Source organism: Ceratosolen solmsi, unplaced genomic scaffold (assembly GCF_000503995.2).
Source record: "Ceratosolen solmsi marchali unplaced genomic scaffold, CerSol_1.0 scaffold7, whole genome shotgun sequence".
Taxonomy (NCBI): domain Eukaryota; kingdom Metazoa; phylum Arthropoda; class Insecta; order Hymenoptera; family Agaonidae; genus Ceratosolen; species Ceratosolen solmsi.
Genome location: NW_011948413.1, coordinates 17,147,313 through 17,219,401, shown reverse-complemented (window position 1 = coordinate 17,219,401; position 72,089 = coordinate 17,147,313). Strand labels below are relative to the sequence as shown.

Sequence of the window (72,089 nt, the reverse complement as noted above, 5' to 3'; positions counted from 1 at the left end):
TCTTTTTTATTAATAAATAATAATAAAATTCGATATTTAAATTTAATTTACATAATTTAATAAATCTACGTGATTATTTGTATCAAATAGTATAACAATTCTTTTAAAAACAAAATTATTATTCAGTGTGGGAACGTTTAATTTTTTTTTATCTTTCGAAATTCGAAGTATCATTTTAACGTAAAAATTATAAATATCATTAATAGATTAGAGAAGGCTCAACTATATTATCTTATTTGTATTTTAAAGCTTAGATTTAAACAATCCTTAAACTAACTGCTGGAATAATATTTATTTATATTATATAGCTTAATGAAAATACTCATATAAAAATTAGTCATAAAAATAAATATTGAACACTGAAGTACTAAACATTCTGAATGGCATTTAAGTGAAATGCATTTATTGTGCAATTCTATGCTTATATACATAAAAAATATAAATGTTTTTATCTTGTTTGTTTTCATAAATTGGTTTTCATAAATTTTATAAATAATTCATTTAGAATTTTTTTTTAATTCCGTATTTTTCTTTAATTTTTGACACCACTAGTGAGTGCATACGTACAAGCAAACGAGTCACTTTGTACTTCAAAATAATTATTATTTTGAAATTTATATTTGAAAAATAAATACACAATTTTTAATAATTCAAATAAATATCTGAATATGTAACAAATTATACAATATTTAACATATATGCAAGATACTATATATAACAAAGACACTATATATAACAAATTATGCAATAAAATAAGTTTATTATTTTATAATAATTACTTAAATTATATTATTGGTGTATCATAATAGTAGAACTAATATATATAAAGTTTTATGACTTATTTCTCCGTTGAATCAATTTTCCAAAAATTCCATTTTGATAGAGAAAATTATTTTATATAATTCTTTTTGGTAATATTTAATTGTATTTAGATAGAAATTTTTTAAATATTTTATTTCCGGTTTCATTTATTAATAATATATAATGCTTTAATATATTTAAAGATGTATTTATTATGATTGAAATGTACAAATATGGCATACAATTAAATATAAATATTAATGAGTGTTTTAACAAAATAATGTTCAATATAAAAATTCAATACTCGTGAAAATTATTGATGCAGTGTTACAGAATTAATGTTGTATCTATTATGAAATCAACATCATATCTCTTATGAAATCAATGTAATAATATATTTTCGTATATACATCAGGAACACCTCTTGCACACCTATAGATAATTGATGCTAAACCAGCGAGTTTGCCCTCAATGATAAATGGATCCCCGCCATCATTCTAGAATATTTTATGAATAAATTAATATTTAAAATATCATTTAAAATAATTAATAGAAAATCTAAATAATTGTTAAATTTACGTTTTTATTTTTATATAATATCATTGCTTCATATTGTTTTAATTAGATCAATAACGAAAAGGTATACTTTAAATTATGACTAGTAAATAATTTAGAATAAATTGTAATGTAAAAGTTATAGAATTAATTTGATTATATGCGTTAATTATTAATTAGAATAATAATTTATAGTTGTGGAACAAAAATAGAAATTAGTCGAATGTAATGAATTAAATAAAATACCGTGCACAGTCCAATTCCATTTCTGTCCAACGCCGCAAACTGAGTATCGTGCATAATAAATGTATAAATTCTAGAATTCATGCTTTCTGGAATAACATGCGCATTGGCCTTTTGCATTTGTATAGGATATGAATCTTCTGGATAAGTCGTTGATCCCCATCCCAAAACCAAGCCCATCTCAGTGCTAATAACATCTCTGTTTAATAGTTCGATGGCGCTTTGGAATTCATTAAATTGAATTGCTTGTTTCAGCTGTAAAATAAAAATTATTAATAATAGCTAAAATAATTAGTTTAAAAATAATTCAGACGAATAGAAAAATTATACATTATATATTTTATAATTATCAATGCTCAAATTAAAATTGTAGTTATAATTAAATTCAATTGTACTGTGCTCTAATCTAATTATAAGCAATTTACCTTGACGACTGCGATATCATGTAAAAACATTTCATCAGAATTGCGTGTTGCTGAGAAACGAGGATGAATCAAAATCTTTTTCACTTCATGCGAAGTTCCTGTATTCGGATCTGAAGATATGCCTGTATAAACTCTAAGATGACGGAAATCGTTTAATTCTTTGCGTAGGCATATAGCACTTGTAACTACGTGCCTATTACTTATTATTGCACCACCACAAAAAAAATGTAATTGACCAACATGTTTAAATACTGCTACAAACGGATATGTTCGAACATCTGCGTCTTGGCCGCCAACAATTCGCACATTTTTTGCTGACGTACCTAGAAATTTATTTATAATTATAATCGAACTAGAAATTGTTAACAAACTGTCTCCTGACTTATGGAATTGGAATTAATTTCTAGTTTATGCATAATTTAGGATTTTATGAGTGTCTCAAATGTAGCTGAATTATTATTTTACTCAATCACATCACGTTCTGTCATTTTGCAATCAAATATAAAGACCAGAATTTTAATATTAACACAGTAACGATTAATTTTATTACAATTTTCAAATATATGCAGAGTCAATTCTGCGGCTTTGTTAGTTTATACGATTGTTTGAAATCATTTTTTATTCAACTATTTTAAATTTAAATATTAAAGATAAAATAAATTTCCATAAATTATTACGTTCATTTAATAGTTTAATAAAAATGAAAAATCGACATTAAACTTTTAAATTATATTAATTAATTTAGTTTAAATATAATCATTGAAAATGTATAAATCATAAACTTACCGACGGTTAATAATGCAAATATAAATATTGCAATTCGATATTTCATTTTAAAAATTCTAAACAATAATGTAAAATAATATTTGCTACTGCTTTTTATATATATCTTGCATTATATACAATGAAGTTGAAGTTTCTATAAGATTTTCTACCATTAAAAATCGTTGAAAATCATATTACAAAATAAATATTTTTTAACATACCAGAAAGTCAAATATTTTCATAGTGATAAGTTAATACATATATTTATGGTAATGATAACATATACAAAATCGTTTTTTGGAATATAAAAGCATATTTGAACATGTTTAAAGATTTCTAAAAACAATTTCTCATGTAATATAACATATCTGAAATTCATAATAAATAGTCATTTTTCATGTAAGAAATAATGTTTCAAATATTTAAATCTAAAGTTATACCATTTATAAGACTCACATTATAGTACGTTAAACATTTTATACCTCAAATTAGTTCATTCATGAACAAATATTAATCATTATTCATTTTTTTATTATAATTCTAATTAGTTCAGTTACGTGTAAAAATTAACATTTTTTAATTTGTAGAGTAGAATAAAATAGAGTAGAATAAGTTTATTATTAGATTTTATTAAAATTATAATTATCGAATATTTAAAAGTCGATTTACAATTAATTTTATTTAAAATTCAGTTTAAAGAACAGTCTATGCCAAAATCAAAATAACGTATTTGGTTTATTACATTTTTCTGTATATACATACAACAAATAATTTAACAATGATATATAAGGAAATAATTTTATTAAAAATAATATTGTTGAATAGGGATTGGATATTTATCAAAATAGAACGAAATAAGTTAAACTTGAAACTTAAAATAATTTAATGAATATTGAACAATATATTTTACTATTGCGAAATAACCAAATTTCAAAACATCCTCTGTAATTATTGTTGTTTTATCGATTTTATCATAAAATAAAATATATTATAATATTATATATAACCAAAATGAAAATTTTGGTCTATAATATTTGTCTCTTTTCATTCCCGCCTTTTAGTACATTTCAGCTCGTATTTACTCTTTTCTGAATTTGCGACTAACATGCACATGTTTACAGAAAATAATGCAAATTAGAAATTACACTCAGGAATAATAATATTCCTCTATTAAATAAATTAACTACTATATAGAATTTCCAATATTTGTTTGTCGATATATTTCATGAATACTTTATTCCTATTATTTCAGAAATGGGTAATCGACAAAATTACGTCAATTTCTTGCCATTTTTTATACATACGCACCAACAAATGAATCAGATCGTAACTTCAAAGTACTTGTCCCTTTAAAATTTATGTTTAATTTGAAAATAAATACACGAAATTCTTCAAATTTTTAATTAATGCGTAATTTTAAGAAAAAATACTATATTCCATATATTAGTATATACAGATATTAATGGAATTACAGTACAATACTAAATATATTAAATTATGCAATAAGATAATCTTATTATTTTATAAAAATTACTTAGAAGATACTGCTTGATGTATAGTAATAGTCAAATTAACATATATAAATTTGTATGACTTATTTTCTATTTAAATCTATTTGGTTTTGTTTAATTCTAAATTCTTTTATACTTCTTATTTACTTTTTATACTGGAAATGTTCTAGTATGGTATACTATAAAATATCAAAATTAGTTAAGATTTAAACAAGATAATACTCAATGTAAAAATTTGGTACAAATAAAAATCATTCACGGAGTAGTACAATATCAAAATGGCTTAAAAAATCATTGAATCGGTTATAAAATCGATGTAATAATAAACTTTTGTATATACATCTGGAATACCCTCAGCACATCGATAGATAAGTGATGTTAAACCAGCAAGTTTCCCATCAACGATAAATGGATCTCCTGCATCACCCTAAAAAATGTTCTGGATAAAGCAACATTCAAAATAATATTTAAAATGATTTTAAATGAAATCATTAATAATTGAAAATTTTTGCTGTGAAGATTATGTCAAAAAAACATGAGAAATTTGTTAAATTATGATAATTTAATAATTTATTAAGAAAATTGAGAAAATCTTAATATAAAATTTATTTGAACTTGCTGGAATATGCTACTAGAATTACGAATTAAGCTGATTCATAATGAGTTTAAGAACAATAATAAAAATTCATTAAAAACAATAATTGAAGTGTCTTAAATATAAAAATAATTACCGTTAAAGTAAAATAAAAATAATTACCGTGCATGCCCCAACCCCTTTTCTTTGAAAGCCGCAAAACTGTGTATCGTGAATGAGGAAGTTAAAAAATTGAACATAATCTTTTTCGGGAACAATACTCATGTTGGCCTTTTGCATTTGTAAAGGATATGAATTTTCTGGGTAAGTCGTTGATCCCCATCCCAAAACAAATCCGTTATCATTCTCAGTAACGTCTCTGTCTAATAGTTCGATGGCGCTTTGGAATTCATTAAATTCAATTGCTTTTTTCAACTATAAAGATTATGATATTCGCAATATTTAAAATTATCTGAATTACTCAAAAACTAATTTTTTAATTGGAAAATTATTATTGAGGTAGTTTACATTTATCTTTCTTCAAATGCAAATTTCAGTTATAATTAAATGAAAATACGTTTTGGACATTAATTACTTGTATTTTACCTTGATAACTGAAATATCATATAGAAACATTTCATCAAAATTGCGTGTAGCTGTGTATCCAGGATGAACGAAAATGTGTGAAATATCATGAACATTTCCTGGATTAGAGTCCGCTGGTGACATTCCTGTGTATATTTTAATGCGGCTGCTATCCATATATTCTGCTCGAACGCACTGAGCCGTTGTGAGTATGTGCTTATTACTTATTATTGTACCACCACAGAAAATATTTAGATTATCATTATATTTAAAATTGGCCATAAACGGATACGTTCGAACATCTGCGTCTTGGCCGCCGAGAATTCGCACATTTTTTGCTGACGTATCTAGAAATTTATTTACAATTATAATAGTTATATTATAATATAATTTATTAAATGGTATTAATTTCAAAATCATACATGAATTTCATAGATTAAATGTTTATCAAATTTAGCTGAATGTTCGTTTTATTCAGTCAGATCACGTTCTGTAATTTTACAATAAAATATAAAAAATTTTAATATTAACATAGTAACGATTAATTTTATTACAATTTTTAAATATTTATTCTGAGGCTTTGTTAAATGATACGATTGAATGAAATAATTTTTTATTTAACAATTTATAAATTTTGAATATTAAAGCTTTAATAAATGTCAATAAATTATTACGTTTACGTTGGTAATAATTATATAATATAAAATTATATTTTGTATTAAAATTCTAATAATCCAATCAATTCCAAAGGTCTAAATTACAAACTTACCCATAGTTAGTAGTACAAATACGAATACGTCAATTTGATGTTTCATTTTCATTATTCTAAATATATTAAGATGAAATTAGTTTTGGCGTTCTTTATATATATATATATATATATATATATATATATATATATATATATATATATAAAGAATATATATATATATATATATATATATATATCAGAAAAATAACAAGCTTTCATTGTAATATTTTTTTGTCATTGCAAACAATTGAAAATTAAATTATAAACTAAAAGTAATGAATGTCAAATATTTTTATAATGATAAGTCAATACATAAATTTATGGTAACGATAAGATTTCTGAACAATCATTGTCTAGAATATTGAAATATAACTCTTGAAATTCTAATTGATTTCTTATATAATGTTATCATGTATCGTTACATAACATAACTATTGTAATATAATATTTGAGAATTAATAGTAATTTTTCATAGAATGGTCAAAATGTTATTAAAAGTTACAAAATTGCACAACAAAATTAACGATAGAAAAATTGATCTCTAATATAATACAAAAGATGATAAATTTTATAGCATTAAGCAATTAAACATTTTATCTACATGAGCTACATATATAAAAACAGTAAATTTATTATTAGGTTTTATTAGGACAATAATTATACAAATTATAAGTCAATTGAATAGTTATGCCATAATCCAGAGATTGATTTTTCACTTTTTTTTAATGACTATAAATATTTTTATTCTGCAATCCTGAGTATCGGAAGACATTGTTGCTCGAAATTTATCAATATGTTTTATAGTGGATCATTGTTTGTTTTTTGTACTCTTTATGATTTGTCTTGTAGTAACGATTTGTCCTTTGCTAATGTACTCGAGACTCGTTACCACTACATACTGACATTACCCACGATACCATAAGATTTCCTCTATCATTTGCTACATAACTAATTGAGCTAAATAAAGTGATATGATGATTTCCGTTCTGTCCATTCTTGCGTATTGCCATTGTTTTGAAATATCTGGAGACGGATTTCGATGTGCTAAGATTGGAGCTTGAGGAAGCTTAAAATACTTGTGTGTGCGCATCGTTGGACCACTTCTTTCTCCCATAAAGGTTTTGACAATTTGTTGGCGCACCGACTGCGACCGAAACTCGGTTGAACCGTGTTTATTCTAGGACCCAATGGGCTTGTCCAGGGAGTAGTACTTAACATTAATCCTTGCATTTAAGTTTTCTGCTTTTTAATGCAAAGCACCGGAAATAGATTAGAGAGGACGCAAAAGAGAGACTGCCTCTCTCTCTCTCTCTCTCTCTCTCTCTCTCTCACTCTCTCTCTCTCTCTCTATGCCGTCATATACAACGAAATCAATGTTGTGGTGCCCTCAGACAAAAAATCATTTTTATTATATAAATCTATTAGTATTTTGTCAAAAATATTGTAATCTTATATTGGCTTTAATGCGTATTATTTACAGTTTCTAAGAACTTGAAATATCTTTAAGTTTTTTTTTGTTTTTCAGAACAAAGATTTAACTATTTGCTTACAAATTACTAAAAGGAATTTATAAGTTTTAAAAATCTTCTATTCGATTGGAAACAATCTCTATGCTAAATTTTGATGATACTGTTGACATAAAAATAGAAGAAAATTTTACTTAAGATCCAATAAATTATATATATATATATATGTGTGTGTGTGTGTGTGTGTGTGTGTGTGTGTGTAAATTTTATATATTTTTAATATTTGTATATTTTATAACACAAAATTGATTTATAATGTTTTTAAATATGGTATTGATTATTTTCTAGGCAATTTTAATATTCTCAAAAACCGTAAGATAAATATATGTTATTAGTATATACTTTTTATCGTGCAAAAATCAATTAACGACATTTTACTTAACAGCAAATTTTGATTGTAAATAATGTTATAAAATAACAACTATAAATTACTCATAAAATATTAAATTATATCTATTTTTATTACAAAGTATTTAAATTTATTTCTTTATAAATTTATTTTGCTTATTTCTCACATATTTATATTTATTTACATAATTTACATATACTATTTGATTGTAAAATTTTTGTATACTTATGTTTTATCTAGAATACATAATAATATAATAATACGTGACAATATAATATATAATATGAATTTCATAAATATTTTTTTCTGCAAATTTCATTTAAGACGTTATTGGAACATCTGATACCATTTACTATATGACAATTTATTACAATATAATTATTCAATATATTTTTCACTTATATATAACATAAATGTTATCGAAAGATAATATAAGCTGGTGACTTATGTGTCTTATCTAAATACTTAAATTTTACATAAACCATCGGCAAAAGCAAATTTTTTAAAATTCAAATATCAAATATAGCTTTTGTTAAAAATGTAAAGTATTCTAAAGAAAAAAACGAGTATACAAAATTTTCTAGTTTTAATTAAAATATTTTATCTTAAAATTACAGACATTGTAAACTATAAAATAAAATTTCTTTATCTTTTCAAACGTTATATAACTTACATATACAAAAATTTAATTATTTCTTAAGATATGTATTTATTTATATACTATTGTCTCTGTTCTTCGTTGTATTATTTCTATGAATTTTTTTTTGTTTAGCTCAGTTTACAGCTCAGTGTTTACAGTTCCTGTCTGTTATCGAATCTCACCACTGCCTCAGTTCAACCAAAGGTGGAAAAAAAAGCTTCCTCGAGAACAATATTTCGCGCACGAAATTTATTTAAATTTTTAATTGATAAATATCTGTCACAACTCTTTTTAGCAAAGCAAGAACCTGAAAAAATATTTATATGCATATGTTATATTTCTGACGCCGCACCGAATAAATTGAATTCTTATAATTCCACATTAACTTTATTATAAATTTTTAATTAATTATATCTTTAATCTTTATAAATAATAAATTTTATTGGTAATTTTTTAATTTAACCATTTATTGAATATTCCTTGAAAGCAATAAAACTATAAAACTAAATATTAGATATTTTTATATTTATTAATAATATGTTTTTAAGCTTATATTTTTTTCATTATTTTTTTTAGAAATAAATTTAGTTGGAATATAAATAAAATGTTTTCATTAAAAATGTATTATTATATAATTAATTATTATTATATATTAATATAATCTTAGAACTGCAATGGTATTGTAACCAAATCGATTTGCTAATTCTCTCTATCCAATCACATGTAAGTCATTTAAATATATATTTATATACATAAAATACATTTATATATACTATATTATTTAATTTTTCAATTGTCTATTGATTTACAAATTAAATAAAGAAACTCTTACAATTGTAATTTATATCTTAAAAGAAGTCTTCTCTTATTTAATTCATTTAGAAGAATGTGATATATTTATTATCATTATGTATGTAAGATTTCTGTAAAAAATCTTAAGTCCATCCAAATTTTTATTACAATTAAACTTGCTTGTATTTTTATATTAGAATTTGGAATTATTAACGTCATTATTATCTTTGTCTTTATACTGACGATTCTTTATTCTTTACTTCTTCTTTATTCAACTGTTTTTATAAAATAGACTATATTCTACGATATTAAATTATTAAATCTAATGTCCTAAAATTTAATTCATTATTGGGCTCATCTAGCATACTTGAACGAGATATTACTAATAAAACTTGAATGATATTATTCTATGATTTTATTAATTGTCGTTAGTTTGTAAAAGATTAGTCAAATTCCTTATTATATTGCCTGTTTAATAGTTTTTTTTTTATATCTCCTATAAATTAAAAATATACATCTAGAAAATCATTCACTCTAATCAAATAAGACCAATACAATTATTCTTCATAATTTATGTATTTTACATTTTATGTTTTGAAGATTCTGACATACAAAAAACAAAAGAAAACGAAAATAAACAACTTTTGAAAATTAAGATTATATGTATTTCTTTCATATAAGTTATTTATATATTTAAACTGAAAGTGTACCGTTCAAGATAAAGACTTATCTAAAACATATTTCAATGTTAATAGTTTAAAAAATATATAAATCTAAAGTTTTGTGTTAGAATATGAACATAAATTGCTATAAAAAATGCTAAAAGTAATATATTTCGAATGAGAAAAAATATTAAATTTGTTATTTCATAATAAGTAGAGTTATTGTGAAACAAGATCATATATAATAAAAAGAATATTATTGAACAACTTTTACAATAAAAATAGAATATAATTGAACAACTTGCACATTAAAATACAATATAATGACTTTTATAAAATTATAATCTTTATAATTGACTAGATAACAATTTGACGTGAACATTATTCAACATTGAAATTAATGTTCGCCCTTACAGTTTCTTTGAGTGAACATTTGAAATCACACCGTAATTGGGAGGAATTGAAATTTAAAAAAAGAAAAACTTTACATGGCAACTTTCTTGAGCGCCATCTATAATACTCTAGTCGAACTATTCACCTAACCTCTTACAAATATATGTGCGTCTGCATATATATAATATAAAAATTATTCGCGCGTGCTTCCGGCACATTTACGATCATTACGGACGGAATGTATTTTTGCATAGGCTGCGTTATAATACACCAACGTATGCCAAAATACAATAATAAAATGCACATAACATGTTAACGAGTGAGTAGTGAGAGATCTCCCTCTCCCTTCCATCGATGTGTACGTCTCCTACTGGGACAAACCGCTCCGCATGGAAATCGTATCATCCTGTCCATGTGTCCAGCTCGACCGACCCGACGGTCCCCCTCTACTGGGTGCGCGCACGCGTGTGAGTGCAAGCCTGCGAGTGTGAGTCTCGTTATGCATCGAGCAACTGAAAATGGCTAATTGTCAGAGTCGCTTGCGCAGCAGGTGAAACGGAGCCTTTGGACGAGGACGAGGACGAGGACGAGGTCGAGGTCGAGGTCGACGGGACGGTCGCTCGAGGAGACTCGCGTGCCGTAGGCTTTGACTCAGGTGGCCGGTTCAGCCTCGATCTCCGGCCACGAGTCGTCCGCGTCGATAATCGGTAGACGTGTGCGAGCGGCGTCTCGAGGAAAACTCGGAAGCGAGATTCCGTCGACAACGAGGGGTACAAAAAAAGAAGAGAGGTTCCGGGGGAGAAAGAGCGACCGAGTAAGAGAGAGAGAATTTTTGTTCCGCTCTCCACTCCGCAACGCGCGCTCTGCTACTGACGGAAGAGCAAGAGAGAAGGAGCGAGCTCGAGCAAGATAGACGAGGCTCGAGGATGGTGCTGAGTTTAAGGAGCGCACCGGCCGACGGACCTCGTCGAGTGTTTTAAGTACACTGGCGGAAGTGAGGAGGACGGGCCCCGCTCGGAAGTATACAAGACACTATAGACTGCGGAAACCCATCGTTTCACCCATGCCAGCAATCGAGAGTGACGAGTCTCTCACGACACCTCTCTGCCACCCCGCAGAGTCGATCTTACATTGCTGGTTTGTTTGATCTATAGTTGGATCGATGCACTTTACGATCCTTCGAATTTTCTTTTCTTTTTTTTTTACATGACAAGTATATTTTATTTACCTGTGTGCAAGCAGTTGTCTTTACGCCAGAACTTCTCTTTATTCATTTTTAGTTAATCCCAACCATTGATTCTATCTATTGAGATTGTGATTTTAAATTAAAAAAATTGTAAATACTCTATCGATGTACAGTTTTTGTGCTAAAACTAGAACTACATGGCAGTTTAAATACGTCACACAATCAAATACTATATAAATCATGCACGTTTATAGTGGCGCATACTTATTTATCATTTATACTTCTTGTGTTAATTTCATTTTTATATGTTTTTTCGCTAGCAAAAGTAATTCTTCCATTTATAAGTTTCTCAAATCTTTACTATTTACCATTTCCACCGCAATTTTAAGAAATATAATCCATTATGATACATTGTATATTCGACTTTCTATTTGTAATTGTACCCGGATAGAAAAGCTGTTACTACAATATGTAACTACAATATAACTACTTTTTAGCTTAAATAGTATGTATAATCAAGTTAAATAATCTTTATTTAATATAAGGATAAATTAGTATCAAATGCTTTTGCTTTGCCTATGCACGATTTACTATATTTTGAGATTATATTCGACTCATCATTTCTAAATAAGCAAAATATTAAAAACTTTTATTATTTATTTATTTTCTTATTATATTTTTCTTATTATAATATTTTATTATTTATTTTCTAAATATAATAAAACTTCAAATACAATAAATGATTGCATTGATAACGTTCAATAGTTACAGAAATTACAAACTCTGGAAATATTTTATCTCGTCAATAATAACGTTTTTTTATGGTTAAAATTATATTTTGGATAATATCATCGGTTATTTAAAATTAATATTAATACATATTTTGATCGTATACTTGATTAAAGCTTCAGTATTTTTAAAATATATAATCAGGGAGTGTATTATAATAATTCTATTAAGTAATTATCCTCTCTAAGATATAAATACTCTGTACATATGCTTTTCATATACGAATCATATTAAATGATTAATTGTCAAAATAATCATTTTTTATCTTTATTTTAATTTCTACTCATTAATGGCTTTAATAATTGATCTTTATATTTATTGATTGAATAATATTTGTAAAGCATGATAAATTAATGAGTCTAACCGGATACTTATTTTTATTTAATTATATTTAATTACAAAAACTTTATTTAAATTAAATACGTACAAAACAACTGCTTATAATATCAATACAGGTACAAATTATTTGTGAATTTGCTTAAATTACAATGTGAAATCATTTCCTTCTAACATAACAGATAACAACTATTTACTACTCCTGTTAATTCAAGTTTCATATTATTAATCAATAAATATTTTGAAAACTTTTTCATCTACATTTAATTAAGGATAGGTTAACTTAGCATACAGTAATTTAAACGCAAATAAAATTGTAAAGAAACTTGTTCTATACTACTGATTTTTTTTTCACATAAATATCATAATTAATGCACAGCAGTGGTAATAGCCAAGTATCTAGTTTTAAACGATGCAAGAGCAGTGTTATTCTTATTATCAACAAGCAAGAAAATCTAATAACCCGTAGATTAATTTCCATTTAATAGATACATCACGAACTCCCTGCAGTTTGACTAATAATGTATTCCTGATGTTTTTCAGGCAACCATTGTTATCGCTCGTTTCACTGGAATAACACAGGCCAGTCAGGAGCTATGGAGGGCATGGCTTCTGGAGCCTCTTCATTGGATAGTGCTGGAAGTAGTGGTCAGTCGTATTTGATGGATTATTTACAGCATGCATGGTGGACAGTGCGAAACGAGAGAATTGCACATTATATTCTGCACATATGCGAGGATTATTAATTACTTCTAATAGTTACAACTTCTTCTTGAAATTACAATACAATTTATTTAAAATGTAATAATAAGCGCAAAAAGTAAGATACAAATCACGTAAGGGATAAATTATAATAATAATTAGAAATTTAGTGATGAGGAAGTGAAATAGAAATTTTTAAATGTAGATGCCCGATGACCAATTTGCTATGTTGCATGATCGGATGAAATACTAAACTAATGTAGAGAATTGAAACTATAACTATACATAAATATTGGAAGATAATTATTTTAATTTCTAATACGATTGATGGTAAATTTATCATCTGGTTTTGGATAATTTTTCACAAAATTAATTGAATCAACTTTGTTTTTTTAATCCATTGGTATGGAACATTAAATTAAGTGATAAAATAAAATTATTTTATAACTATTTGTTGAAATGTATATTCATTCATCAAAGGACTCGATTAATTTATAATAATAACTAAACGATGTAAAAATATCCTAATTTCGTTCGTTGTATTTGTTATTGCTCCTTTTATAAAATGGATTAAAAAAGTAAAATATTTTTTGTACTACGTAAATCACATTCAATTCATGAAAGAAAATAAACCCATTGTAAATCACTTTTTATTTAATGAATATTATAAAGACGGGAATCGTGATGTTCATGTGCGTGACCAATGATTTCTTTCCTGGTGAAAGCTATCTCTTTGCTTTAAACCGCATTATTTTTACCATAATGGCGACCAATTTTACAAACCGCTTGCTACGCTAGTATTTTCATTATTTACTTCGAACTAAATCTGATTATTTTAGTTAAATTTGAAACGTTACGTATTTAGGTTCAAACTAGTTTTTAAAATCAATTTTTATCATTTGTGTTGCAGATGGAGCACTCAATGTTGGTAAGCAATCAAAATTTGTTTTAAATTTTTTTAATTAATGTTATATAAATTTGTATGAAGTATAAAGAAGTACTTTAAGTGTTCTAAATCATTATGTACGAAATTCTTTAGTTACCTCTAATTTCGTTACGTGAGATTCAATTTACGTTTTCTTCAAACTGAAATTCTAACTTAATGTAATATTTTGACGTTGGATTTTATTTTATCGCTTAACCTTTGGCCATCATTTAGTAATTATTTTCATTTTCTGTGGAACAACTCATATTTGTGGCATATAGAAAGGGATAGTGGAGGATGTGACAGCATTGGAAGTCCAGTTGGTGGTCCTGAATGTCGAAGTGACTATGATGATTTGCAAGCACAATATCAACTACTTAGACATAAGCACTCTGATACTATTAGACGGTTTGTTTTCCTTCATTTTATTTTTATTTTCAATTAAAGTGAAGATAATATAGTAAATAACCATTGAATACATCTGTTAAAATAAGTCTGAAATAGTATATAAATACAACTGGTTTTACATTACAATATCTGACACCTAATCTGAAATCTATTAATATCGTTTATTTTTTTACTTACATAAGATATATAATGAATATCAATAAGTTTAATAATTCATGAATGAAATTTTAAATATTTGTTCTATTTCCATATTTTACTGTTTAAGCCTCAAATATTAAAAAATAAAATTTCATTTTATAAATTTGAAAAATATACATTCACTACGTATTTCAATTATTGAAATCAAGTAATAAGTTATATTATGATTTAAAAAAAAAAAACAATACAATTTAAAAGGAAATTTAAACATAATTATGACATATAAATTTATTGACCTATGAGTAGATAATTTTGTCGCCTAAACACACATTTAATTAAATTTTAAATAAACAATGGTTATTTAACGATTCATTTACTTTAATATATTTTACCGTTCATACGTGAATTCGTTTTACAATATAGATTGCACAACTTCCCTCCTGCTTCACTCGTAACTATCACGTAAGCCTGATTATTTTTTAACCCTGCATTTTTCATGTATATATATGTATATATTTATATATATATATATATATATAATTCGTCAGTTGTACTACGCAAGTCTCTTAGAGCCATTTTTATAAATATGGATTTGAAAATAGTATTAAATATAAAAGAAATAGTATTTTTCATATTAACTAGTCGTGCACGCGTTAATTAGGTATAGAAGTATATTCAACATCGATGAATTCAAGAAAGTGAGAAAAAGTACGTATATTATTCGATAATACTAATGCGTGTTCTTATTTCTAACTCTGCAAAACGTGAAATTAATGCATTAAGAACATCAGATTGAATTTTTAAAAAGTATTCGTTCATTCAAAGTGAAGTAGATACATCTCGACATATAACTTTCTACATTTTTGCTGTCAGATATTTTCAACAGAATGCTTTTACTAATAGTATTTTGACCGAAATATGTTTCTAAAAATGATGACTTATTACAAACTGTTTTTATATCCAACTATCCAACATAATTTAAACGTCTAATTTTGTTAAGTTGCATATTTCAATTGTCATGCACATATCAACATATTTTTCAATTGACATACGAACATATCTATATGCATATCCATCATTTCATATTAAAAGACAGACTTCTGGAAATCTGAAATTTACGCTAAAAACGAAGGAAAAATGATTAAAATATTAAATTCCATAAATATTTTACTCTTTCTGATTTGTTAAAATGTATTGATGATTATTAATACATTTATTTTAGATATGTAGCATTGGATTAATTTTAATTTTAAAATAAATAGCAGAGCATATTAGGATACAAGTTTGAACATCTTTTATATCAAGAATATCAAGAATTTAAATTCTATTAAACGTATAATTTATTAAATTTAACGCCAATGTATAAGTTTGCACAAAACATCAATATGAAAAATAAAAACAGAATATAAAATAATTCATTAGAATTTGCTTTGAAAATTTACAATATTATTCACTTATAAACATGTTATCAAGAATAACATTTGATTGATCTATCATTGATAATGAAAATCGAAAATTAGCCCTAAATCATAAAATTTTCTTAAAATAATATTAAAAAATTTGAAACATGACAATGATAATTTAATTAATCCACTTCATAGAGCAAATACTTTGTGAATAAATCAACTAATATTATTTTGAATAAAAATTTAACAAAAGTAAACAAAATAGAGCTCGTGTCTGAATAAATTTAATACAACGTAATGCCTTAATGTAATTTCCGATTTTAAAGATGCGAGCATACCATGAAGGAGCTGGAGTACTATCGTAGCCAACACATAGCAGCTATGAATCAGCCGGATTCAACATCAGTCCAGGAGTCCTCAGCCCTGCGCGGCAAATACAGTGATCTTGTGAACGACAAGCAGCGCCTAGATCGCGAGGTGCAGGCACTGCAGAAGGAACTAACGGAACTCCGGTGTCAGAATAAAGAGGTTCTCGTAAGTGACCCAAGTGGTAATGCTACCGATGCCATGAATCAACATTACCTATCAGCACTGAGAAAATACGACGCGATGAAGGACGAGTATGACTCCTTAAGAAAGAGGTACGACGATCTCATATCGTCGCACTCATCAGCTGTTAACAAGGTAAGACTCCGTCTCTCTCTCTCTCTCTCTCTCTCTCTCTCTCTCTCCATCTTACTATTACCGTCCTCGTAACGTCTTACTTCTCATTATAAATCTTATGCGTGTATCAGCGATGCCTTATATCGGTCGAATTAAAGCGAAAAATGATGCCCACCTTTACACATATTCCGTAAAAAAATTATAAATTAATATAATTATTCTCTTTGTCGACAGCTGGAACTGGCTCAGGAGGAAGCGGCACGTTTGAAGAAGCAGTACGAGGACGTTGTTCAGGAGCGCAATAGCACAGTACGGGAGCGCAACGGTCTTAAGCAACAGTGCACAGCGGCGATTCGCCAATGGGACATTGCGCTACGGGAGCGAAACGAATACCGCGAGGCCTTGGCTAAGGTGTCGCAGCAGCATGAGGAAGCTGTTAAGGAGATTAATCAGGCGATGGTGGGCCGAATGAAGGCGAGCAAGGAAATCAAAAGGCTGACAGAGGAGCGAAACGCCGCGCTGCACGAGTACAGCCTCATAATGAGCGAGAGAGACACTGTTCACCAAGAAATGGAGACGCTGGGCAACGACTTGAGCCAGGCTTACGCTAAAGTCACGCATCTTGAGAACGAGAATAAGCAATTGGTCGAGGAGGTGGGTTGCTTAGATGTGCTTCTTTTAATCCTCTGGAAAAATTGCAGATTATTAAATTAGCCCCTACGATTTCAATATTTATTAAAAAATTACAAAGTGTTCATTTTAATTTTTAATTGATTGATTTAATGAAAAAAAGAATGAAAAATTTAATTAATTAAATTTTCTCACGGTCGTTATACTCTAATAGATTTCACAGGTGGAAGATGGTTTTAAGATTAAAAAATTATTGCTTCTAAAGAAATTGCTTCAAATATCTAGTTAATTAAGACTAAGATTAACTTCAAGACATTGACCATGCTTATAAGTCAAACAAAATAAGTAACATTTTTCATTTTTGTTTAGAAAAAAACCTTATCTTATCAGATAGAGACCTTGCGACGGGAAATATCATCAGCTCTGCACGATCGTGACGAGGCCCTTAAAGAGTCCAATGAATTACGACAAAAGTTTGGAGACTACTCCGAGGCTACGAGCCGCGATCGAAAAAATCGCTTGGAATTGCACTCGTACAACACGGAGCGCGATGTGGCGAATAAGGAAGCCGAAAAGGAGACGAACCCGAGAGACTACGCCAAGCGTGAGAAGGAGCGTATGGACAATCTCGATCAGGCGAACGTCGAGCTCGATAAGTTGCGCAAATTCGTCGATACATTGCAGGCTGACCTCGAGGAGGCTGTGCAGGAAGCCGAAGTATCGAAACGACGCCGCGATTGGGCATTCAGTGAACGCGATAAGATCGTACTGGAGCGTGAAAGTATTAGAACTCTATGTGATAGGTAATGCATTGGCTCTTTAATACGTTTAATAATGTTGCCGATTTTGAGAGTAAATTGAGATCACAAAGTACAAAAACATATATTGATTTATCAACTCATAAATTTGCATAATTTAAGTAAGTGAAATATCTATAATTTTATGAATAACATAATTGTTAAAATCTACTCCATATATAATATTTTGTATGAAATCAAATGTAAAATATTTTGAAAATAATATTTAGGGGTGCAAAAATGTATACGGACACGCTACTGTATTGTGCATGAAAAAAACAAAAAACAAAAGTCGAACTTACGTGACGTGGAATTTAAAATAATAATGTTAATCTATCGACTATTAATGGAGCATTAATTCTCGTAATAATATTATTCTTCACTATAGGCTACGCAAAGAGCGTGATCGTGCAGTCTCCGACCTCGCCAATGCGCTCCGCGACTCGGATGACATAAAGAGGCAACGTAACGAGGCTTCCAAAGAGTTGAAGGACCTTAAGGAAAAGATTGAGTCGGGTGATCATAACCTGCGCACTAGTCAATACGGCCAGAGTGTGCACGATTCGGATAACGAATGGGATGCCGTGACCGTGCATCTGGACCTCGGTAGGTTGGGCCTCGAGTCGGAACGCGACCTTGGCCTCATGCTCGTAGGTGGCCGAGACAATCCGTACTATCCGGATGACACAAGCGTTTACGTGGCTCAAGTGGCGCCCGGGAGTGTAATCGAGAACAAGCTCAGGGTAAACGACTGCATACTGAGGGTCAATAACGTTGACTGCTCGGCCGTATCGACACGCATGATCATGGATGCACTGAGGTCGTGCAATGCCGGATCCGCGACTCTTACCATCAGGAGACGAAGGCTGGGCCGAAGGTCCTTGAGAACGACACAGCTGCCAGTTGGATCTGTGTCCCATGGGATCACGCTGGAAATTGGTATTTACATTGGCAAGATATCGCCGGGCAGTCTGGCTGCTAAAGATGGCTATCTAGCAGTTGGCGATAGAGTTTTAAACGTAAGTGTGTCGTGTAACTTGCTAGCTTCGTACTTATTGATGGACTTTTCAATCGCAATATTTCATTATTCTTATTTCGATATAAATTATCTCTTCAATTAAACGGCTAATGGTTAATGATAAACGATAATTCGCAAAGACAATGCTTTCTAATTTAATTATGCGACTGAGATAATTTATTGTTAAATATACGTTATAGATTAACAGTAAAGCAATGGAAGGAGTAACTTCAGCTCACGAGGCGATGGCAATTCTAAACGATACATCGACTGACGTCCTTACAATAACGACGCTCAAGGGCATACCCTTGACAGCAGCATCTAGCGCCGAGGCGATGCCAATAGACGGCAGCTTCAGCTCGGAAAAGCAGAAAATGGTGAACAGCTGCTCGCAAACTGAGCAAGAGCGCATGATGTTGAAGACGACGTCAGAGGACTATGATCGTCGCTATATCGCCTCAAATTTCGGCGAACGCAGCGTCTACAAGATATCAAAGTCAATGAGCAACGACAAGCCCAGTGGCATAAGTAACGCTTGGGACAACTTCCGCGAGAAAATCGATATTGTCAGGGGTCGTAGACACAGCAAGGACCGCGAGGAAAAGAAAAAGAGACATCGAAACTCGAGCCCTAATACTTTTGAACAAGAGCAGGATGCTATTGCCAAGCTCGATTCCGTCATTGAAAGCTACCACAAGAAAGCTAATAACAGTTAGTTTTTAATTAAAACAATATTCACTACGAAAGCGAAACTTCTCATTCACTCGATACGTGCGAGCTTGACTGAAAATATTTTACTTGCGTCAATTAATATTTTTCAGGCAATAATGGAGTGCTGAAGCGAAGCAAACGTCGAGGAATCGGTGCGAACGGCAGTGGCGGCGGAGCGACCAGTGGATTGAACAGCGCAAATGGCTCTGAGAAATCCTCCGCTGATAAAAATGGAGGTACGTGGCCGAAAGTGCGCATAGGGCCCCTCATTCAAAACGGCACCGGCACCATCCTGCATCCAAGAAAGACCAAGGAGCGACTGCCCCTCAGCATGCTTCTCAATAATCCACCAAAATACGAGAGCACGTACAATTACAATCGCATCTCAAATCCCATACCCTTGGCAAACCTAAGCGGCGGAGTTGGCGGCATAAGCAGCAACAGGCACACGGTCTACAAGGCGGTTGAGAGTCCCTCGCCGAGTTTCATCAAGTCCGCGCAGCTGCACAGTCAAAAGTCCTTCGTGCCCTCGGCGGTGCAATTCAAGGACATCGGCCTCGACAAAACCGGTGAGGGAAATCTCGGCTCGGTGCTCACGCCTTCCGAGACGAGCATCGACTTCTCTATCAAGTCCAGCCGCGACGTCGATTACTACACGAAAAGCAAGCGCACGACCACGAGCAGCGCGAACGCTGCCGTTAGCACCAAGTACACGCCCCTCGGCCACGACGGCAATAGTCAAGTAGACTCGCTGACCCATAATCGCGTTCATTCGCAGCTCTACGCCTCGGCCTCCTCGTCCTCCGGTGGCGGCAGCGGCGTTGTGCCGCGTCTCGTCGGACCTGGTAATTTTTCCTTCCCACCCTACGCGCACCCCCACCCCCACCATCCGCACCAGCAGCCCATCAGCATAAGTACCAACTCGCGTTACCCATCACCACCGTCCCTCCCGAGTGCCCAGTCAGGTGAGTCCATAGGCCTTCCGGACGCGCGCTCCTTCTGTTTCGAGCCACCATACAGTCCCCAGCCCCAGGCCAACTTCGGCCACCTGCACACTCCGTCGATCGATCTGCACTACCACAAGCCTCGCGCCCATCCCACCATGAGCTCCTACGACGTGCCGCCCTACGTGTCCCATGGCTCGGCGACCGGTGGCTACGAGGGCGGCACCTTCCCAAGAAAGAAGGAGAATCAGCGCTTCAGGATACCGTCAAATCCGAGCGTCACCTCGAAAAGCAGCATCGGTAAGCTCTCCTCCGGCAGCATCGAAAAGACCTCGGAGCGTGGCAGTCCCATGCCTTCCTTTCACGTGGAGATCCTGAGCCCGGGAACCGGTAGCGGAGCCAGTGGCAGCGGTGCGAGGACAACCGGTAGTAAGAGGTCGAGCATGCCCGATTATTGTTACGCGAGGCCAGCGCACGGCCAAGTCAGGCGAATTCACATCGAAAAGAGTCAGGAGCCACTGGGGATACAGATATCGTGCCTTGAAAGCGGTGGAGTCTTCGTCTCGTCGGTGACAGAGCACAGCCTCGCGTCGCAAATTGGCCTGCAGATTGGTGACCAGCTGCTGGATGTTTGTGGAATCAATATGAGAACGTGTGACTCGTACCAAGTGGCGGCCAACATTCTGAGACAATGCGGTAACTCGTTCACGATGCTTGTGCAGTACAGTCCCGACAGTGAGTATTCGACTTTTAGATTTAATTGTAGACGGGAGTTGTTGATAAATATTCATAGACATAAGCGATTGACCAATTTACTTTATGCTATAATCATATAATCGCCAGTTCCTTTCAACTCTAAAAGTTCGCTGTCACTTACATTTTTAATGCGTAAGTTGTTCATTTTTTTTTTCTTTTTTTGTCATTAAGGGCTGCATCGAGGACGTCCTTTAAATTTGATAATAATATGACAATGAAAGAGCATTGATGATAATCTTAACACCAATTTCATTATACAAATGCCTATTAAAGTAAAAAATTCAAAATAAATATATACGTTATATTGTAATCAGAGCTTCTTTTTCTTCTTCTTCTTCTTCTTACTAATTTTTACAATACATTACTCTGCATGATTGTTAATTTCATATAAATGTCGCAAGTATTTATATCGCATGATATTTAAATATTTTATAGGTTTCTACAATATCGATGTTATGATATTAATAAATTTTTGAACATTTCTTTTTTTTTTTTTTATTTACAGTTCTACTTACATAAAATGAAAATGCGGATAATCATATTTCTAGAAAATTTGAGGAAAAAATTTTTCTCCTTCCCTAATGAGTTACGAGAAAAGTGTATTGAAGTTATGGCTAGAAGAGAGAATAGAATTTTAATAAATAAATGCCGCTTCCCTAATAATAATTCCCTAATCATGATTAATCCCCATATAATTAATAATATTAATAATAATTATAATTATTATAATCATTATCATTGTTATTGTTATTATCATTAGTATTAGTGTTATCATTAATGAAGATGACGATGACGATGATGATGGTGATGATGATGATGATGATGATGATGATGATGATGATGATAGAATGCGCGATTTTATTGACATTTAACGGTTGCTTGAAGATGATGAGAGATAGACGAATCGGGGAACAAATGAGAAACTTGTTGGTCATCGCTATCGGCATAATGCTTAGTCAAGTGCATCCTTTTGTTTGCTTGTTCGCAGAGTACAGTGAACTGGAAGGATCGGGATCTTCGAGTGATTCGGAAGGCAACGGTGATAAGGAAGCAAGTCATAGTGGCTCGTCCACGCCCTGCAACAGCCCCGAAGCTTCGCGTAAGAGCGCGATCGAGCCAATAGAGCCTTCGGAGCCGGAGCGCGATCAGTCCAGTTTGTCGACCATCAGGACGCCGAAGGAGCGTGAGCGAGAGCGTGATCTCCGTACTTCGGCATCCATTGAGGTAAAGATCGCCGCTTGCTCTTGCTTCGTTATCTCGACGCTCGCTCGTTTTCGCGTTTGGCAAATCACGAGCTTAGATATCGCTTTACGTGGCATGAAAGTATCTCGGCACCCGAGCTAATAATACGCGCATTAGTGAATTAAGCAATTATCGGGACAATTTAATGGCAATAGGTGAGAACGACGCAGGACCGTGAGCGTGATATTCGTAATTCAGCCTCGCTGGATATTAACATACGGAAGCCAGAGCTTCGCACAAGCCTCACCCTCGATGGTATTCGCAATAGTCTTGGAGGCACTGGTACGCTAACCCGAGCCCAGATCAACCAAACCGCCACTACGCTACAGCGACAGAACGCCACCGTGCGAAGGTAATTTATAATTATTAATGGGGCTGGACCAAGTGCTGACGAAGCATAATACATAGAGCAAATAGCACTTGGAAAGCCGGTGGGAGCTAAGATGCGAGGGAATCGATAGAATAATCCTTTGATATTTATATTTAATGAAGTCCGGCGCAAGACGACCAAAGCCGCAACAATAAGACACCGCCACTGAGCGAGCCACGTTACCTCTTTATCGAGACGAGGAAATGCTCGAACCTTGGCATATCACTCGTCGGAGGCAATGGTGTCGGTATTTTCGTTCACTCGGTCCAGTTGGGCTGCCTCGCGGAAGAGGCCGGCCTCCACATGGGCGATCGTATCCTCGAGTACAACGGCGTCGATCTGAGGCAGGCCACCGCCGAACGGGCAGCCCTCGAGCTCGCCCGACCCGCCGACAAGGTCACCCTTATCGCACAGTACATACCCGAGCGATACAACGAGGTGAAGGATAAGCCTGGTGACAGCTTCTACGTGAAGGCGATGTTCGATCGGGTTGGCGATGTGGGAGATAGCCTGCAGCTCAAGTTCAACAAGGACGACATTCTTTATGTCGATAATACGATGTTCAACGGGACGCCAGGACATTGGCGGGCTTGGGTCGTCGATCAGACTGGCAGAAGGCAAACTTGTGGTATTATTCCGAGTAAATTTAAGTGAGTACGCCCGTTCATTTTTCACTTTATTCAATTGCTTGAACATGCCTGAACATAAAATGTTATCATTTTTAATAAACAATAAGTAATTTGTATAAATAAATGTCGAGTTATAACTTCCTCTCGTGCTAATTATTCAATTGGACGAAAAATTAGCTTTGCCTTCTACTCGTCAATTTATTTCTTTACCTCTTAATTTTTAAAACATACGTAAAACATTATGACACACGCGTTGCATATATGACGATGAAGTATATATAATTTTATGACAATTGTCAACTATCGTCAATAATTGAACCTACAAAATTGTCGTATAAATAGAGGTCCGCTGTTAATGTTACTCTAAAAACTAGATTCCGTTAAATTTACATTAAATATTATTGTTTATTTAAGTGACAAATTGCGTTGCAGGGTCGAGGAAGAGCTGCTTTTACGAAGGTCACTCGGTGATTTAGAAACAGATGCTGGAAGGCGCGGAACGACAAGCGCGAGACGAAGTTTCTTTAGGCGAAAAAAACATCAACGTTCATCGAGTAGAGATAGTAAGGATTTGTCGCAACTTACGAGTGTCAATATGGGCTGGTACAGTGATAGTGGAACATTGAACGAAGAGAATCTTCCATTAAGCTACCAACGCGTTGAAAGACTTGACTGTGAGTTGTATAAATATATATATATATATATATGTATGATTATTATTTATAAGGAGGGCAATTAAGATGCTGTTCAAATTACGAATTACTTATGTAAACTTTAATTAATAAGTTTTCAAATGAGTTTCAAAATTGGCAAATATTTTAATTTCCTATTAAAAATTTCGACAGCGATTAAGTAAATATACTGTGTTTAGAATTCCAGTCATCCAGTGGTCGAAGGACCAGGATGGTTGAATTAGACTATGATCACCAGTTTACTGATGGCAGAAAGTCAGGATAAATGTAAAGGGTAGTGCTTCCGATTAGTAATTAACAGCCCTGTTTTTTTTTTTTTTTTTTTTGTCCCGATTGTTGCGTTTCTTTTACAATTACACAATTATGATTGTACCTCGATAATGAGAGTTGTTGTGTTCCGTGCGGTTCTTTGGTGATTCCACTTGGTGGTAGCATGTACTACATGTCGAGGTAGGAGATCGTAAATCTCCGTATCCTCTTGATGTAGTGCTACTTGATGGTGTCTTGTGAGCGTAAGAGTATGTTGGTGCACCGCAAAACAGGGTTGCGTAATGCTGCTGCGAGGGTTGCGTAATGGTGCGGAGGACTGCATCGCGAAACAGGAAGCGTTTAGGTAGATGGTAACAAAGGATAGATGTTGCTATGCAGAGACTAGAGTAAGTTTCGAACGTTCGAGAATATAGCTTTCGAAATTTCGATAATGACGCGAAAGCGAATCTTTAGAAGATTGGAAAATTCCAATCGACGTTACTATGCGGAGGCCAAATAAACATTGTCGGATGTTTGAAACTAAAACATTATATTTGAGAATTCTCGGACGCAATTGTTTATAGAAATTCGAGAGCTAGAGGGATTAGCAATTCCGAGAGCCAACGGTCATGAAAATTGCTTCAATCCTGAACATACTGTGAAAGAAATAACTAAACATTTGTTTAAAATTATCCTCTTTATTATACATATTTTAAAAACATTTGGAACAGTAATTATATATATATATATATATATATATATATATATATATATATATATATATATATTTGTAATATTTCCATAGATCCAGCTTTAAGACCAGTTTTAATAATTGGCCCACTAAACGAGTGCGTAGCAACCAAGCTGCTGCAGGAATTCCCTGGACAATTTACAAGGTGCTTACCTGAGGCGATGCATTGTTCGCAAGCCACATTGGAGCAAGGCTTGCGAGACTCGCAGTACGTGGATTATCGTAAGAAGGGCAGTTACTTTGAGTGCACGACGGTACAAGCTGTGAAAGAAATCTGTGAAAAGGTACTTTTCTTATACGATACTTATTGAATCATTGAATACATTGAATATACTTACTTTATCATAATTTTCGTTTCTTAGAATTCCCATTGCATTTTGGATATATCAATAGCATCACTCGAGCGATTACATAGGCATCAAATATATCCCATAGTATTACTAATCAAATTTAAAAGCACAAAGCAAATAAAGGAGGTGAAAGACTCGCGATATCCTAGCGATAAAGTCAGCGCAAAGGCAGCGAAAGAAATGTACGAGCACGCTTTGAAACTCGAGGCCGAATACAGACATTTCATAAATGGTAAGCAATGATATCAAAAATTAATCGTTAAATAATTCAACTAATACGTTAACTGCCCAGTGCCAATGTATTTAGCGTATGACTTTTATTACGGTTTTACATTATGAGATTAAGCATAGCAAAGCATTCCCCTAAGAATTTGATACCCTATCTTTACCAAGCGTCTCCTTTCTTTTTAAATACAATTTGAATAATGATTTTATATTATAGTGGTCATTCCAGCTGGAGTGAACATAGCGTACATCTGCACACAAGTAAAAGCTTCTGTGGATGATGAGCAGAGCAAGGCGTTATGGGTTCCTCGGGGTCTTCCTTGACATTCAAGGGGGGGTCCCCATAAACCGCAATGGAAATCAATTTAAAATCCATCAGGGGGCCCTTACGTCACTTAAAACAACAGAATTCATTGAAATTGTGTATTTATGGTTTCATTCTTATTTTCTGCTAAACGAGGTGGGAAGAATTTTTTTGTCTTTTCAATTGTTTTGTCTGTTGAACCATTGTTTTCCGAACCGCGTTCACTCAATACTTAAGGTATTCCTTTGCTTTAGCCAATTTTTTTATAACAACATATATTTTCATCCCTCCCTGTCTTCCATAGTTTCTTTGTAACTTAAGCTAGTAATGTATAATTTTGCCGCAAAAGCAAATTAACAAAGAGTATTTATTCGATGTCCCGAAATTATATTTTTTATGTTGCTTATTTCGATCATCGAATGCAATTGTAAAATGGATCCTCCTTTGTTACCGTAGATTGTTTAGACTGAAATTTAGTAATCTAGACGTACTTAATGATCGGTTTACGTGGTGCATCAGTTGGATTTAACATATTATTTTTTCAATTTTGCTAGCACAGTTTTGCTCGTAAAATTGTTTCGGGTGGCAGAACGCGTGGAAAGTTCTTATTCTTATCATTATATTAGCGCATTGCAGAAATTTAGCTTTCTCCATAATTCTCAATTACAATTTTTTTTCTTAGCATTAGACCAGTTGAAAAAGTAATTTTTACTTCCCTGCGTCCATCTGATACATAAAATACCTCGATTAATTAACGACGGAAGCTGAAAATAACCAGCATGCTTAAATACTTGTGTTGAGTGAGCGTGGTATGCGTGACTTCTGTTGACTATAAGAGCGTAAAATCGAGCTTCTATTTTGTAATGGATAATATCGCGATAGTTGCCAGGTGGTTGAGAGACGATGAGAGAAAATGAGACCATAATACGTCGCATAATGGCCCATGATTGAAAATAATTCATAATGCTGATGGAACAAAATTGACTGGTGATTTCATTCGGTTCTTGTAAATATTGTTTATGATTAGTGATGAGTAACTGAAATAACAAGAATATGAGATTTAATTACACAAGCTCGAAACCTATTCGATTCTGAAAGTTCGTCGATAGTGTACAAAAGGAAAAATAATTCGTTCGTTAGTATGGTTAATAGATACGAAAGTTTTAAAAATAATTTAAATAAGTTATTTGAAAAATAGCTGCGATATTAATGGGAAATATTTTTATTTAAGTTAATTCTGAAGTATCGAATAACTAAGAAATTAATTTATCAATTTATTTGAATTTTAATTTTATAATGGCTAATAATAATGAACGAAAAGTTTTTTTTTTTTTTTTTTTTTTTTTTTTTTTTTTTTTTGTATCAATAATTTATAGTTGTAAATTAATGTAGTATATATTGCATACTGTGGTTAAAATAAATTGCAAAAATACAAGCAGACAATACTCGGAAATTCTCTAAAAAGAGATTTTAAAGGAAATAATATTGGAGAGAAAGAAAGAATTTTGTGAATAGGTTTCTAGCCCTATTTTTGCTATTATGTGTACAGTTTTTCTCCTCGAAAATAGTATAGATTTTTACTCGAATCAAGCGAATTTATATAGACGAGATTTACGTGAGCTGAAACGTGCTCAAATTTTTATCACGGTGCAAGTGTAACTTAGACGACTGGCTAGGGCGGAAAAAGATTTAGTCGTTTGTTATCGTCCTATGCTCTGTATTTGTTATGATTGTTATTATTAAATAGTGTTTTCTTTTGCAAAAAGGTAATTATTAAGAATATTCTCAAAGCATCGCATAAGATTGCGAGGCAAAGAGCTTTAACGTTGTATTATCCTATTTATTAATGACACCATTTGTGGGTTTATAAAATGTGTGTGCGTGCGTGCGTGCGTGCCTGTGTGCGTGTATGTACATCTATAATCTGAAATTCGCGATTGTTCTTCATTCGCCGAATTTTCTCGATTGCGATTCTCGTCTCTTGCTTGGAATGAAAGTAAATCAATTTAGTTTTTTAATGAGATAATATTTAGGCATAAGTAGTAAATACCGAAACCAAAAATTTTTAAAATAACGCGATAGCAAGTAATAGGAAAACGAAGCAACTATTACCGTAAGCGTTGGATAACTCATTATTTTAAAAAGACTATTTTAAATGTGTTTTTGCTTGTATGGTTTCAGAAATTTATTATCGCACACATTTATATGAATTATTTAAATTTAAATTTAATTGTTTAATTCAACAAGAAATTATTGATATTACGTTTTACATTAATCGAGTTAGATATAATATAGATCAACGTTTTCACTGATTTTATGTCATGAAATACACAATGCTCATTTTAGAATGATCGGAACTAATTCCTTTTAATAAATTTAAATGAAAAACCTAAATACTTGTATTGATGGCATCAGACGAGACTTAATTTATTATAAAATGCACTCTTTCTTAACTTAAATGATGTTTTATAAAGATGTCTTTTCGATTATTGACATTATTTTTCCTTATGCTCGCGCGTATGGATATCAAAATAAGGCTACTAACATAAATTATACTGAATAACAAATTTCTTCTTATAAGAACTTATTGTTTTGACGACATATCATTTTAAAGAATTGCTTATCTTGTATTATAATGATAAAATAACGTGTACGCAGACATGTTGTTATCAATCCCAAAATAACTAGTATAAGTAATACGTATATTCAATTAACTGTTATTATATATACATTAAACATGACTTGGCCTGATATTAAAAAATGTTTATGAATATTAGAAAAATACATAGTTAAAACATAAATTCAAAATTCTTTCATATAAGCATCATCCTTTTGTTATTACATCTACAAATATTATTAATTATGAAAAGAACAAATTTTTTACGATTAGATCGTAAGCCTAATTTAACCACTAAACTCAGAAAAATAATGTTTCACTGTTAATATCCAAAACTATTGTAATACTGTATGAATAAGCCCATATTTAAAAATGTATCCTATAATTGAAAAATTAAAAAAAAATTTTTTGAAAATTGTAAATAATATTTATAATCATTAAAATAAATACCAAAATTAGATAATTAAATTACAGTATATGTAGATAGTTTAATAACAAAATGATGAACATGAAAATGTTGTATACATAATTAAGAACTTTATTAAAAACGTTATTAATAGCACATACTTTTGTTGTCTTTTTATACTATATCAATACACTTTTGCAATTATGTTTAAATAATGTTATTAATAATAATCTGACATTATTTGTAATATAACTACAAATCTAAATTACCAAGATATAAAAACTGTCTAAACGGCTTTCATCTCTAATTTGTTGTAATTCATATATTTTAATCATGTCTATCATTTTAATAATATTTTTATGAAATATTTTCAAATTATTTTAATTACATTAATTAATATTTATGGTCCATTGAAAATATTAAAATAATATTTAAAATTAAATTTATGAAAACTTAGGCCTACACCTTTCAATATTTCTCAATTCTCAACTTTTGATTTTTATCCATATTTTATCTATAATAATAGCATTAATAATGAAATAGAAATTTCTTTTTTATAAAGTACTCACTTTCTTCTAATAATATACATATCTAAGTTTCAAAAATAGATCCAAAATACATATTCATTCCAGACTAAGAATAATTTCATTTAAAATTTTCATAAAATGTTAACAATATTAAGTAATAACAAATTTAATGTTATGATTATTAAACCTTTAATATATAATTTATTTCAACTCTCAAAATAATATGTATTAATTACTAAAAATTATTTCATTCATAAATATATTTAAATCACTTTAAAAATGTTAACTTATAATTATTACGTTTTTAATATACACGCAACTTCATTTTTGTAAATTGGCTTTACTTTAATATTTGATAAATAAATAGTTTAACATAATACAATTTTAACGATGAAATTGCTGTATTATGTTTTCCTATATTCGATAATTTAGCCTTTAACACTTATTTTTCGAATTCATATATTGTAAATATTTTTTTTTTTTCATTTTTAATGGAATTTATTGTTACTGGCACTAAATATTTTTTATAATCTCAATAATTTTTAATATTAAAATATAATATCAATAAAAAAAATGAAAAATGTTATATTTAAAAATTAATTATAAAGTGGAACAAAATTCATTCAACTAAATATTAAAATATTTTGTTCTTTATATACATAGTATGATAAACTTTATAATCAGAATATAAATTGTCATCAAAATTTGAAAGTTTGTCAAAAATAATATATATATAACCAATAAAATCGATCTCACACAGAAGTTATTTTTAGTTAGTTAAAAAAAGACAAATTTTTCTATTAAATGCATGTTATTATATAAATTGTAAATCATAATTTACTAAACAATTTTATTAATTTAATATTTTTTATCATTAATTATTAAATGCCAAATTTATATTTATATATACATTTTCTCTCTCTCTCTCTCTCTCTCTCTGTGTGTGTGTGTGTGTGTGTGTGTGTGTGTGTGTGTGTGTGTGTGTGTGTGTGTTGTATATGTTTGCATACATGAGTGCGCGCATGTGTATCATAAACATTTCATCAATAATTGTAATAGAAATTTCCAGGTAAATATAGTTATATATTTAAAATAATGATGAATATTTATTAAGTTTTATAAAATATTTAGTCTATTTTTATGAAACTTATATATATATCAATAAATTAAACCCACTTTTCTGCTACAATAGTTGGAAAAGTTAATTGTGAAAATAATTTTTTCTAAAATATAATTAATAAAAGATGAGTATTTCTGATGGTTAAATTAAAATTATTCAGTATACAAATAAAACAATGTGAAATTAGCATATTGTTTTCATATACAATAAATGTAAATGCTTTTGATAAAACCAAACATTGTATTATAAAAAATGCAATAATCGAAAAATTAAAATTGAATATTTGTTGAAACTTTTTATATACAAAAAAAAATAACAAAAAGTTTTTATATAAAAATTGTCATTATTATTCAATAACATTATTTATTGTTAAAACATATTATGTACAATTTTTAATTTGTTATTTTTTAACATTTAATAAAAAAGAAATATGAAATATACCTCAAGTGTCGATTTATTAATATATTTATATAGTATTAAAATATAAATAAAAAAAAATATTTTTTATATTTGAATAAAAATTGTTTACCATATTTATAGTACTGTAAAATAATTAAAATTAGTATACCAAGCTTTACATTATGGATTGAAACTAGATTGAATAAAAGCTTATTTAAATTCATTACTAACATACTTAACTACTCATTACTAGACTATAATTCGTACTTGTAAAAATAATTAATTTTCCATTATTGTACATGCGCTATTTGTTATTCCATTTACTTTTTTATGAAATATATTTTCTCATAATTTAAATAGTTTATCCTCTTATGAAAACGTATATTCGAAATTTGCTAAAAGCTAGCTAATAATAACAATATTCTTTTATTTTTTATATGTAATGAAAACAAAATTTTTCATTAATATTTGATACGATTGTCACAAATGAAGAAGATATGTATATTAGGCTTGAGAAAAATATTGCATTATTTAAAAATGCAAGTAAAATTGTTTATACTAGAAGTTCACGTGTTTATGTCCATTTAAATTGAAAATTCAAATACTTATAAAAACATTGACATTTTAAAATAATAAATTATAATGTATAATATTGTAAAAATTATCTAATACTCTTAATAAAAACAAATTGTAATTTATATAAATAAAGATTCTGGATAAAGTAAATATATGTTGTTATAGAAAACAGTATTGGTTTTAAATAATTTTTAAATTGTAAATTATTTGTATACAAACAATTGTATAGAAAAATAAAGAAAGATTTTTTTTTTTTTTTTTTAACCAATCTTATATAAAAGATAATTGAAAGATATTATATTGCAATCTCTAAATTGAGTCAATTTTAATAAAAAGATTTATTGGTTCATATTATTTTAACTATAATTACATTTAATGTAATTTGTACTATTGTGGCTATTACACGTACTTACAATCGTTATGCAGGAATAAATGTTTAAAGCAATAATTGTTCGATGAAATTTGGATTTTATTTTTCATTGTATAAGTAAAATTTAAAATTATATTTGACAATAAAAATTTTTACTAAGATTGTATAAAATTTTCTCTAAAGCATTTTTAAATTTCATGATTGTTTTACATCGTGAAGTAAATTTTAATTATGTCATATAAAATGATTAAACTCATACTCATAATACAGAACAAAGAAAGTTGATATGCACTGAAACTAAATTTTTTATACAATCGTATTCGTTACGTTTTAGAAGAAGATTAAAAATAAGAACTGAATCGATTCAGTATTTTCAACAAAGTATCATGAAAAGAATGAATTTCCTATAAATTTATGATTTATTTATTGTACTTGTCTAACTTTAATGTAACATAAAATAATTTTATAAATACAATTAATAAATAAGTTCTATAAATACATATTAACAAATTAATTTCATTTCAAATAATATAATTAAGCGCATTGCCTTTATTATCTGATTCCTTAACACTATGATAAGTATTGTAAATAATCGCAGACAAAAGGGACGCATAAAAAGAAAGAAAAACAAAATGCAAATGTAGGTGATTTTAGAAAGTTCAATTACTCTCTCAATCTGCATATGGTTGGAAAATTATTGTAACCAATTCGTTTCATGTTTTTCATTTAAATCGTAAGTTTTGCGACAATTATAACTGTAAAATAACGAATATTTTCCTCCTTTTGAAAGCTGAAAATGCTTTTATTAAGTTATTAAGTACCAGTGAAAATCAAAATATCAAATTTATTTCAACTCTGTCTTTGTTTGTTATTGTTGAATCAATTAAAGTGCTTATATAAAATTTTTTGAATAACAAAATAGTATATTTAACGCATTGTACCGAAAAGAACTAAATTCATGAGCAATGAGCAATGAAGAATTGAGCACTTGAAGGGAATCGTCAAATTACTTTTGAAAATTAACTCAATGTAATTTAAAAATTCAATTGTTTAAAAAATTTGTGTAAAAATAAAGAGAAATACCCGTATCACTGTCTAACTTGACAAAATTTTTTAAAATATTTACGATTAAAATAACATCGTTAATAATATGTTTATATGCGTTGAAAATATATTTTAATAATTAATAGTGCAATCCCTTGTAAAACAACATTTAAAAGAATATAATTCGACGCGTAAATGATATATTTATACTAGGTATATTTGTAAAATATAATAATGTCGAGAATACGAAAAGTATTTAAACAAGTATTTTAAATGATCTAAAGAACTGGATTATTACTTCCATGAGTTTTCTTGTACCGTTGTAACTTTTTTAAAAAATTTTATTTATGTAGCAATGACTTCGATACCAAATGTTGTGTCCCTATATTTATATGCAGATCATATAACACTTCTATTTATATATTTTCCTGTATGCAATACGCATGTATAGCATGTATATTAATGAAGGTTCGTGTAAATCACGATTATAAACTATTGCGTTATTATAAATAATTATTTCATTAATTATGATTGGATTAGTATAAACAATATATTAAAATATGTATATATATATATATATATATCGAAACATGAGCATATTATTGAAAAAAGGGAAATATAGAATAATTAACTGACATCTCGTTTGTCATTTTACGTGAATGTGTATATTTGCGAGAGGGTGTGTATATGTATGCATGTGTATGGTGTCGATTATAAAATTTACAATATTCTTTATGTATAACGTCCGTTCAGTTAGGAAGCTGGATTTGAATGTGTAACGCGCGGACGCGTTTACGTCTCATCCTCTTTTCTCTAATACTTTATCCGTTTGTTGTAATAAAAAAATCTGCATACAGATATATAATGTCCATCTGCAAAAGGGATTGGATATTCGTCTCTGTCCCTCTCTCTAAATGAGCGTGCAATACTTTCAAATCTTGCAGTACTTTTGTAGCGGACGCAAAACTGTTAAACTACTTTCTAATTTTTGTGCAAATGCCCAAAACAAAGTATTAACGTTTAACGTTCGTTATTTAATTATAATTATCTTTGTCTTTGTAAAAGATATATTTGTTCTTACCATGTGAATATCGAAATAAAAAACAATTCTTTACAAATATGGTTATATCTGCTTTATAATAGCCTACTTCTTTTATCCTTTTTCCAATATTTCAGGTTTAGCACAGCACAAATTGTACACCAATATATAGTTATTTATAAAAATAATTTATTACTAATAAATTTTCATCAGTATACATAATTTATAATATAGTTGTTACATTTTAATAAGTAATATGATAAAAAAACATATGTTTAAAGATACATTGAAAGTAAAAAAGTAATTTTAATTGTAAATACAACACATTAGCATTAAGTATTAGAAAAAAATACATTCCTACTAATCATCAAATTATTTATGAAATAATTTTTCAATTAAAAACATAATTTAAACAAAATTATAAAAATCATTTAATGTAATCTCAAAATGGCTATTGCTCTACCTAAAGGGTAATAAATGTATTTCATCCAGTTTCATCATTTGCCTTGAATCACGTACCTTACTTAATATTTAAGCAAGTATTCGATAAATTTTAATTTATATAGAATGTATTAAACTTAACAAGTATACTATACTATACAACAAAATAATTTATTGGTTAAATACGTACGTACGAATAGTCACAAATTAAAAAAAATAAGTTTTTCAACTTTTTATTCAAAAACGTAATGTTTGAAAAATATTCTCTCAAAGTTTTAAAATGATGTAACAAATATTAAATAAATCGACCATTAAGAACGCGTTCATAGAAAAAATTGGAAAAAGATTAAGCGGTAAATTTCACATTAGTAATAATAAACATTCTTTCTACCTGTTTAAAAATTATCTTTGCTAAAGAATATTATTTAAAAATATTTTATGAATATTTTATGAAAATTTTATGAAAAATAATATAAAATAGTTAAAAAAAATTAGTCAAACTCTTGTTTGACAACAAATTGACTCTAAACGCAAGCAAAAAGTATTTATTTAATATTTAACATAGAGAACGATATTCATTAAATTTATATTTTAAAAATTTTTACTTTTGTAATCGAACTTATTAATTAATAAAATCAAAATATGAAATTAGGGTATCTAGATAAAACAATGAATTGAACATTTGCCGAAAAAATCTCTAACTTCAAAGCCAAATTATCAAATGTATTATAACAAATGAAATTTTAAAACCTATAAAATTGTAAATGCATTTTTAAATCTTGTCATAATTTAACTTTAATGAGAAAAGATTCTATACGAGTAAAAAAAAATGATTTAATGAGAGAAGATTCTACATGAGTAAAAGAAAATGATTATTTACATCATTATACATACTTATAAATAAACATTTCATCAAATCATTTTTTATTTCTTTATTTCATATGACCCAGGTAGGCGTAGCCGTTATAATTGTAAAAAGACTTTTTATAGTATTTTATTATATATAGTACATATTTATTTAACACTAATTTTACAAGTATTTATAAATATGGATGTAAACATTCATATTAAAACTCAATAAAAAATTTAAAAAATTGCCTTTATTTAACTTCCTGACTAGACTAGTCCGCTGAGATTCAACTAACAAAATTAATAACAATATGAATACGTATTTCATTTAGTTATATAAAGTTATAAAAACAATTTTCATAAATAAATATACAGGATGCTCTATAATTTGGCACAGATTATATTGTCCTTGATATATTACATATATTCGATTGCCTTCTTTTATATCATTAAATATAGAATAAAATTAAAATTTGATAATAATATGAATTTAAATAAATAATTTTTCACATAAATTGTGCTGTGTACATATTCCGAACAAATCGTATACAATAATAAAATATCATGATAAGTAAAACAATACTCACTACTAAGTAAAATATTGATTAATGTTTATACTGCAATTTACTAGCTTATCAATTTGTTTTAATATATTTAAGCTTTTAATCTTAATAAAAATTTAAATATTTTTTTCATAAGAAATACTACTTACAATTGATTTTCATAATTTAATATTCGTCGAGCTCACTGAAATCTGCAAACGATGAAACAATAAAAAATGAATATAAACATTTTATATTAAACTTTGATTGTTAAAAGATTAGATGCTAGTAATTACCTAGTAATTCAGTATTTTCAATTATCAAGCTCCAAAAGTATAAAAATACGGTATTTGCCAAATATTTCATTTGATTTTGGGTAAAGTTTTAAATGCTTATTATACGTAAATTAGTACTAATATCAACCAATATCAAACATTTGTTCATGTAAGCTGTCGAAAGGGTCGATATATATCTAATATAATTGAATATTTTTTGGTAGTACTGTTTAATACGATCCATAAACATTCTAAATATATAGATAAATATGCTTTAAAATATAACTTTAAAGAGATGTGTGCATTATATTTATAATATAATTTCAAGCCTAAAATATTTTACTTCAGTCTATAATACCTCATTATTTTTTAATAGATTTGTACGTGAAAAAAGTAAGTCTCAAATAAATTATTTGCATGTACTTGCTCCAATGTAATTTGTACTATGGGTCTAAGAAAATTCAGAGATAACTAAAAATGCTATCGAATAAGCTACCGAATTAACATTTCGCTTACAGCTAAGGCTACAAAATTATATTAAATCTCGAATAGCCGTTACAACACCTCACTGCCTCATTGCCTCGTATATTCAAAACCAAAGCAATCAATGCCTTTCCATTATTATTACACTGAGCTAGAAAGAAACGGAGATAAGTTTCATCTATAAGCATCGTTTTTCTATCCGTGAAATTTCTCTCGATTGGCCAAAGTCTCAGACGTGAGCCGATGACGAAATCGGTCGCTGACGGTGTCGTAAGCCCGGTGCGCGCACTTTGATCTTCTGTCGATTTAGGACACGAGGTGACCGAGACGTCACCCGGAACTCCACCGGCAGGTCGTAGCAACGGCAGATGCAGCAGCTCGGGAACTTGAACCAATCGCTAAAGATACCACGGCATTCGTTGTTTGGATCGTAAGCGAGCAGCCGATGTAATCTATATTGCTGCTCGCAACGACAGCCATCGCGACAATACATTTGCTTATTTTCGTGTCTGCGTGAAAAATGTTGTAATTAGGTAAAGCGCTTAGTAATTCATTGTCTCTATAAAATAATGAACATTTTTAATTGTGCATGTATTATACAACTTACATACATTGGACTTTTTATATATATGTCCATTTAGCTAGAAAACGAAATCTAATTGGCCTTCATCAGTTAATATATAAGCAATGAAGATTATATATATATAATAAAATATTTTAATAAAAATAGAGAATAATGAATGTAAGTATTATTATATAATATGTATTATATAATTCATTAATATTTTATTAAGTATTATTATACGTCGCTATATATTATGTACAAATGACGATTTCTTAATAAAATTTTGTATTCTTATATAGAATTTCTGTTAGATTTCATTTATATATAAATATGATTAAAAAAAAAAAAATAAAATTACATTTTTATCAAAATAATATTTAACATATTGTTATTGTTATTATATTATTTATTATATATTTATATATCATTTAATCTCTAAATGAATAATGGTAATTTTTTTTAATTAGCAAGCATAATCAAGGCCATTTTTTAAATAAAGATTTATATTGCTCATTTCTTACAATATTATCTAAATTTTGCCAAACGGTATACTTACGTGCATTTTTCCCAATGAACGTACTGTTCAAATGGATAAAGATTTAATAATGCAAGAACTTCTCCTCTTGTATTATTTGCCCAAAATGGTGCAACAACTTCTTCTTTAACGGAGCAAGCATTTCTGAAATTTTCAAGTTCTTTAGAAGTTATTTGAAACTTTCGAATTCTAGTAAACGCTTAGAATATATTGGACGCAGGCATATTGACCAAATGATATTTCAGCAAAGGGAAACTCGTAATGATCTTTACTTTTTGTAATATTGCCATTATATCGCAACTCTTATATGGAAACGCCAGGAGGAATTAATATTTTTGCAAACTATAAGCCTTATTTATGACATTACTTGCATTGCTTGCATTACTCACATTCCGCGAACTTGTAAAACAGGTGGATCGCGCTTATCCTTAGCAGCGACATCTTGAAATAGTTGCCCTTTCGTGGCATTTGTGGTCTCGGGCTTTACCAAATCCGGGGGTCTGTATTGTGGTCTCGGTCTAAATTGCTGGTACTCGTGTCGTTGATGCTGTGATGACTCGTTAATCTTCTCATTATTCTGCGACTTTGGATCGTCATCGTCGAAAGTATTTTTGCCATCGTTTGTTGGTTTTCTCTCGGTTGTTGAGCTGGACGTACCGTGCGCCGTCGAAATTTCTAAGTCCATACCATCGACCTGGGTATCTAAGACCGTCTCTGACAACAGGTCTGGTAACTCCGTAAGCTCCTCCACAGCGACATCCATTCGATCAATCTGTCCGGGAATTTCATTGATACTGAAATTCTGAATCTTCGCTATTTGAGCAAGACTAACAGCTGCTATTTTGGTGGACGAGCTTGCATCCTCCTCGCGTCCCTTGACTGTCGTCGATTGCGGCTGATCCGTTGACAATTCCACAGGACTGATTTTCATTCTATGCGAGAACGAGGTCTTACCAACGCTCGAGCTCGCCGTACTCGAGGAAGGAGTGTTATCGGAAGACTTTGAAAAAATCGATTGCGTCATTGCGCCGGCAGTCGGGGTCTCGTTCGGGTGCAATCGATATCCTATCGGGCTCTCATTGGATATTGGCTTGTCGAGTTTACTGGACGTGCCACTGTTCATGGATCGGGCCAGGTATTCGCGATTCGTCGATCTACCTTCCATCTCATCTGGCTTCGTCCCATCAAATTCATAGTCGTCCTCGAAATGAAATTGCTCGAAGAGTGAGCTATAAAAAGCCATGAAAATATAAAGGAATTGAATACTTTACCAAATTCGAGTGCTGTTAAAAATGCAAATTTATATTATTAATACGAAATTCGATTAATAATTGATAAATTCACGAGGTTAGTCCTTAATAGCAAATTAAAGTACTAAAATAATTTCAATGAATATAATCATTCCCGACGACCATGCGCATATACGAAACCGTACGTTCAATCATTTTATATATCATTTTATAACAACGGCGTGGGTAGCATTTAATGCCTTCAAATCTCATCATTGAGCGGTTCTGTAATTAGATACTGATACAACGACTTTTGTAACGATTCTATACCTGTCATCGTCCGAATAAAGATGATTATGGCTATCCTCCAATTCTAATTCAACCTCATTTTTCTCCAGTTCGGACTTTAAGATGCTAATATGTTTTTCATCCCCGTACATGCGTTTCATCAAGCCTTGATTTTCCTGCACGAATTTTCGAACTGCTTGCCTATAAATCAATATAATTTATGTTTGAAAAATTATTGAATAATTAACTCAATGCTGATTAAACTAGGATCAAAATTTTATAGAATAAAAATTCCATTGCTACTGAACTAGCAAGCAAGAATCGTGTCATAAGCCTACACACACACATACGGCCAATATGGACTAGCATTTACAGCTGGTTTTTTTTATTCGCATACTCAATTGATAGTTAATTACGCAATTTGAAATAATTGAAAGATAAAAAAAAAAAAGAGAAAGAAAGAAAGAGAAGAGAAAAAAAACAAAGTAAAAGGAGAAAAGTGCGGTAACAGCACAACTCACCATGGATATGCGTTGCCGGCAATGGTGCACCAGTTCTCCCGTCGAAAATCACAGGGCAAACTGTGGTAACGCATCCGACCTAACCGCGAGTATGGCTTACCACAAGCCGAGGAGGCATCATATCCAAAACTGCTTGGACCTCCTTCGATTACTGCCTCTCCTCCACGGGGCAGTCCCGCACTCAGCACCTTCACAGAAGTCACGAGCTCATGAGCTGATAATTCATATAATCTCGTAGATTTCCTTAACGAGCATCAAATTTCTTAAGGATAGTCATCGTTAATGGCTTACGGCCTGTATAAGTCGCGTCGTGTGGTTGTACATGGTTGGGAGATATACGAATTGAAGAAACATTGAGCATGATATGCCGCCTAATATTAGCATATTTTTATGTAATAATACGAGCATACTAATATGCAAACTGTAAAAAACCTCGATTAGCAATGTTTATTATTGACATTTAAAACGTCACAGGATTAAAATAATATTTGTTGATAATTTTACAATCTAGAATGCTTTTATACCAAAGTATTATTTTTAACATAAGAATTTTGAAAATCTTATGTGAGCTCACCTTAAGACCTCAAATTATTATACATTTAAATGTATATATATATATATATATATATATATACACACATAGGTTTCTTAAAAATACATTAGTTAGAAAAAATATTTTAATTTTTACAAATTGATACAATTTTTTGGCATTTCATTTCATTTCATTACTTAATAATATTAAGTAAAAATTATAAATTACATTATATATTTTTCTCAAAAAGTCGAGATATCTTTACTGATTTTATTAACTCTTAAAACTGATTGTTTTTTCAATTTAATTTTTTTGACACTTGGCATAAATAAATGTAGTTTGATATATTTTATAAATAATGTTAAATTTTTAATCAAGATTCTTATATATTTAGAAATTTCTATAAAATTTTTTCTTTCAAAAATCCATTTATATTACGTGCTTTGAAAATCATAATGAATTCGTCATAAATAAGCCTAAGTAGGCAAGTATTAAGGTCAAATTCTTAAATAAAATTTTCTATTTTCGCATAGTAAATCACTTTCACTTGAGACAAATATCATTAACATTCTCTTTTATTTCGATTTATCTACTAAAAGAACTAATGATAGTTAACGTACACACACACACACACACACACATACACACACACATCTTAAATTCATTAATTTTAAAAATAATTACTAAAGTTACCTGCTTGGTATAATAACGAATAATAATGCAAAGCAATGATATTTGTAAATAAACCGAAAAAATCATCGTAAGTACTTTATTGAATTATCGTGTTCACATATATAAATTTCGATCAATCTCGGATCGCATATTTCGATCTTTCAAATTACCAGTGCGCGCGTCTATCGCGCATTCCATCCCGTTGTATGCAAAACAAAAATAAAAAGTAAATTCAGCGCTCGGGAAATTGCAACTCAGAACGAAAACTTTCGAGACGATGCAACCGTTAAGGCAATCGATAAATTCGATCTCGCGTGCCAATGTAAAAGAGCGAAGTGATAGCGATAAGGCGAAAAATATATTATTTTCTCTCGACTCTCGTACATTTTTCTTACCAGCTTACATGTTAGATGTACATCGACATCCGCACGTCCCGTTACACCGGTTTCACCAATCTTTATTGCTTTTGTCAACGGCGTTCGTCCTCCGGCTTATCAGAGGATATTATCATACATTCAAGTCATTAATACACGCGCCGGTAACGATATTATCTCGCACTTAATGTACTATGATAAAGGCTCCGTACTCGCTGATTCTTTGCTCTTTCAATTTTTTTCTAATAGCCTGTGAAATTAATAAAAGTGTAAAAATGACGAATTTTTTTTCTCGCAAAATTTACGTATTTAATTGAATATTTATATGTTAAAAAAAAAAACTAATAAAATTTGATAACAAACTTTCTCAATTGATTAATATGCTTTACTATAAATTTATATTTAAATATTGCTATCTATCTTACTATATTACTATCGCTAATATTATTGTTCTTATTTGCAATGATTAGTATAATTTCCAAATTTATTTAAAGAATACAAGGCTTTAAAAATAATTTTCCGTTTAAAATAGTCTAAATACAAAAATTGGTGGACAATATTTATAGCTAATAGAACATTTTTCAATCATATGGCATTTATAAGCATTGACTAAATCACAGTAGTTCAAATTGAAATTTCGAGCAAATAGTCAATTTTGTAGTCCCTATAAATGATATTTCAAATATAAACACAAGCGTGAACGTAACGTATTTATAAAAATTACGAGACAACGTTCATCTTTATAAAAATATGCATTTATCCGTGAGTTAAATGTTTCTCGGCTAGGCTATCGGATTAGCTTGATACTCACTTCGCGAAAGCGCCACTCCCTTTATTCCCTTTGTTAATGTAATCGTAAGGCAATAAGCAAGAGGCCCACGATAGAAGATCTTACTCGAACTAACATTCCAGTCGACTTATCGCATCACTGAGCAAACTGAAATTTCACCAACCAATCTGCATAATCTATCACTTTTTATATCGTATGACGATAGAACACAGTCGGGAGGTCACAACGTGCGGGTTTCCCGAAGCCTCCCGCTTGTCCGGCCTTTCCGTCCTCATCGCCGCGGACTCAACGCAAAATTATTTATAATCAAGACGAATTACCAGAAGGAAGGCAAAGACGAGCTCGGAGCCCATAATGTCATTGGCACGATCAGCCGGGAAGGTGAGCGTTCTCGCAACTTGTCGAGCGCCGGCCTGACGGCAACGCAGACCTCGGACTAGGATGAGCCCGATCCTTAGCAAGCGAAGGACAGGGAGTTATCGGGAGAGAGAGAGAGAGAGAGAGAGAGAGAGAGAGAGAGAGAGAGAGAGAGGAGTAGATTTCACTGGTTTACCGGCTACTCTCCCTTCGCCTCCTCCCCTTCCTCCTTCGTCGTCCCACCCACTCCTCTTATTAATCTCGAGTTTCACCGTCCGCTGCAACGACGATGGATACGCGCCTGTCGCGCTTTCGTTTCGGGAACCGCGACCGCGAGGCTACTGCTCTTGCCGCCGCGCTGGCCTCCGAAAGAGAGCGGCCCCGCGATCCTGAGTAGGTCACACTGTGATTTACCGTTAGTCTAGCCGATAAGTATGTCACCGGGCCAGTCGACCCCGCCTCTGCCGCGGGGCCAGTAACACGAGGAGGCGCGATTTACTGACGCGTCCGGGGGACGAACGACTCCTGCCACGGCCCTTTCACGAGCTTGCAGATGCAGGTGTCTATCGAACGATAGGCCGAGTTTGATCTTTCGAGAAGAACCGGGCGCCCCGACTCCGGTATAGAATGAGCCTCGCGCTTTTTTATTATTAATAAGCAAGCTGATTTCAGATTTCATGTTGCATTGCGCAACTTGCAATCGAAGCTGATGATAATCAATTGCTCGGACGTTAGATTCCGCAAATTAGATTAGTCTCTCCCGCTATATTCTTAAATCGCCGAACGAGGCAACTTAGTAAATGAGCTTATTATACGTGATTATAAAAAGTAGAAACTTACTGCGCAGGACAAATTACTGTTTTACGTACTCCGTAACTGCATTTCAAATGACGTACATTTTTTATTTATTATGCTTTATTATTAAGCTCCGCTTATGCTGAATTTGTTCATATACGTAGCTGCAATAAATAATTCATATAGATAATACTGTAATCGTTCGTTTAGAGTACTTTAACGATTTGCAATGAAGCTGTAATTTTATTATTAATGGTCCAGCGTAGTGTTCGCTTATATTGAAAGTTATCGTTGCCTTCTCCAACTATGTGTATTTTTCACATATTAGCTTTTAAAGTTTCGCATATAAGATATTATACATTACATATAAAGTTTCTTCATCTTGTTCAATGGATGCGATAGATATTAGTTTATCTTTTTATCTTTGTTAAAAAAAAAAAAAAAAATGATGGACTATATTTTAGATGGTTATTCATTAAAAAGTAGCTACGCATATTTGAAATATATATATTTAATATTAAACTACAATTCGTATTTGATTTGAGTTTCATCAGAATGTAAATATTAAGAATTACAATTTTTCGAAATGAAAAATATTTTTCTTCTTTATTAATTTTACTTGCTCCTTATTTACGCTTTACAAGTATTGGCATGTAAATTGTTGTTGTAAAGAAGAGATCTTATCAACATCTTTTATCTCCGATATCAAAAAATAGAATTATAATATTGTAAAAGCATTCGATAATTATGACATAAAATTTTTGTGTTCTCCGCAAAAACATTACGAATTACTTGACTCGCAGAAACCCCAAGCAAATATCACTACTGAAGCTGTCAATCTCTTTAGCTGCACGATATACAAATCACTTGCTTGAGATTCTTGATTTTTTATAAAATTATTACAAAGCAAAGAGTCAAAGGCTGTCATATTATATGACAGTTGTAGAAACTGTATAAAAGCTTATGATAATACTTCATTAATAATATTTTCTTTCAATATTTTTGTTGTCAATAATAATTACTTGTATTAAAACATAATATACTAATTAATACAAGCTAAATGATATTTAGTTTCGATATTATTTCTTATTATGAAATTAATAAATTCACACTTAATTAATTGGCATAGTTTATGTTTTCATGTTTTTTTTTTTTTTTTTTACTATTAATTATTTTCAATCGCTTGTTTCAACAATATTATATTCAATATTAAATTATTAATTTTTATTATAATCAATTAAATAAGTCATTAGACTTTTTAGACTACAATAAATAAAGTTAATTTTTAATTCAGACTAAAGTGAGTTCAATAAATATTTTAATGGTCTATATTGACTAGATCGAGCATACCATGAATCCTAGGATAAGTTATTGATAAATCAATTGTATACATTTTAATCAGTAGTCACATTTAATTCCCATTTTTTTACTGTGAACATACTCAACGCTACTGTAATGTTATAATTAAAAAGCTAGTCTATGTATATCAAATTCAATATGTTATTACATAATGCCATTATAAATTAATACAGTTCCAAATATTGCTTCCTGTTATTATTCCACGTAATCTATTAACTATTTAAATTGATTTTGGAACGAATAACTATTAAAATATTCAAAATCATTATATTAATTAACAATTATATTAATATATCAACAATTATATATTATTATTATTGAGATATTATCACGATTTTAAATAAGACAGACAGTAAAAATAATATTACATGTGTTAAATTAAACAGAATTAAAATATTAACATAATAGTTGTAATGAATTTTAGCGAATCTTCCTTTAAGCGAATACTTTTCATGCAATGTTTTCATCCAGGAATCTAATGCACATATATGTTTATAAAGATTTGTAATATTAATTTTGCAAAATTACTGTAAACATAAATGTTTCGTATAAATACTAATTGCTCACATAAGAATATGAGTCGCATAATTTTGTTTTATTTTGCTTTCATCACATTGAAGACTGTGACCTGTAACTTGGCAATAAAATTTATTGCTAAAACTTTCGTTATACCCGGTGTAGTAATGCATTATCTACAAAACATCAATGATCTAATGTTAAAATGATGATTATAAAGTTAATCTTATAATTATATTTATATAATGATTTTAATTTACTCTTAATCAATTAATATATAACGAATGCATATTTGCAAAAATGCCCATTCAAATGACTTACAATCATGAACTAAGGATCAATATTGCTAAAACAGCAGTGAGTAACAAACATTGTTTGTTACTTGCACAAACGATACCAAACAAACAAGGCTCGTTCGAGGCATGCGCAATAGATGTCTGAAATCTAATTTCGTTTAGCTTATTCGAGTGCACACAATTTAAAACAAAAGTCACAAAGTATTTTGTATTTATGAGAATTATCGAACTCTATAATAATTCTCTTATTGTTTTAATTTTTCTGTTTCAATTAATATTTAAAAAAATGTGTATTTTTCATTCAAGATTTCTTGATTAAAATTACATTAATATTAATAATATTAAGAAATGTAAATAAAATTACATTTTCAATAATAATTGCATCAATGATAAAATACATAAATAATTCATAATTATATGAATATATTCCCTAGTCTTATGTATTTATTATTTTTCATTTAAATCTTAAAATTATCGATATTTTTATTTTTGATTAAAAATACATTCATCCCGGGATTTCTTATTATGAAAAGTTAATTACGGAAAATAACGAGGTGTTATTTAAAAATTCTTTCAAACTTCATTATGTATTTCATTTCATGTCAATAGACTTACGCATTCGTCGCACGCCCTCTACGTTACCAATGCCAATTGAACATTTTATGTTACAATCTAAATAGCAATTCAGGTAAATATCACATAATTTTTTTGTTGTTTACGATTTTGATATTTCAAAAAAATACTTTCACCATTTTTGTGTATCTTTTAAAAAGTTTTTTAATTAATATCTGTCTTCAATTTTTCCTCTAATGTTTATTATTTTTTTGTATGTTTAGCAGAATTGAAAATAATGGCATTGCAGGATAATGTAGACGATGTATTTCTAAGCTACAATAATTCTCTTATTCGCCAAGGAGATGTAAATCTTTTACGTGGACCTTATTGGTTAAACGATACAATTATAGGGTTTTATTTTGAATTTCTCGAAGATAAATATGAAGCATTAATGCCTGAAGCCCTATTTGTATGTCCAGAATTAACTCAACTGTTAAAAGTTACTGCTTCAAATGAATATTCTGCCTTACTTGATCCAATTAAGGCAAAGGAAAAAAACTGGATTTTTTTCCCTCTGAATGACTGTAGCAGTCTGGAAAGGCCAGGTGGTACACACTGGAGCTTATTAGTATTTTCGAAAGTTGAAAAATCATGCTTTCATTATGATTCTTCGAGAGGTTTAAATACATCCATTGCCAAGGACTTGTCAAAAAAAATTATGCATTATTTATTGGGCAATAGTGATGGAAATTTTATTGAAATCGATTGTCCTCAGCAAGACAATTCGTACGATTGTGGTTTATTTGTACTTTATTTCGCAGACAATATTCCAATACATATTCAAAAAAAATTGAAAATTAGCTTTGATTTTGAGTTTATTCAGGAGGAAATCAGTTATTTTCGAACAGTTCTTTTAATTTTAGTGCAGAAATTAAAATACCAGCAACTGTAAATATACTTATTATATAAATTGATTAATATTTTTACTCTTAAATACTAATTTTTATAAAAAGAGGATAAAACTAACTTATGTACATATATCGCTGTAATAATAATAAAGTAATAACGTTAAAAATAAATAAATACTTATTTTCATTTGAATGTTGAAATGAAAATTGATTCCCTTGTATTAAAAAATTTTTATTTTTAAACTATATAGCAATATTTAACTCATTGATTGTTATCATGAAAAATCTATCATATTTTTATTAATAGTATTATTTAATATTAATAGTATTTATCAATATTATATAGAATATTATATTATATTCTGTTTAATTAGTCGAAAGGCTTAATATAAATGCTGTATTCAATAAATCTCTAATTATTCGATTATAAAATTATCTATAGATTTTTCTTATTAAAATTATGTATAGAATTTATTTATTTTAATATTTTAATCATTGATATAAGAAAAATTATGGGAATCGAAAATTTTCAGAATTAGTTGGTAATTCAGGGATCTTCAAAAACAAGTGATAATTTATGGGAAAGTTGATACATTATGATCAACGATAGCGGTTCAAACTAGCTGTTATTACAAATTGAGTATAAGTTCACGATTTCTCTCATTTGTAAGAAACTATAATCCTAATATATATGTATGTATATGTATATTTTTTACTAAAAAAAATTGATTTGTTTTTTAACTTATTGGAGCATAATACCATATTTTAACATATTGTTATACAGTACAGTACCATTAAGGTTTTTATCGAAAATACGAGACGCAATGGTCGTAATGCATCGTGAACTTCATTTGGAAGAACACCATATAAGATATATTGAATCAAACTACAATATTGATGGTGATTCGGTTGGATTCGTTTTGGGACAGGTTAAACTTATAAATAAATTTTTTTCACTTAACTCTTGGAGCAGCTGTTACATTAGTTGCTTTGAATTTTATTAATCATTCATAATTGTCTGTATTGTAAGCCAAAACTATGATAATACATTTATAATTCTCATGAATTACTTTATACCAATAATTTACTTTACAACAACAACAACAACAATAATAATAATTGTTGATTATAAAGTTATTTGTACTTTATATTCTTTATAATCGATAGAAAATAATGATTTGTATATGTTTATATACTTTTTTAATATTATTTTTATACTGTAGAAAGGAAATAAATTTTTAATAGAAAGCTCTTCTAAAACAAAATTTATTTACATTTAAAAAGTATAATATAAAATAATATTATTTTTTTAAATGATTGATTTTTGTATTATGATTGTATTATATTAAGATGAGATATTTTAATATTATACAAATAACTTATGTATAAAAATACTGTTATGCTTATTATGTAATGAATAAAATTATATTTCAAAATTTTTTAATTTTCAGAGTATTACCAATCAAGATTATATCTTTCAATTCGTAAAAGCGGGATCAATATGTACAAATGCAGGAGGTGACTTAGTAACTTCATTTAATCATGTCTCATATCATGCCATCCTTACTGCAGCAAAAGATGTACAATTAATTGGATAATAATTAAAACAAGTTTCTTAATGTAATTTTGTATTAGTCTTTTTCTAAATTAAAACTGTTTATTATTTGAAGGTATATTCTGGTTTGCCAAGTGGAATGACTGTCTTAGGAATATTCACTAATGGTCCTGGATTCTGTAAATTAGACAGAGAAAATGAAATGAAATATTTAAAAATTATAGAAGCTATAAATGAAGCATTAACATCAGCTGCGCCAAATTTACTAGGCTGTGGGAATCCTGAGTTTCTAGTATTAAATTGCGAATCGTGTAAAAAGTATATTTTATTTTATTACATAAAATTGTATTACTTAATCTTATATTGATTAAAAATTATTTATAGTATTAATTGTAAATCAGTTGATTTACGTAATAAACATCCACAAGAATTTTCTCCAGTTGATGTGAAAATTGAGAAGGAACCTACCAAATGGTATCATATGGAAAGTGCAATTAATTTGGATTATGTTATACCACTTCCTTATCAGGATGTTAGGGAGGACACCAATTTAGTAATATTCTATTTACTTGAAATTTTATTTTAATCTTAAATTGTAATTATTTTTATAACAATTATATATTTTATGTTTCAGTATTTATTAAATGAATTTAATAACATCATGCGTTCTTCTATTGTACTTATTGATGGTGAATTGAGACCATATTTTTCAAAATTAAAATCAATTTTCAAAGAAGACACTTTTAATGAAACAAAATACTGTCCTAAGAAAGAAAATGAAAAGAAGAAAAATGAAACAGATAAAAATGAAAAGGAAAAGAAAAAAAGTGAAACAGATAAAAATGAAAATGATGTTAAAACTATTCAATGTGAAATTTATTCATCTTATGTAAGATGTCATTGAAAAACTAATTAATTTTAATTTTAATAATTATTTTAATTAAAGAAAATTTAATTCATTTTAGATATTTTATTATGCAGTATAATATTTATTTTATTTAATTTTTGAAAATTTACGTTTTTTTTTAATTATCGATTGTAATTTTACAAAATAATGACTATAGCTTAATTATTTTTAATCATAAAATATAACTGTATTTTGATGTTTTATGTAAAAAAAAATATATCATTTTGAACTGTTTATCAGGATTTAGGTAGCAATGAAATTGACGAAATACTAACATTGGATTACTTAGTGCAATTACGTGGCCGACTATTTAGTAGAGCTGTTTGCCATGAATCACTTTCAATTCAAGATGTAGTGCACTATATAAAATATGATTATCTGAGAACATTGTTGACTAGAATTCAAGCATATCAGTGTATTCTAAGGAATTGTAATGTAGAGCAAATATATGCAAATACTGAAAGTAAAGTAAAATTAACATTAATGTTATAATGGATAATATTAATTATATCAATAAATTTTTATGAATTGTTACAATTTTTTTTTTCAGAGAATATCGCTCTCCATCAGCTACCAAGACGTATTTTAATACAATTACCTCCATATAAAATACCAATATCATTATATGTATACCCTAATGATCAATTCTATAAATCAATTGATATGACTGATATCTTACTACGATTATACAAACCATCAGAACTTGTTGAAGTAGACATGGAACAAATAATTGGTAAATCTTGTTCATAATTTTGTAATTGTATCATTTGTAAGGTCTAAAACAGTTACTAATTAAAAACTCCTTACACCTTATCATTTAGTAATTTAATTAAAATACAAAAATAATTTTTAAATATTACTTACTGCAGATAAATTATAAAACATAACAAAATTTTAAGTAGTGTTATAATTAATTACAAACAATTGATATTTCTTTTGCTTATACAGATGAATCACAATTACCATGGAATCAATCACAGTCTAAGCAAAATACAGTAAAAGCTATTCATATGGACCAATGCAAACAACTAATACCAAGTAATCAATTTATATTATATACGTCAGGTGTTATAGCATTAATCATTCTAATATTTGCAATTTTGTTACACCAATTATATTCTGAGAAATAGTAATAATTATTTGTAATTGTTATTACTGAAATACAAGAATGTAACATCCTATTCTGTATGCAGACACATACGTATGCGTACAGATGCATTTGTACATTATATATGCTTATACGATTTAGACAAATTATACGATACTTAAGTTTTTACAAATGCTGATATGCAGTTTGCATAAATTAAAAAACAAAAAGAACTTTACTTGTTTGGTTATTAATATACCAATAGATTTTAAATAACCAAATAACAAATAATAATATGGAATTGTATGATAAAGTAATGCAAAAAAATGTTGCATAATAGTGAAGTGTTATTTTTTAATTGTCAAAGGATTTAGATATTGAAACATTTCTTAAAAATCAAAATTTTATCATCTACTTTGTATTATTGCAGTAAGTAATCTGCAATCTGAAATAATGTAAATATATAAAGGTAATCTTTCAACCAATTCAAATAAAGGTTATATAATTATAGGTATATAAAAATTGTATATAGAGAAATTTACTCTTATTATTTATAATAATATTTTATAACAAGATTCTAATATTAATGCTTTTATTTATGTTACTGATCAATAGAATAGCTGCATTTCAAATCATCAATGTCGTATGTAATAACCATTACCATTGTTAAAACTGCATAATTAACTTTTCTACAAATAATTTGAAATACTTACTTTTTCTTTTAAACAAACTTATTTGTACAATTCACTTTTTTTTATTTTCCATAGCTAAACAATATTTAGGGCATTAAAAATGTCTTATCTTAGCATTGACACAAAAATATTTAAATATAACGCAGAGATAAGACCTCCATTAAAATCTGTCAATTGCATTCAAACATTTATCAAATCAAATTATTAAAACATTCTATAATCTAATTGCAGCTTACAACCAATTTGAAATTCCTTAAATAATATGTTCTGGAACCTAGAACCTAGATTATAATATTTAAAAGTACTTTTACGTCCCAATCCACTAACAAAACCTATTGATTATTAAAATTTGGATACTCCTTTGCAAGAAACCTTTGTATATATTATCTCATTCTTGGTACAACTAATGATATTTGAAACTAATTGATATTGGGCCTTTTAAATGATAAGAATAAGTTTATCATTAAGAAAAATTTGAAAAAAAACAACAGATTAAACTCAACTCAATGATAAATGTTGCAACCCCTTATAATAAACAATTAAATAAATATGTAAGCTTTTGTATTATGATAAAAGAAAATAATATTAATATGCTTAAATTGTACAAATATAAAATAAAAGCGAATTCAAATGCAAAATAAAAATTTGTTTCATTTATACTAACATTAGAATTTTACCTAAAGTACATTTGTTTTAACAAAGATTTATCATGCGTGTATAAATGCATATTAAAAAAGTATAAAAAATGTTTGTATCAACAATATTGCAAATTTTTTATTTCAATTAATATATAATTAAATTTTTTTTAATAAAAATGCGTATAAAAATATTTTAAGTATCGAAAACAAAATTAATCTATAATAAATTTAGATTAAAAATTTTAAACAATTATGCAATTATGTTGTAGTATAATACTAGTCACGTAAGATTTATCTAAACTTATATAAACTTACTTGATATTTAAATATAATAATTATACAGATAGTCACTAAATACGTACAACGAGTGTCTGATTATTAATAAATGTAATAAAATATTAAACAACATATTTCATTTTGTATTATGCACCTTCATAATTTCATTCTTTTTCTATATAGAATAAGCATACTTAAATGCCCGATAATAATATTAATTTTAACTATTTACATGTAAATAAGAATGAAAATATATGTCAATTTTGAATAAGTAAAAATATATTATATGTATACATAGTGATATTTAAACTATATTTTATTTTAAACAACTTCCAAAATTAATAAATAATTAAATAATTTTCAATTCTGATAATTAAAAATTACTTGAATATATTTTCATGTATAAATAGTTAAAAATCAGAATTTTATTTTACAGTAAGAAGCGTTACATAGTAGGTCAAATCTATACGAATTTAACAGTATATATTTAAAATATTTTAATAATTTGTCAACGTACATCAATAAATTGCCTGTTCGACTAATGTCTTAATTTACTCACAATATTAATTAGGGCAATTTATTTATTATAAATCCAACGATATTCTTTATAATTTATTATTATCTAAATTCATATTTCGTATTTTTAATGAATATACAGTCGAGTCTTCTATTCCTAATTAGAAAATTTCAATGAACACAATTCTAATACTTTCATCTAACAAACATAAACATGCTGATCAAATATTTGCATACTATTTAACAAATATTTAAATATAATAACAAACATTTTATATATATTTTATTTTCAAAAATGATTTATACCCTATTATACATTTTTTAGCTTATTATATTTTATACAATTTTTGTACACTTTAAATGTTTATAATATATTTACCATGTACGCTTCATTGGATTAACTAAAGTTTATGAGAAACCAAAAATTTCATATATGAGAAATTATATCTAAAATATCGTGCATGTATTTTGATATTAAACTATCATATATGAAATGTTTAAATTGTGTTGGTGGAAGACTAAGTACAATTAAGACAGAGTATTAAAGTAATAAATCTATATATTAATTACTTTAATATCAAGAGATACAATAAAAAAAAAAATAAAAAAAAAAACAGTTCCAATCTTAAAGTTATTAGGCATATATAAAGAAACGTAATTTTTATTAAAAGATATTTCTTATTTTCATTATTTTTTAAATATATACATTCAGCCTTAATATAAAGCTTGTCGTTTCTATTCGTTTGTATTAAATATAAAAGATCTACTTCATTATTTCATTTCAGTATTTCTAAGCAATTATTTTTCACTAAAAAATTTACCCAATGTATACGATTTCTAAATAAAATCTTAACATACATATTTTTAAAACCAAAATTACATATTTTCATTCCATTTTAAACGATTTATGATTTGTAAATATTAATACGTGATGATATTGAAAATATAATCAGTTTAATAATTGAATCGTACGAATAAGGTAAATTTTTCTATAGATGAAAATGTAAAAATATGTTTATACAAATAATCCATAAACTTATAATAATCATCATTTAATATCAAATAGTGAAACTTTCTATATCCCAATTATTAAAACCTTATACTAAAAAACATTGTAAATATTAATATAATATTGATTAAATATCGTACCATTATAAAATTATAATTATGAAATATTTTGTTTAAATCTTCAAAAGTCCTTTTACTATAATTCGGTCAAGTAAGAAAATCAACAAAATTTTGTTGTTTTTAAAAAAATCAAATTTCAATATTTAAAATAAAGAGATTTGGAGAATAATTCGCATTTTCCAAGATTTTGTCTTTATTTGTCGATTTCATATACTTAATATTTTATTAATTTATTATTCTCTTCATAAGCACGTACATTAAACTCTCAATTATTATATAAAAATATATTACTGACCATATGAACACACATACATAACACCATATTTAAATAACAATGCTACTGAGAAATCTAATGAATATAAATTTGAACAACTGTTTAACAAATAATCCCTAAAAGAAGGTAAATATAAATATATAATTATCACTATTGTTAAGGTATTGCCTTACTATAAATGCATTAATGGTTAGATAATGGAAAGTTTGAAAATGAAATTATATATCTCAAGTTATTGAAAGAATTACAAAGAGTCATTTTAATCTACAAATAAATGAAGGAAAACAGAGAAATACTTTAAAAACAAATTCAAATAACTATGTAATTTTGACAATTAGTATCCACTTCATAATTGTATTAAGTAATCAAAGAGCTAACTTTTATTTTCAAATCGTATATTACAGGTTATATTTCCCATCTGTGTATTATTCTTAAAACAATTCTCTTTAATAAAAAAATGTTGCTTTTAAACATTTGCCATATAACTAATGTATAAAATATATTGTAAAAAATATAAAAAAATTATAATGTTCAAACGACTAGGACTAATGTAGAATGTACGTGTTTCCAATGCCATCTAGAGTTCCAAGGAATTTCAAATTAAGTAGATAATACTCTTGGCGATACTTGACAACGAAAAAAATATGCGTTTTAATGAAAAATACATTAAAATATTTATCAACGTCAATTAATAGTGCTTTTAGTTTGTTGATAATTGAAATATAATTTGTATTGCCAAAATAAAATAATTTAATCAACATAATAATAAAGTTTTAATAATAAGATTTTTTATTTAAAAGAGAGTTATGTTTAAAACAGAGTTATCTTTTTGCAGTAATTAAAAAGATTTTATACATTGTTTACTATATTCAGAAAAAATCTGAAACTAAACTAAAAGCGATTAAATAATAAACTGTGCGTTTTTTATTTAATATCTAATATTACTAACGAAAAAATTCATATCTATCTATTGTATGCCAGTCAAAATAAACTAATCAACTTAAAAACTATATTTCACATATGCAATATTCCATTCTCATTTGGAAATTTTCTTCTTTTACACAAATATTTAGTAAATTAAATATTTGTTAATAATTTGTGTCTATCAATAAATATACTGTTAAATAATGTTGATTATACAATGTAACGATAACTGAAATGATAGCTACTTGGTGTATAGTAAAACTAGTTCATGAAATTTTTGCTCTGAATAATAATAGGTGTGACGAAATGAATAGCAAGTACATTCTATGACATAATCGTTGTAATTGAAAGAGAAATTGAAGCGGAGAATCAGTAAAAACCAGATCGAACCAATTTTCCTGGCCAAAGCTTCGTTAAGGCATTCATCCCTCGTGTTCACGAAAATTTTCTAATCAAGATACACGTGATACAAACATTTTGCGGTATTGTAAAAAAAAAAAAAAAAAAAAAAAACAGATAATAAAAATGATCCTAAGTTATTTCTCAATTTTCCATCACAGTCTTCTCAAATGGCGCCTAATTTTATTAATCCAGCTTGGCTACCTCGACCAATACTAGCTTCTTCGAGGGAATCAAGATCGAGGGCCGATTCAATCATTGTCGTATCTTGAAGAAGCCTCAGCCGTGATGCCGAGAGCGGCGTCATGACAGTTGCCACGGGTGGCAGTCCTGGCGATTCGAGACCAGCCGTCGAGAGGACGGTGCAGCCGGTCTGACGTATCCCCGGTGCTGGTAATGGCTCTATTTCGTCGATATCGATGGGTGCGAGGTTCAATGAGGCTAGCGGTACCTCGTTCGATACTATTTGACTCGAGTTATTCACCACATTACCTGTAAATAATTCAAAGCGAATATTAGCTAATTAACAGTTGCTAAATTGAGTCTATCATTGCTAACTTAATCCAGAAAAATATTCGATAATATTCTTTAATGTGAATTCGATAAAATTTTGAGAGGTAAGCGAAATTAAGAAGACAAGAAAATTATCGATAAGTTATGTATTTGTATTTTTCTGGGTTTTAAAGAACAAAAAATGGCTTACTTTAACCTTTCTTTTACTTTCAAATCTATTTAAATTATATAATATTTGTCAAAATAGGAATGCCATTTTTAATTTATACCTAATAGATATAAGTCAGAACTTAAATATTACAATATTTTAATTTGACGGCCAATTTTACAAGTTTTTATTTTGATTTTCAATGTTCCATACAATTTTCTGGGTAATCGATAAACCATTAGATACATATTCTTGTAATACTGTATTGATTATCAGAATTAGGGCACATATAAGTTGAAAAAAAATTACTATTATTTCAAAATGCTTTTTCATATTCCCAAAAAATATTTTAAAAAAATGAATAAGATATAGAAGTTAAAGTTATAAATACAATATCTAATAAAGTTCAATGCCTTAATTTATATTTTATCATTGATTCGGTAATGAATATTTACATATAATTCGATACTTTCAGTTTTTTTTTTTTTTATATTAATATAAAAATTTCCAATGCTTGTTCAGTAAATGGTATGAATTTAATTCTATTTGTCATTTATGCCCTTTAATTTAAATTATAATAATAATTAATGCACATACATGTAGAAAAAAGTATGGAATTTATTACTTCGATACTTTTGCATATATTTTGATTAATTAAATTAAAACTATATGTTGAAATCCGAAACTATTCTATTTATTATAATTTTAGTAGTATATAGTAAATAATTGGATAGCCATTTATTGTTCTTACATATTCAATGTACAGTTGAAACATTTTATTTTTACTATTTTCATAGATATGATATTCAGTTAAAATCGTTACATTTATATTTTTTAATAGAGAATATAGATCGTTGAAAATTATATATTTTCTAGTAATAAAATATTTTATGGGAAATGTATTGCAAATAAAATAAATCAATTGCAATCGTTCATTTTCAACTGCAAACGAAAATGTAACAATTTGTATTTGTGTACAATTTTTATGATACAATTAGATTAATACATTATCTGTAAAAATTGATACTAATTAAACTGCAAGAAATCTTGAAATTTATATATATATATATATATATATATATATATATTTGTTTTCTTCTTTTGATTAAAGATGATTTTATGTAAAAATTGTACACAAAATGAGTGAAAATTATCTACTTGATGAGTGCATTATTTGAAATTGCATGATTATTAAATAAATAAGGCTTAAGTACAAAATAGAAAACATAAAATATTGCGTTTCTGTGTTCACAAATAAGTGCATTAATATACATGTAATAACCTGAATCATAAAAATATTGTAGATCTAACAAATAGATTATCAATTTCTACTTTTAAAATTTAGTGACACATATATAAGTATATTTTATCAACGGATAGCCTATTAAAAATAGTTCATAGGGCTTTTATAGTATTATGGTTAGGGTCCGATTAAATATCGATTATTTTAATTGCATACATCGATTAAATTACACAAGAATTTTTTTTTTCAATTAAAAGATTTTATATACATATACTTCTGTACGTATAATTTACAATTCGCGTGATGATAGAGTAAATTTTTCTTTAATTTTCAAAAGCCTTTGAAATACAAATATAGCTTCAGTATTTTGCAAATTTTAGAATAGTAATATTTAAATATCGTATTAATATTAATAATATTTCATATAAAACCGAAGAATAATATATTTACTTTTTAATAAAAACATTTTAATTACGTTCAAAAACTTGATACGAATTGGAATTTTTACGAAAAATCAGTCCAAAAATACAAAAATGATAAAGTTATTTATATAATTGAATTGCAAAAATTTACAAACTTTCAACCATCGTCAAATGGTTTGAATATTTATAAACTACTCATTATAAGCTATTTTTTTTTTCTCTAAAAAAACTTAAATAAAAAAACACAAAAAACTTAACAATTTGCTAATAACCAATAAACAAAATAAACTACATTAAAAATCTAATTTTATATTATGTTAATTGGCCAATTCACCTATATGTATTAAAAAAAAAAATAAAACAATCAATGTATGGGGATGCTTTCATATGTGAAAAATAAACTTACCAGGCTGTATGCACCGAGACCTCGTTTATCGGATGAAATTACAAGCAACAGAGAAATAAGATTTATAGAGTCATAAAAACAGTAAAAAAATTGTATCTATAAATTTTACTGTAATTTAATTATGTCATTGTATCAAATTTAACTTATACTTGATATTTATATTATTATTTATAAAGACTAAATTAAACGTGTAAAGGAAAATTGTAAGAAAAATTCAAATTAACTGAATTAATCATTCGGGACTATAAAACAGATTAAATTTACATTTAGTTTTTGAGATTCCGGAAGTATATATACGACTATAAAATTAGTATCGTAAAATTTATGAATAATAAGCCAACTCAATTAATCAACATCATATGTTGGAAAAAGTTTTTTCTAATTAAAATTATTTAAAAAAATTTGTGTTTCATATTTTGCAAACATTTATATTAATGTTGCCTGTTATCTTTAACAAATAAAATAAAATCCTGGGCATAATGTAAACCTACTCACTAACAATTACTTTTCAACGAAAATTGATATCAACAATGAAGCTACTTCTATATTATGCAATATTTTATGAAAAAATGAGCCTTTATAATTGTAGTACTACATTTTATATTCTATAAAATAAATTGATGAAACAAAAATATCCTACAACTGTTAACATGATGTATAACATAATAAATTTTCACATTTGACGAATATATCTTGGCTAATTATAGTTTATTTACAATGGTAAAATGTTTGTTTTATAATTATCAAATAACCAATTATTAAAATTAATTACTTATATTCGGAAATAAAATTATATATAATTATAAATCCTTAGATGTGCAATATATATTTGTTCGCGTAAATACTTCTAGAAGAATAGCATATTTATTACTAAAAATGTCGAATATTTATACAGGATAATATCATATTTTTTCGTCAGATAATTTAATATCAAATGTATATCAAATAATACATCTTGCAATAAAAAATAAAAGTCTAGCAATTATTAAAATTAAATATAATTAAAAAAAAAATTATTAAAAAATAAACTATAACTATTAATACGATAACAACAATTTTGAATTAATAATTAACATTTGCATACGTGACTGAATTAATCGAAATTAATTTGAATAAATTTTACAAAGTAGTTATAAAGAAATATAAAGATTATATATACTACAGTTTGAAAAAAATGTCGTATTAAATCTAATAAATATATATATATATATATATATATATATATTATTTTAATTAAATTAATTGTGCAACAGACTATATAAGCAGGATTATTTCCTTTTTCTTACGATAATGAACGAATTTTCATTGTAAACGTTTTGAGAAAAATATAATAATAACAAGATAGCACATAAACTACGATTTGGCTTGAAAAATTAGGTAATATTGCATTGGAACGACTATTATAATTTCTTTAAAAATTCGTATAAAATTTTCCCATTTTCATATTTTATGATAGATTTATTGCAGAAAAAATATTAAAATATGTTTGCTTTTATGCTTTCGCTATCTTTCGGTATAGATGAAACAAAGAGAATTTGATAAAGGCACATAATCGTATTTGGAGAATATAACTATGAATTATTGCAAAATAATTAAATATTCTTAGCACACATGAATTGAAAATTCAATGATTCAACCATATGTAATGACATTGTAATGCAAACGGGTATTAAGGAAACTATTTAATATTTAATATTACATGCACGTAGGTAAATGCTAAACATAATAAAATTAAATACTATTTGTTTTAAATATTATGGTTAAAAATATTTACAAGAAATACGTATCTAAATCAGTTTGTAATTTCAAAATTATTCAACAAGATTAAATTTTAATAATAAAATTGTTCAACAATATCAAGAATGTCTACTAGATAATTAACTTTGATATTCATTTTATTTTACAATTATTACCTTTAGTTTCATTTTTATTTAAATATAAAAAATTTTAACAAATATTTAAGTACTATCTATAATTATATATAATTTTATCTTTCTTTTAAAATAAATTACATAAAATCATTAATTATCACCATTTTCAGAACTGCCAAACCAAAGATATATCCCTTAAATTTAATTATCACATTTTACTTAATATTTTGTATTTACAATTTTAAAAAGGATTTCCAGTTGTTAATAGTACTAAAGCCTTATATTTAAGATTTAAAACGAATAATTATATGAATAAATAATTTTTTGATATCGATTAATGTTCAATATAAAATATGAAATCTTTGGAGTTAAAATCTCAATGATACATGCAAGAACGCATCGAAGTTGCACACAACATGTGTGTAAAATAAAGTTGTTAAAACTGATGTTTCAACAAAATTACTGTGATTATACTAAACAAAACAGTCATCATTATTCTTTAAATGATATCACGCAAGAACATGAGTCGAAACGCACGATGTCGATTGGGATTTTCAACTTTTTAAAGTTCATCGCTATCGCTCATCGAAACGTTCATCGTGTAACGTCCGTCGACGTAGTCTTTTTCAACTCTTCTAACACTGTCGTTCGGTCCAGCTTCGTATGGACAGAACGCACTATGCTCAGCGTACGGGTGGTACGCGTAATGATGTAGATGGTGTTGATCAAATGTAGCCGAGCCGAACTTATTAATCACGAGACCGATCGCATTGTGTCCTAATATCGGTAATCCGCCAGGGCTGATCATTCGGTTTGTCAAAAAGCCAGCATTGCCACTAGTTTTTGCAGCGAGGTACTTAAAACTGCCAGAGCCAATGCTGCTACGTGCCTCGGAACACCGCAAAGGAGTCGCGTACTTAAGGCTCTGTTGCGAGCTACAACTTCTCACGCTTACTCGCAGCGGATCCTCCGAGTAGCACTGCGGAAATTTTTTCAAGTCTGTAGTCGCGACCCGTGTCATTGTCGGTGTCATCGTCGTCATCGTCGTCATCGTCGTCGTACATGCCACATAATTGTTCAATTGACATTGCTCGGACTCGTGCTCCGTCTTAATAATTGATTCCTCGTCGTAACGCTGCAGGTACTTATGCATATCGGACCAGTAAGTCTGCTGGTTATCCGCGTATTTCTCGGCTATTATATTGCTTTCCGAGCAACGGTGATAATACTCGTCTCTGCAACGCTGAGGGTATCTTTGTAGATTCTCTTCGCAGCGGTACGCGTGCTTTTGGCAGTCTGGGGCACGAGGGGATCTCTCCTGTTGGTCCCAGGGGGTATCGATACAAGGTCGAGGGCTACCATTATATTTAACGGCAGATGAGTACGTATCGGGCGAGTACTGACTCGAATACGCGGGCAGGTCATTGGGGTATCGGGACAGTTGGTGAGCGCCGGCGCTCAAAGCGGACACGAGGGACTCACCGTTCATCGGCTCGACATGTGGCGATGAGTGGGGCTGCTGTTGTTGCCGTTGATGATTCGAGACGAGGTTGTTCGTGGACCCCGTATCATCACTGCCACTAATCGGTACTGCTACTCCATTTGACTGGAAAAAATTTATTTATTTAGTACTTCGTGAATTTATAATTAAAATAATTATTTTGATTAACTTCATAAATTGTTATCCATTTAGAGTTATTAATTTTGTTTTTTTATGTATCTATAAGAAGCAAAACGATAAGCTAGTCAGAATTTTTACAAATGATATTATAAAATTTATTTAAACTCAGTTCTTTCAATAGATTAAAAGAAAAGTAATTTTTCTCGTTGAGTAAAATCTGTATGTATAATAAAATTTTACAAACTTTTTATAATAAAATTAGAAGTAAAAAAGAATAATTATAAATTCAATTTAAAGTCCTTGTCAGAAGATCGACAAATCGAGTAGTTTAATGTATGCGCTTCATTTTATAAAAAGAAATGTTACGTTTGACAAATGTAATTTTGTCAATTCTAGGAATTAGCTTACCTGCGGCTGTACAATTTTCACAGTACCATAAGTCTTATCAGTTACTATACAATCTTCACTGACTCTCTCTTGTTCAGCTCGATACTCTGGCGTGACGACGCCTCTTCGGTCTAAAAATAAAATACAGTTGTATAAAATGAATAATAAGAATAATCGATATATTCGTTTCTAAAATCAGATTATTACCAATAAGGCTAGGAGGTGCTGGACCACAAAGTACATAGAAACAATTTCCGCAAATGTTTCTTTGACTATATGGGTTAAAGCTTTCTTGTCCTCTCTTACTCGTAAAGGAACCTTTAATCTGTAGATAAATAAATAAAAAATGTAATTTATGTTTATAATAAATAATACTTTCAAATCTTAGATTATTCAATTTTATAAATCATGATTTATTATAAAAGTTCTCAATTTTGATAATATTAGCAACATTATTGGTATATTTCAAGAGAAATAGAAACATGTCATTTTTAATAATTAACAATTTTCAGTTTTAATGATGACATCAAAAAAAAAAAAAAAAAGTATTTATCAATATACTAAAACTGAAAAAATTAATGTAACTTAAACGTATACAAATAAGTTGTTATCATCTTAGGTCATTGACATTTTAATACATGTCTTTGATACAATTTAACATAACTCTCTTTAACACAAATACATTATCGAATACTTCAAAATTTATGTAATAAAGGATATAACAGCGATCAAATAAAATTTCTATAAACACGTTCCTTATCTATTTATTTAAAAACTAAAAATAAATATAAATAATAACTTATTGCTTTATCTATTTCATATTAATTAATGCATTTCATATCTTTAACATAAAATTGTGTAATAAGAAGAAACGTACATCTTCATTAGTAGTTTGATTACTTGTTGCGAGGTATGTATGAAAACCAGCCAATCCTAAAATACTCCATACAGAAAAGAAACATACAACACCCACAACTACGCTACCTGGAGATAATCTTACAGCTTCTAGAAAAGGCTTGTTGTCTCTTGTTACTGTAATAATAAAAAAATAATTTATTTAATAATATACATATATATATATATATATATATATATATATCAATTAGTAATGTGCATTGAAACAATAATAAAACGGACATATAATTAAAATAAAAGAAGAAGATTTAATTTCCAATTCGAAGAAAGACTAGTGCTAGCTGTTATTGCAAAACAAAATTTCTATACATTTAAAAAAGTATTGTCCAAATATAAAATTTATAGGCTTATTTGAATTAGTTGATTTTCGAAAATCATAAAAATATTCGTTCTTTAAATATTATCATTATTTTATAACTTTAAATGCATCCTATACACTTCTCCGTTTAGTTTGCCGTAAAAAATAAAATTACCGAATTATATTGTTCTAATAATTTGAAAAATGTACTTACACATTATAAGATGTGTGACTGCACACGCAAATATAAAAACGCATAAAAATGCTAATGATACTATAAATGCATAGAAGTAGCGATAATTTCTGCGACCTACACAATTTCCCACCCATGGACAATGATGATCAAATCTTTCTGGAAATTTTAAAAAAGTATTAAAAATTTTATTACATATCAAGTAAGACTATAATACTTTTCATTACTTATTATTTAAAAATAAAGTCACGAAACTGTGGAAATTTTATTAAAATTTTTTATTTTCTTCCAAAATACGTAAAGCAATGATAAATAAAATATTTTAGTAATAACATTGTAACTCGAATTGAATAAAAACGTTATTAAATAATTGTAAATTCTTATTTTATATACTTATGACTATGTACACAGAATTTGATAATTGTTGACGGTATTTTTTAAACATTTATTACACAGATGTAAAGTTAAGCCTTATGATAAATATCACTATTATATGTACATGTCTTTTAATAAATGAAATAATATTTGTCAGTCTGAATTGAAAAAGTAAAAATTTATTGATGTTAATTTGAAATAAAAACATAATTGCAAGTATAATATACTTCTAAAAAGTTTTTGCACTTAAAAATCTTTAACACATATTGATATTAATAATTTCCGAATTTGACAATGTTTTGTGTCATAATAAGGAGCTACATTATTGGTTATACATTACATGTAAGAAATTCTTTACTTACCAACACAATTATCACACAAACTACAATGTGACGCTCGTGGTGGTCTAAATATTTTACATGTGAAACAGTACTTTAATTTTACAGGTTGTCCCCTGACTAATACCTCTTTTGTCCTTGGAGGTGGCCTGTACGTCGGTGAATTACCATTATTTGGCACTTCTACAATAACATTTCAAAAATTAAATACTCAACGTAGATAATTTTTCGTTATAAATAAATTATACCTATTTGTTTTTCGATGTATGCTGCTTCTTCGGGAGTCGCACGGGGTATCACACCAGGATCACTAAAACTAGTCCGAAAAAGGGCGGACATTACAAAAATAAACAACAAACCACCTATGACTGGTATTGCAGGCGTTATATTCTCTGCTAAGAATGGGCAGCTAAAACATATCACGCAAAAATATTAAATCAAGTCTGAAATTTAGATATACATAAAATAAACATTGTTTGATATTTAAAACAATTAACAATAATAATTTAACAATTTATAAATTAAAAGATTTTACTCTTATTAAAAATCGAAATTAATATAAGTTGTAACAAGCAATTTTAAATATCCATTTTTCTATATAAATCAATATAAAATATTACATAAAAAATTTTATATTGTACAACTAAATTAAAAATAATTTTTAATACATAAAATCTTCAAAAACATCTAGATTTTCAAGTATATTACAAATTTAAACAAAAAACTATAAAATTTACTATAAAATTAAATCATCAAAATGCTTAATAATGCTCACAGATTTAATCTTATTTATCTATAAATATATTTTTGCCATATACACATTGGATTATATCAAACATAATGTTAAACAACTCAGATACAAATATTATCTAAAATATATTTACTCAAAGGCAAAAAATAATCCACTTGTCCCAGCAATCAAACATACTGTAACGTAAAAGACACCTGTTTCTGGTGCCATCATCACACGTCCATCGCAGCAGAAACGATTTCTGCCTGGAAATAGCTCCCACTTTCTAGTGATTCGAGGCATTTTAAATTTGCTATTGTTTATGATACAACATCTGAAAAACAATATATAATAATTTAATTAAATTAATGCTTATTTGTTAATTGCTCCCAATATACAATCGTACTTTTATATAATTAAGAATAGTATAGACTGTACTATTTTATCTTTAATGAATGTAAATATCATAGTCCAATAAAATTATTTACATCAAATTAGGAACAACAAATTTTATATAATATAATTTGATTTTGCAATTTTGGCCATTAAAATAATAAAATAATTCAATAATCAACTTTTATTTACAAAGTGTTTAAGAACAAAATTTCATTATTAAAAAAAAAAAAAAAAAAAAAATCATTTTTCGAGTATTATTCGTTCATTTCTTTGCTCATTTTTCCTACAGTTTAGCATATAGTAATATAAAGTTTAATTGATTTTTACGATAAATATTAAAAAAAACAACGTTGGAAGAAAAATAGTTGGATGCTCTATTGTAACATTGAAATTCTCTTAGTTCAATTATACATTCATTAATATGTTAGATAAAATTATATTTAAGTATATTGAGGAGAATTAACATTGTACAATATCGTTTGTCAATAAAATCAAATTAGCGACATCTTGATAAGTTCCAATTAAAAATCAATAGTTGAACAAACATTTGAACAATTTCGAAATATTTCGGATGTAACTTTTATATTGTGTCACAATGTGGGCGCACGCGCGCACACCCAACAAACACAAAACGTATCACATCCCTATAAAAATATAATTTCCCTATAAAAATACATGAGAGGTGGGGTTCATGTGCAAGCGTTGGAGCAACGTACAATCAACAAGTGTGAACCAGTAACTTTCTTGTCTCGAGAATTTAAGAGAGAATTGAAGTAAACGAAAAAGAAAAAAATAGAAAAAAATAAAGAAATGAAGCATCATATATTGCCACGTATTATTAAATATAAATTACTGTACAAAGCTCATTACAGCAATAGCAACATCGGATGAACAATTTTCGTTTGACGACAGGAAAAATTCGATATTCATTGAAATTCATGACCAATCATCTCATCCATTCTTTCGGCCGTTGATTTTCTAATTTACAGTAATCGATATTTAAAATACATAATTTAATAATTCTTTAAAATTCATAAGATTTCAATAAGTAAAAGTAAACGATTCGATTATAAATGATTATTAATAGAATTTAAACCTGTCAATTACCATTTTTAATCACGTAACTGTAAATATAAACTTCAAAGATTGCGCTCGGGAAGCGCTTTTCAGATACATCAACAATGCATCAAAACATGTCGTGAAAAATGGCAAAGAAATCTTTCATAAAACATAGAGTGTCAATAATTTTATTTAACAGCATAAGTACACACTCACACATAAAATATGCATATATTCGTCCTCTTGATATATCGCTTCTTCCCCCTCGCTCTCTTACTCTCATTTACATGCGTGCGCGCGCGCGCGCACGCACTCGCTCGCACACACCTTGCTCGCACGCTCTCACTCGTTCGCACGTTCGCACGTTCTCTCGTTCTCGTATATAGAAGTCGACAAAACCTTTGCCTTTGGCTGATGTACACCTCCTTAGCCGTTTCTTCTTCCTTCGAGCGTTCGCTCTTCTCTAGTCAACTTAATCTAATTCGCCAGGACCTCGACATCACCATCCTACTCTCGGCACTTCTCAGCCCACTGCGCCCCCCCCCTGCTCCGAGGGAGCGATGAAACGGGATGGGCGAGCAAGCCCTCAACAACGCGACCGACCGCGCACGTGCTTATTATCGTTGACAGTAGGTTCGACTGGCACCCAGGGCATCGGTCTCCGCAGCTGAGACTTCACCGGGAGGCGCTGCCTGTAAATCCATCCTCGTCGCACGCGCGCGCGCGCCCGCGCGCTCACTAAAATTGGGTCAAACGACGCTCGCCTGTCATTTACGCGCTCTCTCCCGCGTCTCGCAAGACTTACTACGATTGCCCCAAAGCTTCCCGATGCCTCATTTCGTCTCGACCTTCCTCACCAATGCCTCCCTACCCACGGGAGATCACGGAGAAGGCAGCCCCTGGTCCCCCTCGCCCTCAAAATGCCTTCCTTTCCTCGCCACTCGGCCCTCGGTTCTCTCCCACACTTTTCTCTCCCGCGCTCATGTATACATAGAGGCACGGCTGAGCAGCCTCGACAAACTTATTACACCTTCGAACGCATCGTCTCGGCGACCGAGCGATTATCAGGGCGACGACGCGCTGCTGCAACCAACCGAATCGGTCACTTCCACCGACGATGTCCATGCACGCGCGCACATAAGTAAGCGAGGCGAGTGCGTAACGCTAGCGTGGCGATAACTTACGGATCTCGTTCGCGATTTTCCCGGAGGGCCGCCGCTATGCCATTCGCGCGGACTTGCGGATATTTGACGCGTGTCGCGAGCTACGTACCGCAGGCACGAATCGCGAGCCTCCGTATGACGATATTGGGCCGATGCACAATGCAGGTAAACGCAAGTGCACGGCGGCGACGGACGTGGAAAATGACGGAGAGGTGAGTGACCAAGCGAGCTTGGTCCCACGCACACTCGATGGTACGTCGCGTGCGTGCGACGCGCGCCGTTCAACTACGTTGGATGATAGTAGGCCTAAGCCACGGTGGTGCATGCACCTTGCAAGTGCAACTGTGCAAGACGGGGTATTGCTGGGACAATTTCCTAAGCACAGCGGAGCGCCAGCTGATGGTGATAGTTTGAGGTTATACCTGCGGGCGATTCTAGGTGCGCGCGCGCACTCTTAGGGAGTTCCGCTATTTGAGATCGGCGGCACCTAAGCACTTAGAAGCCGAGGCGCGTAAATTTGATTGGAATTTGTAAATTGCCGCATTACTCTCAGTGCGTGTATGTATATTCGACAAAGATGAATTGGTCAAACTAATTAGCGATCGACTGATTGTTGCCGTGCACGGCTTCTTTCTTTTGGAAATCAATAAATGCTCACTCCTATTGGAGCGTGAAGAATATCTGGACTCTCGCGTGCCTCGAGATAATGATGTATTAGTTCGGACGAGTAATTTATTTAACCGTGTGCAGTTGAAAATGGTATTTTAATGAAATGTCGTAATTACCGTGATTTAATATTATTTGGCAAGGTGTGAAAATAATGTCGTATAAAATATTACTGGTTTATATCGGGTTATTTCGTCGGCCAACTGATGATATTCGACTAAATACATAACAGCGTTTTACTAAAAATTCGATTAAGATAATCTTTGTTGATGATAATAACGATATTACTCGTCATTGAAATCATATGACAATTAAATTTTTTCAACAATCACATCATCGTCATCAAGATAAAAAATTCGATTAAGATAATCTTTGTTGATGATAATAACGATATTACTCGTCATTGAAATCATATGACAATTAAATTTTTTCAACAATCACATCATCGTCATCAAGATAAAAAAAAAGTTTATCATTTAAAAAAAAAAAAAAAAAAAAAAAAAAAATCCGTTTAAAAGTGTCAAGTATCGCGAGTATTACAAATTCGATAAGAATTTATTGCAATTAAGTAGGGTTTTGATGTCGATCGATATTACAGTGTTAAAACGTTCATGTATGTAATACTAGCAATGCTATAGCTCTAAGCTAACGCTGGTAAAACTTTAGTTTCGTCAAAGTACATTACATCGATCGAAAAGACATTATAATTTCAAGCCGATCAATATTCACTCCATATACGTATTACTGATAGTGTTTACCAATAATTAATGAGTCATAGTTTTCAGAGCTTGGATAGATAAAATTGATAATGTAAAAAAATTTGTTGCAAGTTAAAATCTTGACCTAAATTTCAGGATGATTTTATTTTTAACGATAATGGTGATCTATATTTTAAAAAAATATTTTTATCCAAATCCTTTCGTTACTAGATCTAACATAATTATTTAGATTCCGTAAATTTTAAAGCATCTGATGGAGCTTTTGGCTCATAGGAATTTTTATAAAGTCTTGAGCATATTTGAGACGAAAAATATAATAAATGTATTTTATTTAATTTATTGAAAATATATATAATTTTATAGAAATGATAAACAAGAATATTTACTTTTCAATATATTTAATGTACAGTGGTTTTGAAAGCAAACCGTCCTTGATAAAACATGTTTTACTTACTTGATTTAAGTAATAAAAATTAATAACAATTAGTTAGGAACAATTATCTAAAATTCAATAAATTAGAAATTCAAATAAAATTTAAATCAACAAGATTGACAATAATTTACATTCTCATATCTTTTAACATATTTGTTATTTCATTGACTTTTTTCTACATTACCGCCATTTTTGGAAATTAAAAAATATTCTTACTAAACATTAATTTCTAGCAATAAAAAGTGTACGATCGGAGTGAAGAAATGCGTATACTTTTGCTGTATGAATGTTATAAATATGTGAAGGTCAATAATGTTTGTGTGGGAATCCTAATTTTGATAAGCTATAAAAACAATGAAAGTTCCACTTTATATTTGCAGGTATTGCATACAAAAAATACTCGCTTTATTTAATTATGTATGTATTATGAAAATTATAGTGTTTAAAAATTGGCTAAAATTTATAATGAGATATAAGTAGTAAATTCTATTAAACATCAATGTAAAAATAATTTTGCTAATTAGTTTTGCACGATAATAAAAATAATTATTCATTATCATCTTCAATAATGTTCAATGGTATCTTAACTTACTATTTGTTTTCTAGAAATGTCGATAAGACTTTGCTGTTTATTTACCTTTTGAACCTCATGTTGATTAAACACGTCTAAAATCATGATAGTCGAACGAGAAAAAAAAATGTAAAGATGAATGAAAACATTAAATAAATCGTATTTGAGAATCAACAATATGAAAAATTAGATTCTATTAGTATAATTCAATATTAAAACTACAATGAGTAGAAAGTATTTAAATATTGAATTCGTGTTATCTTACATCCCCATTCACTTGCTTAATTGTGAACTAATGACTAAATGACCATGCAAATTTGTCCAGGTGCGGTGCTCATTCGTCCGTATATTAACCGCGCTATTTAACTTTGATCGTCTAATCTGTGCATCAAAACTTCTGTTATCTCTGCTCATCTATAGTGTTAACAAATATTTCGCCAGTTAATATTATCATATAAAGATGGACGGTTTAGTTCTTTTTTTTTTATTTATTTTTTTTTTATTAATCTTTTATGAGATTCTAAAAGATTAACGTGACTATAGAGATTTATTTAATTGATCGAAATTTGATATTATGTCAACGGCACAAATGAGATAATATTGAGTCGATATTAAAATATTTGGACTTGTTAGATAGATAATACGACATAAAATATTCTGTTTATAATTAAAATTTAGATAGTACACCAGCGGTTGCAATACAGCGAAATAGAAACGAATGGTAACGTATCACTTATAAAGTCGTGGGATTATAGTAAACAATTTATCGAATAGATGCTAATGTAAATTCATTTGTACATTAAATGACTTGAAAATTACTGTTCAATCGTTACAACAATAAAGAATGAATGAAATTCGTATAAAATCCAAATGTGCAAAATTGCATAAAAAGGTTTTAACAATGTATATCCACACTATTTATTAGTATTCAAATTACCATTAACTGATCTGACCTTAATAATAATAATAATAATAATAATAATAATAGACAGAGGATAATTCATACATTATGGCCTAGATCATTATTTCTAATTAGATGCCAGTTAAGCATTAATTAAAAGGTAAAAACGTTTGTAATTTATAAAATGAAAATGTGCAGTAAATTTAATCATTAGCTCAGCTCGCGTCAATTAATAAATATATACATTTTGTTTTATAATAATGCAATATAATAATATATGTAGTACGAAATTTTATAAATATACAAAGAACTGATATTAAACAGCGATTTAAAAAAATAATCAGATGTATACAACAAAGTGTAGATCGATCTTTTCATTAATAATTTTCACGATGAATGAGTATTTGTAATTTACTTTTCCTATATATTACAGCTCTAATGATGTTGTATGTACTAAAATAGCCTTGTATTATGATTTGTGACTATTTTTTTTTACTAAATAATATATTTTGAGTCTAAAAATGAGACTATAAGTGTATACTTATTAAATGG

General features: G+C 29.0%; 6 protein-coding genes across 6 annotated transcripts; 3 read left to right on the top strand and 3 right to left on the bottom strand.

Annotated features, from left to right (window-relative positions):
- Positions 1-1,108: 1,108 nt before the first annotated feature.
- Positions 1,109-6,298, bottom strand: LOC105367576 (chymotrypsin-1-like). Its single transcript, XM_011506338.1, has 4 exons — positions 6,229-6,298; positions 2,025-2,347; positions 1,603-1,854; positions 1,109-1,298 (listed from the first exon to the last, which is right to left on the bottom strand). Exons 1-4 carry the CDS (start codon positions 6,278-6,280, stop codon positions 1,152-1,154), a joined length of 774 nt encoding a protein of 257 aa, XP_011504640.1. The 5' UTR covers positions 6,281-6,298; the 3' UTR covers positions 1,109-1,151.
- Positions 6,299-11,159: 4,861 nt separating this feature from the next.
- Positions 11,160-27,097, top strand: Dlg5 (MAGUK family member discs large 5). The gene is made up of 17 exons (XM_011506336.1): positions 11,160-11,709; positions 13,427-13,531; positions 14,496-14,513; positions 14,792-14,918; positions 16,789-17,146; positions 17,360-17,779; positions 18,125-18,558; positions 18,941-19,571; positions 19,771-20,281; positions 20,392-21,960; positions 22,970-23,205; positions 23,379-23,575; positions 23,716-24,243; positions 24,655-24,896; positions 25,969-26,198; positions 26,277-26,496; positions 26,707-27,097. Exons 2-17 carry the CDS (start codon positions 13,480-13,482, stop codon positions 26,811-26,813), a joined length of 5,880 nt encoding a protein of 1,959 aa, XP_011504638.1. The 5' UTR covers positions 11,160-11,709; positions 13,427-13,479; the 3' UTR covers positions 26,814-27,097.
- Positions 27,098-37,397: 10,300 nt separating this feature from the next.
- On the bottom strand, positions 37,398-43,480 carry LOC105367725 (uncharacterized). Its single transcript, XM_011506494.1, has 7 exons — positions 43,308-43,480; positions 40,620-40,807; positions 40,092-40,299; positions 39,945-39,955; positions 38,971-39,846; positions 38,603-38,725; positions 37,398-37,990 (listed from the first exon to the last, which is right to left on the bottom strand). The coding sequence occupies exons 1-7, from the start codon at positions 43,338-43,340 to the stop codon at positions 37,711-37,713; spliced, it is 1,719 nt and encodes a 572-aa protein (XP_011504796.1). The 5' UTR covers positions 43,341-43,480; the 3' UTR covers positions 37,398-37,710.
- Positions 43,481-47,160: 3,680 nt separating this feature from the next.
- On the top strand, positions 47,161-47,817 carry LOC105367724 (sentrin-specific protease 8). Its single transcript, XM_011506493.1, has one exon. The coding sequence runs from the start codon at positions 47,161-47,163 to the stop codon at positions 47,815-47,817; it is 657 nt and encodes a 218-aa protein (XP_011504795.1).
- A 518-nt stretch (positions 47,818-48,335) lies between these two features.
- Positions 48,336-51,812, top strand: LOC105367723 (uncharacterized). Its single transcript, XM_011506492.1, has 10 exons — positions 48,336-48,466; positions 48,558-48,702; positions 49,225-49,353; positions 49,444-49,646; positions 49,713-49,881; positions 49,963-50,088; positions 50,161-50,217; positions 50,476-50,698; positions 50,786-50,968; positions 51,178-51,812. The coding sequence occupies exons 2-10, from the start codon at positions 48,598-48,600 to the stop codon at positions 51,363-51,365; spliced, it is 1,383 nt and encodes a 460-aa protein (XP_011504794.1). The 5' UTR covers positions 48,336-48,466; positions 48,558-48,597; the 3' UTR covers positions 51,366-51,812.
- Positions 51,813-56,280: 4,468 nt separating this feature from the next.
- app (Palmitoyltransferase app) lies at positions 56,281-67,550 on the bottom strand. Its single transcript, XM_011506335.1, has 10 exons — positions 67,301-67,550; positions 65,784-65,963; positions 65,148-65,308; positions 64,924-65,082; positions 64,208-64,345; positions 63,658-63,812; positions 62,988-63,105; positions 62,802-62,911; positions 62,255-62,378; positions 56,281-56,661 (listed from the first exon to the last, which is right to left on the bottom strand). The coding sequence occupies exons 2-10, from the start codon at positions 65,930-65,932 to the stop codon at positions 56,336-56,338; spliced, it is 1,440 nt and encodes a 479-aa protein (XP_011504637.1). The 5' UTR covers positions 65,933-65,963; positions 67,301-67,550; the 3' UTR covers positions 56,281-56,335.
- Between the last annotated feature and the right edge of the window lie 4,539 nt (positions 67,551-72,089).

Bases quoted from the DNA above. Each gene is read 5' to 3' on its own strand.
- LOC105367576 (XM_011506338.1), bottom strand. From the start codon at position 6,280: ATGAAAATGAAACATCAAATTGACGTATTCGTATTTGTACTACTAACT. The intron at 2,348-6,228 runs GTAAGTTTGTAA...ATAAATTTCTAG, and splicing joins ATTTGTACTACTAACTATGG to GTACGTCAGCAAAAAATGTG. The intron at 1,299-1,602 runs GTATTTTATTTA...AAAATATTCTAG, and splicing joins ATGGAATTGGACTGTGCACG to AATGATGGCGGGGATCCATT.
- Dlg5 (XM_011506336.1), top strand. From the start codon at position 13,480: ATGGAGGGCATGGCTTCTGGAGCCTCTTCATTGGATAGTGCTGGAAGT. The intron at 24,244-24,654 runs GTGAGTACGCCC...ATTGCGTTGCAG, and splicing joins ATTATTCCGAGTAAATTTAA to GGTCGAGGAAGAGCTGCTTT. The intron at 26,199-26,276 runs GTACTTTTCTTA...TTCGTTTCTTAG, and splicing joins TGAAAGAAATCTGTGAAAAG to AATTCCCATTGCATTTTGGA.
- LOC105367725 (XM_011506494.1), bottom strand. From the start codon at position 43,340: ATGGGCTCCGAGCTCGTCTTTGCCTTCCTTCTG. The intron at 40,808-43,307 runs GTAATTCGTCTT...ACTTCTGTGAAG, and splicing joins TCGTCTTTGCCTTCCTTCTG to GTGCTGAGTGCGGGACTGCC. The intron at 40,300-40,619 runs GTGAGTTGTGCT...ATTGATTTATAG, and splicing joins GCCGGCAACGCATATCCATG to GCAAGCAGTTCGAAAATTCG.
- LOC105367724 (XM_011506493.1), top strand. From the start codon at position 47,161: ATGGCATTGCAGGATAATGTAGACGATGTATTTCTAAGCTACAATAAT.
- LOC105367723 (XM_011506492.1), top strand. From the start codon at position 48,598: ATGGTCGTAATGCATCGTGAACTTCATTTGGAAGAACACCATATAAGA. The intron at 49,647-49,712 runs GTATATTTTATT...AATTATTTATAG, and splicing joins AATTGCGAATCGTGTAAAAA to TATTAATTGTAAATCAGTTG. The intron at 50,089-50,160 runs TGTCCTAAGAAA...AAAAAAAGTGAA, and splicing joins CTTTTAATGAAACAAAATAC to ACAGATAAAAATGAAAATGA.
- app (XM_011506335.1), bottom strand. From the start codon at position 65,932: ATGCCTCGAATCACTAGAAAGTGGGAGCTATTTCCAGGCAGAAATCGT. The intron at 65,083-65,147 runs GTATAATTTATT...ATGTTATTGTAG, and splicing joins ATACATCGAAAAACAAATAG to AAGTGCCAAATAATGGTAAT. The intron at 63,813-64,207 runs GTAAGTACATTT...TTATTATTACAG, and splicing joins AGTCACACATCTTATAATGT to TAACAAGAGACAACAAGCCT.